The 72089-nt window shown below is 38.8% G+C and overlaps 1 protein-coding gene across 1 annotated transcript; it reads right to left on the bottom strand.

The window, feature by feature from the left end:
* Nucleotides 1-18043: 18043 nt before the first annotated feature.
* On the bottom strand, nucleotides 18044-34041 carry LOC126190787 (chromatin-remodeling ATPase INO80). Its single transcript, XM_049931332.1, has 3 exons — nucleotides 30240-34041; nucleotides 21302-21982; nucleotides 18044-19462 (listed from the first exon to the last, which is right to left on the bottom strand). Exons 1-3 carry the CDS (start codon nucleotides 33435-33437, stop codon nucleotides 18647-18649), a joined length of 4695 nt encoding a protein of 1564 aa, XP_049787289.1. The 5' UTR covers nucleotides 33438-34041; the 3' UTR covers nucleotides 18044-18646.
* Between the last annotated feature and the right edge of the window lie 38048 nt (nucleotides 34042-72089).

Genomic DNA, 72089 nt, shown 5'->3' on the forward strand with positions numbered 1-72089 from the left:
ATAACAAAATAAGTGATACTAGGTCATGATTTTTTTTTGCAAGTTATGTATGAGGGTGGTTTGAAAAGTTCTCAGAATGGAATAGAAAAAAAGTACTTATGTCACTGAAACTTTTTTTATTTTTCAATGTAGTCTCCTTGTAGATTAATGCCCTTGGTCCAACGATGCTCCAGTGCCTTGATCCCATCTCGAAAATGAGTTTCCTCCAGGCCAGCAAAATAGTTGCCAACTCTGGCTATCAATTCTTCATTTTAAGTGAATCTTCATTCACTAAGAAACATTTTCAGTTTTGGGAAGAGATGGAAGTCTGACACAGCCATATTGGGTGAATAAGGCGGGTGTGGCAACAATTCATACCTTAGTTCACGTAATTTTGCCATGGTGATTGTACATGATTTTGATTCAGTGTCAAGAGTCGTGGAATCCATCTTGCAGATAATTTTTTCATTGCTAATTCTTCAGTTAAAATGTGGTATACCCTTTCATATGACATATGGCAAGCATGAGCAATTTCACGCACTTTCAACCAGCGATCCCCCATGACCATTTTGTGCAATTTTGGAATGATTTCTGGAGTAGTGACACATCTTGGCTGACCACTGCGTGGATCATCATCTAAGCTCTCCCAAGCAAATTGAAATTCGTTTGTCCACTTGGCAACAGGTGAATATGAAGGAGCAGATTCCCTCAGTGTATTCTGGAAATCTGTATGAATATCCTTTGCTTTCACACCTTTCTTTACGAAGTACTTAATCACTGCTCAAATCTCGTGTTTACAGGCAACATTCCAATGAATTTCACGTGAACAACTTGTTGTGCTAGCGCTAACCTCTCATGGTGATTCCGAGAACTTTTCAAACCGCCCTTGTAAATGGAAAAGTTCATATTGCAACATTACTGTATTGGCAAGATTGGGTCACCTTTTAAGGTATCAAGACAAAAATAACATGAATTGTAAGGATAATGAACCACAAACAAAATACATGTCAAAATCAATGCAAACAAAAGTCTAATTTACCATTTATGGAATTCATAATAGGTAAGTGATAATACAAATAATTGTGATTCAGCTAACTGTAACAGCACTAAACCTATGTTAGTTACAAACACTAACGTGTACTTATAAAATTATCAATGAAAATGGTTAGAATATTATTATGGGTACATATGTTGTGTAATTTTGTTATGAATATTGCAATATTTCAACAAGCTACAGGATTCAGAAACATTGTAATGAATTGTAAAGACAAATTACACAACCAATTTTGTAAAAGCAATGAATCTTAATTATAAATTCAACTAACTTCAGTTTAGATAGTTCAGAATATAATTTTGTGATTGTTAAAAGCTATATAAGGGAAAGTGGCACTAGCTGTGGAGAGTCAGCATTGTTTCAGCTTTTAGGGACCAAACCTGTGTCCAACTTTGTCAGTTTGTGATGCAATAAAACAAGTTTTTAAAAGTATTTTGACTGTTTCAGTTTCGTTATTTATCTGATTAACTTGGCATAGAGCATCTGATGTATGTTATGGGATCGGATGTTATTCCAGGTAGAGAAAATCCAATGAAGCTGAGTTACACACCTCATTCAGTATTATTTATAGTCAAAAAGTAGCTGAATTGCAGCCATGAAAGCTGGCTTCATTTTACAGATAAACACGTTTTTCTATTTATAGGAAATCTACCATAACAGACACCACCATACATGCTAAATCATGCCATTCACACAAACATAAAACAGCTATGATTCACAGAACACCAAAGTTACCATTAATATCAGATGAATTTTTTTTTAAGTTACTATTCTTGAGCAAAAAGCTAGGCAGATTATTTTAACATGAATGAAGTTGATATGTTGTCCAGTAAGATAAAACAAGGTCCTTCTGACTCACCAACCCTAAGAGCACCAAAATTTGTCAAAATGGCCTTCATGGGTAACATCTCTTATAAATTAAGTAGACTGTTAAAAGCAAAGAGATAACTAACTATAGCTTTTATCACTAATGATCTCCTACATAATAAACTTAAACACACAACTGCTACTCAGTGAAGAAGATATTCTAACGCTGATGTCTGTAAAGCTCTTATAATGATTGTAACAAATGAAACACAGGGCAAACAGGTCACAATTTTTACTTCTTTTTAAAGAACCTGCAATTAGAGCTGCATGTAACAAATCTCTTTTTGGCCATCACATAACACAAAATAAAACATCATGAGGGATCAACCTGAGACAATCTAAAAAATTTATTTAATGTGCCTAAAGGGTGCTTATTAGATACACTTGAGGAGACTGAAATTAATCTGATGAACGAGTGACTTCATTATAGGGGGAAGTACTTTTTCAGCACTTATTATAAAACATTGCTGCTCTTTTATTCTTTTATTTTATAATTTTCTGATGTTTTCATATAACATTTGGTGTACCTTCTACACTTTTTGAAATTGATCATTTTATTCTGTGAGGGTGCACATTTTTATCAGTCTCACCTCTCTTCTTAATGTATTCTGCTACAATCATATAATGACCTCAGTCAGTCAACTATTAAATTTTATTTTCCTTCTCATCTGCTCAATTCATTTTATATATTAATATGAAATGTCAAAATTTATATGAGGCTGAGTCAAATGAAAACCTTAAATTTGTAATAACAAATTGAAATTTCACGCCATTATCATGTAAGCTGATAAGCGTGCTACAAACAGCCTGCAGAATGGCCAGTAGGTGGCAGCATAGTGTAGATGCACATATACCATCGCAGTATCAGTATAAAGATGGCTGCCCCACTTGTGACTTGCACCAGGGAAGACCAGCGTTCTGTTATTCAGTTTTTGTGTAGTGAAGGTGTGAAACCTATTGAAATTTATCGACGAATAAAGGTTCAGTACGGTGATGCATGTTTGTCACAGCAGCAAGTCAACAAATGGAGTAGGAAGTTCACAAATGGTGTGACTTCAGTGGAAGATGCTCCTCGTCCAGGTCAGGCACAATGAGTTGTGACTCCACAGAACATTGTAGCAGTTGAAGCCATAGTGAAGGAAAACTGCCGAGTGACACTGACTGACATTGCAGCATGTTTACAGATTAGTCATGGGTCAGGACACCACATTGTGCATGATGTACTCCAGTTTCACAAAGTGTCTGCAAGATGGGTGCCATGGCACTGAAATGAGAGAACGACGTGTTGATGCTTGTGAAGAACTTCTTCGGTGCTTTGAACGAGAAGGTGATGGCTTTCTTGCAAGAATTGTTACTGGGGACAAAACCTGGGTTAACTTCCACCAACCGGAAACAAAGAGAGCGAGCAAGGAATGGCGCCATTCCTCATCACCAAAACCAAAGAAGTTTCGAACAGAACCATCAGCAGGGAAGGTTATGCTCCCTCTCTTTTGGGAAGAAAAAGGCGCCATTTTGGAGCATTCCATGCCTAGAGGGACCACTGACACCAGTGCATCGTACACAGATCTAAAAAATCATCTGCAGCCTGCAATCAAATCAAAGTGATATGGATTGCTGTCAGCAGGTGTCCTTTCACAACATGACAATGCAAGGCCCCACACTGCCCTTACAACAGTTGCAACAATCGCAGACCTGCATTTTGAGTGTCTTCCTCATCCACCATACTCACCAGACCTAGCCCCAAGTGATTTCCATATGTTTGGAACACTCGACGACGCAATGGGAGGGAAGAAGTTCCGTTCTGATGAAGAGGTACGCCACGCGGTGCACGAGTGGTTGCGCGGACTACCAAAAGAATTTTTTTCTTAAGGAATTTATGCACTTTGTAAGCACTGGAGGTCTTGCATTGAGCGTGGGGGAGATTATGTCGAAAAGTGATACAGCTTTGTACCACTTCTGCACAATAAATAAGATTTTAAAAAATATTTAAGGTTTTCATTTGACTCACCCTCGTACCTGGCCATATGGTATGGTGTTTTACCAGAAACGGCCCTATGTTATTATGCCAGGTCAATAAATTTATGGTATCTTTCATCCATATTTTTCCTCCTCTTGGTTTTTGAGGCATCTTGTGGCAACATATCTTTGAATGGACAACTACCTAGCCACATAGATATGTTTATCATCAAGCTTCAGGGTGACTATCTCCATGGCTATGAACTCCATGGCTATGATGGCGTGCATCGATGGTATCACTCCATAGTGACTAATGGCATCCCCTGTCGATACACTTTGGGATGGATATCTGCCTTCCCATGGATGCATTTCATCAGTGGATTCTAGACCACACATATCCACAGCGACTGATGGCATTGTTTGGATGTATCTTTGCATAGAACTTTAGGTTCCTAAAATCTTTGGCAAAGATTCTATGGTCTACTACTTTCAGACATTGCTCACATGTGGCTGTTCTGGTTACTGTAACCGATTCACTCTTGGTTGTCATTTTTACTCTTTTGTTTTAATATTACAAATGTGTTTAATGTGTTTGAAATTAATGCTGATATGTGAAACTTACTTTTTATGTTTTTGAATTTCACAATTTATGCATTTTTAATACTCAGTATATTTACATGTGTCTTCTCATTGTTGCCTTCTGCGAACATGCAGCAGATGGTGGGTGGAGCTTCACCTTTATAACTAATGGCCATTTTAGCTATTCAGCGGCTGATGGATGTGCCTTCTGGCATAGTTTGACTCTGCCCAGCATCTCCATGGCTCACCGAAGGGTACATATATATTTTTTGTTTTACAGCAATTTATATTGTCTTCCCTGTATACATTAATTTGTTTAAAAGTTCATCTTCCTCTAAGAAAATTTATGTTAAATTATCAGAGGTGCCTTATGGTCTGAGGATGATATATATAGACTTAAGCCAGTCACCATTAATAAAACATCTTTTTTTATGATCAGAACTGACTTTTTATTATTAGGAGTGTTGTATTCAATTGCTAATGAGTGTATAATGTAATAGTCCAACAATTTTAGAGCAAGACACAGTATTATGAGTCACACTATCTTACATACATAATGAAGAATTGTATGATGTCAGTACTCGGTTTACTGTATTGTAATATTAGTGGCAATTGTATTGTTGTTGTATATCACTGTGTGGGGAAGGGTGGCACCTTTATTGTCATGTGGATGACATATAACAAGCTGTAAAAAATAAGAACATGGAAAGCTATCAGAAATAAAAGTACATACAGCACTCAGATCCACTGAAAGACAGTGTCGACATTAGTCTCCCTCCACCTCTCCCCCAACCCGTCTGCCTGGAATATGCATGTATAATTATTTGAATATGTACAATAATATTACAGGGCAATAAAACTGATGTTCCTTTAGCAAGTAAAGTGGTTTTAGTGAGTTGGTGTTGAGAGCTCATCTGAAGCAATCTGATGTGTAGGAAGACAAAGTAACTAATTTCAGTGGAGAAATTTGTATCTGCCATTATTCAATGACTCTCATTAGATGTCTGTACAATTTCCTGTAAGAAAGTTGTTATGGTGTAATGACATTAATCGGTAGACAGAATGTGATTATTACTTAATGGAAGACTGTCTATTAATTATAGCTAAGGAAATATAAGGCTTAAACAGCACTTTTATCATCCTTAATTCCTGGCTTGTGAAACTCTCAATAACAGTATGGAGTTGGTTGGGAAGCTGGTTAGTGAAGAAGCAACATCAAAAGAGGTGAAATATATTTTTTGTTTTTTATATATTTTTTCATCACCCACTAACAACAAGGAGAGTCAGCAACCATGCCAGGGTGCTGTGGCTGAGACGCGACCTTCCTACCTGCCAGGCTGAGTAGCACAAAACAAAGTCCACTGCTTTGTCACATGCCAACCTCATACTGTCGCATGACCTGCCTGCCTGCTACATGCGAATATGGCCCTACTGCGGACACACATGCAGCCTTCCCACGATGAGAGAAGTCCACAAGCGCGCTGTTCACTGGAGCAGCCCCCTCTTAATACCATGGGGCTCACTGCCATGCTATTATATTGCTGTCCAAACAGGGCTGCCCATCCACAGCTGCAGCCCCCAAACCACGGCCTTGTTAGCACTCATTGTGCAAGAAATGTCAGTGGGCACGTCCTACCCATGTAAGCAGCATGCTCACCAGTGCCTTCAACAGAGTGCAGAGTGCACAAGTGAGTCATATATAGTCGATGTGGTTCACCTGTCACCACTGTTGCCCAGAGGTGATGCTCTCAACTGTATGTCACCCAACAGCACCACCCAATCTGCTACTGAATGGCCAGGCCTACAGGCCCAGCCACCTGTTCCATGGCAGAATTTTTCACACTGCGAGCCATGCTATCTGCCACAGGTCATGCTGCAGCCCCCGTGCTGCCCACCTGTCAGCACAGTTGACTGCTACACAAGTGCCTATCTAGCATGCGGTATCTATGTTTGTCTCTGGGTGTCACCTCAGGCCTGTCTCTTGACAAGACTACTGTAATGTGTTTCTGTACCAAGTATTGCAGCTTTAAACTGACTAGAATGATGACACAACTGTGGTAAAGTATTTGTTTTTCGAAGGTTGTATATCTGGGTAGAACAATTGTTTATGATGTTTTGTAATATGGTATCAGCAACTTTGGCCCCAATTCACAATTAAGTACCTATCACATGCTCCAGCAGCAGACTGGAAGGTAGTAGTGAAGAGAATTTTAGGATGATGGAGAAGTAGATGAAGAAACTCATTGCTCAGAATGTGCAGCTAGAAGAGAATCTAGAGCATTTGCGGATGGAATTGTGCATAATGAAGAAAAATTCGATTTTCAGTCTAACAAAGTTGTAGCCTCAGTGATGACTTTACCCCTTTCAAGGGGGGAATGCTCTGAAGGTGTAGCGGCATTTTGCATGTGTTTGTGGCAGCAAGAACTCTTGTTAAATGTCACATGCTTGAAGTACTGGGTGACACATTCATTTATGTGGAGACCTTAAAAGTACTTAAAAGCTTGAAATTTTGCTGAAGGGGCTTATAGAGAGATACACAGATACAGTCAGCTATTACCACAACAAACCTTCTACCCTCAGACAGGGGTTTTGAAACATTTGCCAATGGAATATGCACTACCTCGTGTATGACTTATACTATTGGCAGGGATCCAATTTGCAATGAAGTGCTCTTGGAGGATTTTGAAGTGAGAGCAGTTGATGGTTTTATTCAGGAAATTAATCCTCCAATTGGTGGTGAAGTTAAGGTGGTCTCACCAACATGCTTGCATGAAGCAGTTAACTTAGCACTAATGCACAAAGAAGCAGGCCAATTCATTTCTACATCATGCAATAATGAGACACTGATGTCTTAACAAATGAAACTGATCACAGTCAATGTAAGTGGGTGGGTAATACCACTGACAAGTATCGCACTCCCTGGTGCCCTAATTGTAGAGAAATGGTGCATGTGGTTGTAGACAGCCCTCAGTTATGAAACAGAGCAAACTGTAGCTGGGTTGGGTCCCAAATTCATAGAGGGAACAAGAGACCAAATCAGGGAAACAGCCGGGAGACCAGAACAGCCATCCCTACATCCTCACAGTAAGAACAGTGATCCCTGTTAATTACCAAGGTTTAGAGTAGGTGGCAAGTGTGATAGTGAAGGGTGAGATATAGAGTAGAAAGTAAGAACTGTAACTGACTAGTGCACAAGTAAGTGTTTTTGTTCCGTGGCAACAGCCGCCACACTGCCGGATTAGTGGCTTGGGTACTCAAATAACAAAAGCCAGCCAGTACATTTCTGTTGAATTAGAAACTGATGGAGCGGTTTATGACTCTAAAGCTAGGGCAATATTTTGATGTCATACTGGGGAATGAGTTTCTACACTATAATCAGCGTGTAATTGACAATAGGCCACGTATTGTTCAATTCAGAGAAACAACACATTGTTTTGATGGTGACCAAGCCATACAGAGGCAAGGAATTCTACGAAAGAATACCTTTCTCTGAAATTTCAATGATCTGCATGTCTTGGCATTAAAAGTCAATGCCAATAAGTGGTAGTACTGGAATTTCTCTGGCTGACTGTCAAAACCCTAAAGTCTAAGGGCACTGTCTTTTTGGTTGACCTGCTCACCCAAAATGACATTCTTGATACGTACTAGTTTCATGTAAGATGAATTCTGTGTAAGGTAGAAACTGTGTGAACCAATCGGAGCATCTCAGTGTGCTTAGACAATTTTGGAACAATAGATGAAATAATACTATGTGGAACCATAGTGGCCAGTATACAAGAAGTATTTGAGAATAAGATATCTCTCACAGAAGAATTTGCATGGTAGTTTGAGGAAAGACCTCATTTAACACAAAATTCTGACTGAAGATGCTAGACCAATAGCACAAGAACCATACAGAATTCCATATCATTTACAGTCTATTGTGGAAGAAAGTGTTCAGCAACAAATCAATGCAGGAATTATACAGACTTCTCCCAATCCCTGGGCATCTTTCTTAAGCAATATATTAACCATCAGGCTTATCACCCATGTGTGGATATGAGTATGATATAAAGTTACTATACCCAATACGTAACCTTTGTCTTGTATCGAAGAAACTTTAGACATACTGGGAAACTGCAAATTCTTTATCTCTCTTAGGTATGAAACCAAACACTCATCAGACTCTGATTGCACACCAACATAGATGAAAGACAGACAGCCTTTGTAGCATCACTCCACCCCTCTCCCCTCCAGGCTGTACGAGTTTCTGAAAATTCTTTTTCATCTAAGAAATGCACCTGCTACATTTAAGAGATTTGCATAGTTGTCACTTGGGCTGAAGCCCATGACCTGCTTAGTTTATTTAGATGACATTATAGTGTTCTCCTGAACCACTCAGGAGCACGCCAAACGATTGAGGAATGTATTATCAAGAATACAAGGCACTCATTCAGTTTGAAGTTAGAGAAATGTTCTTTTGCCAAGTTACAGGTTTAGTACCTAGGACATCATTGGCACTGCTGGAGTAAAGCCAGATCTGCAACTGATGGAACAGTAGACAACTTTCCTGCACCTGATAATGCAAAAGAGTTGGAAACCTTACTCATAGTGGCGAATAATTTTCATCGTTTTGTAAAAAGACTATGCCACAGTAACTAAACTCTTAACAAAGTTACTGAAGAAAGGAGTAGCATTCGAATGGACTGCAGAATGTGAAACTGCAATGCAACAAGATAAAGATGTATTAAGGAATTTGCCCTCGCTGATACACCACGACTTTGAGAAACAGTTTATATTGTCATGTGATACCTCATATTTTGCTGTGGGTTGTATTCTTAGCCAAAAACAAGATGTCGAAGAAAAGCGATTGCTCATGCCTCTTGCCAGCTCAGTAAGTTAATTACAGCACAACAGAAAATGAATTATTAGCCGTAGTGTTTGAAGTCAACTATTTTAAATGTTATTACTTGTATGACAGGAAGTTCACAATGGTAGCTGACCACATTGTCCTTTTATGTCTTCTGAATTTCAAAGAACCCAGCAGTCATTTAATGCATTGGGCACTGAAATTAAATATGAATATGATGTACACACATTCTTCCCGCGAACCATATGCGACTGGAACAGGAAAGGGAGGTAATGACAGTGGCACATAAAGTGCCCTCCGCCACACACCATTGGGTGGCTTGCGGAGTATAAATGTAGATGAATCAGGGTGTCTGAAAATATGTTTTGTGATATGCCTGATGGCTCATGTTGATCCTAATGTTGTCTTCTGTCAAAGTGGAAGCACCAGTTTTTCATTTAGCGCTTACTCAATTGATCACACAAGCCAGACTGCACTTTGATCCAGGTCTACAACCAAAGAAAGATCCTTATTGCTCCCTCAATTCAAAACTGGGTTCACTGCATGTCAGTCAGATATGCAGACAGTCTGTGGAAGCAGACTTGCAAGAGATACACCCAATTTATTTACTGCAATAGGTTTATCTTATCTTTGTGATTAATCATTGCAGATTTATTAGCACTTAGTGACTTTTTCATATTGGCTTTTCCTTTTGTTGGTAAGCAATTATGAAGTTGAGAGCTGTAGCTTCCCAGAGTGTCATTAACCCTGCAGAAGTTGTGTGAAGTTCTGTTACATTACTGGTGATGCGGGTGACACCTGTCACTCACCACTGTTTTCAATGTTATTTTAACAATGATGAAACAAAATAGCATACATACATCCATAATGATGTCAGATTTAATTAAATGCTAAACTCTGCACATGAATGCACTATATGTATTATACAGTAATATCCACACATAACCAATTTTAAAGAGAAAAAAAGTGAACTTATACTGCAGTAAAAATGAATAATACACTATGTGATCAAAAGTATCCGGTCACCCCCAAAAACATACGTTTTTCATGTTAGGTGCATTGTGCTGCCACCTACTGCCAGATACACCATATCAGCAACCTCAGTAGTCATTAGACATTGTGAGAGAGCAGAATGGGGCACTCCATGGATCTCACGGACTTCAAACATAGTCAGGAGGTAGAATGTCATTTGCGTCATACATCTGTACGTGAGATTTTCACATTCCTAAACATCCATAGGTCCACTGTTTCCGATGTGACAATGAAGGGGAAACGTCAAGGGACACGTACAGGACAAAAGCATACAGGCCGACCTCGTCTGTTGACTGACAGAGACTGCCAACAGTTGAAGAGGGTTGTAATGTGTAATAGGCAGACATCTATCTGGACTATCACACAGAAATTCCAAACTGCATCAGGATCCACTACAAGTACTATTACAGTTAAGCAGGAGGTGAGAAACATGGATTTCATGGTCGAGCACCTGCTCATAAGCCACACAACATGCCGGTAAATGCAAAATGATGCCTCGCTTGGTGTAAGGAGCGTAAACATTGGAAAATTGAACAGTGGAAAATCGTTGTGTGGAGTGACATCACAGTACACAATGTGGCGATCTGATGGCAGGGTGTGGGTATGGAGAATGCCTGGTGAATGTCATCTGTCAGTGTGTGTAGTGCCACCAGTAAAATTTGGAGGTGGTGGTGTTATGGCATGGTCGTATTTTTCATGGAGGGGGCTTGCACTCATTGTTTTGTTTGGCACTATCACAGCACACGAGAAGAAGTCATACAAGCTTGTCACTGTCGAAAACATGGAAACAGCATATTTAGAAGACATAGCGGCATCGTTTACAACAAGATTCAATGAATGACAGCTACATGGTACATAAAATGCTCTCTTGTTCATATATGAAATTCTTTTCTGGAGACCAGACTTCTTTCCTTTCATGTTTGCTCCAATGTCATATTGTTGCCATCTCATATTACACAAAAGGATTTTTTTATCTTCCGAGAACTTGAGTACGACCTGCGCCAAAGTGGAGCTTGAAGAATCGGGCATTGGAGGAAATCCCAGGAAAAGATCCCAAATTCGGACATCGTATACCCCGTCAAGTCTTGTCTCCCGTGATTTTTGAGATACGAAGCAAGGTGCCGCCAGTCGCTTATACCGTTCTTTGCAATTTTTACTGTAGATATAGCTGCAGTGCACAGGGCTGAAACGTCAATTGTCCGCATTTTTAGGACATTCTTCAGCTTCCTTAATGCGCTCAGGAGGACCTCACATGACCAAAGCTGTTCGAATGCAGTCGGTAATAATTTCCGGCCATCTTCCGGGATATGAGTCAATTGTGTCTTCAGTTTAGGCTTGCCTTCAATCCCTTCTCGGGTGGTGAGTACCTCGGCTAACATTCCTCCGGTATTTTTCGAATTGGGTCGCCTAATTTCAGTTCTGCCTGATGTTTCAATCTCGGAGCTTTTGTCACAAACCTGGTCTTGAGTCCAGACCAGGTCTGTTGAACATGTTGTGGATGGCCCACCATCAGCAATACTACGGTGCTGTGGTCGCAGTGCTGTGTTCATCAACTTGTCCTGAAGATAAAGATGTAACTGCAGTAGCTCCACTAGTTTCTGTACTTTCAGGATCTATTTTTCCACCCTTGCCGCTGCTAGATCATTCTCTCTTTGGCTTGAAATATCGTTGTAGTGCATCCTTTTGCTTCTTATCATCATCTTCCTTCAACCATCTTTTCCTATATTCACTGCCAGACAGTCTTTTTCTATTGTTGGACACGTTTTGATCTAGCCTGTAAAGAACGATTACGTGAAACTAACTGTTGATGTCAGTGTATAACTTTATTTGCAACACACTTCGCAGACAATTTCCTGATATTCCACTGCACGTAAACGGAAAATTATATTACTGTAGGATACACTGTTCAGAAGATGAAGTCATAAGAATTGAGCTGCGTGAAATTGAATTTCAGGCCGAATTTCACTACAGACACAGGTGAAACTGTCAAAGGGTGGGGCAGAAGACAATGGAGAGAGGAAGAATAAGTGTGTGTGTTTGAGGTTTACGGGCGCTAAACTGCGTGGTCATCAGCGCCCAAGGAAGAATAAGGAGGTGGAATAACATAATAATGCAATAAATACACACCCGGGCATCGACAGGTACTAATGCTAGTCGAAATATATTAACTCACTGCACTGCAGTTGTTCATTTCAAAGAACTGACGTTTGACATTTGTCGTAATTTCCAAATGTCACTTCTTTCATGTCTGATTATGGAATAAGGGGTAACAAATTAGTCATCGCCGTATCACTTCACTTTTATTTGCTTTATTTTCATTGAAGCTATTGGGACGACGCGTGCTTATTTGCAGACTTGCCAATTTTTGAAGTAACAGATCATAAGAAAGATAAATTTTCTTATTCTGCAATCTTGAAGGAGAAAAATTCTAACTTGTGAGTAATGTGCATGCACAATACTAATTGTATATTATATGAAAAGCACTTAACTATTACATACCAAGTTGCAAGAAATTCGGATGCACCAGTTCTTCTGTTCTTACTAAACGCAATGATAGTGCTTCTGACCAATCTTGATTCCCTTGGCCAACTACTGAAACGAATTCCGTAGTTTTCGTTGTAGAGAACGCAACAATACCTATTGCCTGGAAAGGCAAAGTGGTGACGCGGCAGAGCCAGAACTAGGTCACGTGACGAGGTACAGCAAGGCTACGGTTAAACTAGTGCCCAAGAAGAAGAAGCAAGAAGCTCACAATACGTATGTGACTGATGACATGGATAAATGCATTATCAGGCAGCAATTTCTATGGCATTATGAACAATAGAAAGAAATATGAACTTTGCGAAAACTGCACAACTTTTGTCAAACAGAAATGAGCCTCAAAGATATCAAGGAAACCCTTAGAAGCAATGTTCTGTCTATGGATTTTCGTTTTAGAAGGTGTCAAAATTAACTTTTTTTTTTGTGCGGACGAGAGGGCATTATTGCTAAAAGACCATACTTTCTCAGGTTTTCATCAGAATCAAAGTGACCAGTAGTTTACTAATATGAGACATGGATTCACACGCATTATACAGTAAATAAATGTTGGCAAAGTGATAGTGTGTGAGTAGTACTGTCAAACAAAAGTGCCAGTCAGAATTTAATTGTTGTTCATACAGGCGGAGACAGGTGTTTCATGGCTCAAAAACCAAAACGTCCGACTAACACTCAGAAATGGATAGCAAAAATTTTCAAAAATACGTCGAAACCCAACTTATGGCAGGCTTATTAGCAATGTCTTTATCCCTTGTAATTACTCGCAGCGTATTTACCCATTCGGAATACTTATAGCCATTGTAGGTGTTGGACATGTTTGACTGTAGTAATTTTCAACCATTTTTTTCCATAATGCGGGAAGAATAAAACACTTGGAAACTGCCATTGAAGGGCTTAGCAAAATTGCTTCAGGCTTAACATGTAACCGCAGTATCGAACATTGCATTCGAATTTCCAAATTAGATTTTGTCTTCTGCAAAATTAGTTGTGAGTAAACGCACGGCGCGTAACTGGCTGGCAGTCCTCCACTCATAAGAATACTGGCATGTACGCCAGACTGCTTCCCCCTTTCTGTTCCTCCGGCATAAAGATGACGGTGCTGCCACAGTGGCGAGGAAGAAATTAGTCCTTCTCCATCCCCTTGTTCAACAGGGGAGGCCAGCAGGTAGTCGAAGCGCCATGCCAGTTCCCAAAGCCGCTCCCTCCGAGGTTTGATTTCAAATCCCCTCTTGGGCATGAATGTTGAGTTTGACAAAAAAAAGGGGGGGGGGGGGGGGGGACACAGGGACGCAGCAGACAGATTTGCCGCCCCTCAGAAAGTGCTGCACGTCTCGCACATGCCTTGCGCCAGCCCTTCGTCTAATACACCATTTCCTGGTTAATTTGTTCTGTGCTCTACCACACTCTAAACACTTTCCTTCTCCTTCCCTTTCTTTCCTCTTGCAGCCTGTTTACAGTCTAGCCCATTCCACTCAGTGCAAGTCCATGCCCTTACAAATTCCCTTGCAACACTGGCTAGGAAAGTAGTTCTCTTCAGTACTTTATCCTCATTTTTACCGAGTTAAATTCTGAAAAATAAATACCTTACATATCGAAATGGTAACACCAATGGTCACACGAGTCACAATTGTCAACCAGAGCACACAATGTTGACAAACTTATTTTTATAGACTCTGACAATAGCCATGTTCAAATAACAGTGGTGAAATACTGACCTTTAAAGTGGAACTTGAAGCTATACAAATGCATGTCTGTGGACAAATCGTAAGGGAAACAACATAACAAACAGAAAAGCTCTTGGCGACACAAAATCCTAATGAAACTATCCAAGCGTTAACTTCTGAGCTCTGTCTATAAGAATGAATTACTATACATGTTGATGTGCACAATATTTACTCTGGCTACAAAGGGTTGCAACTCAATCTTCATTTAAATAGGTCACTTTATTCATACAGTAAAGTTATCAAAATATTAAGAAAGGATATCTGAACAATTACTGCTGCACAAATGTATTATTGTGCAAAACTGTACACACATCTTAAAGAATGGCATAGTAGCCAACACTGCAATCAAAAAGTAAATAAAAAGACATTGCTGCCTTAGATTGTTAAAATTTAGCTATTTATAAAATTTCCTGTTTCAGTTTCGTCACTTTCAGAAGGGACCTAATGAAATTCCGTGCATCAGCTCATCCCACAATTTAAAAATATGAGGCATATATGTATGTACATGTGTGTGTCAGAATCAAAAGGCTCATCTTCTTTGGCTCCAAATGTGTGTGTACCATTGGTGTAAATAATTACAGCATGTATTCATGTTTTGATGTCTACTTATTCAAATACTGGAATAAATTTAATAACAGTCCAGATGTAACACAGTTAATGAGCATTAGCAAATGTACGTCAACAGATATGCTCAGGTTGGGATTGTGGACTGTGATAAGACTGAATTTGCGAACTGTGCAGTTGTGGTCCTACAAGTATATTTGAATGCTGGGTAATTTTTCTTACACACAGTACCACCATCTTTAAAATTGTTGTTTTATTATGTGAGATGGAGAGAGTGTCAAGACATACTGTATCATTAAATACATATTTCATACTGATAGATGCATATTTCTTGGCTTTCATTAGAATTTCTTGTTAGATATTCCAGGAATTGTGCTTCTTTTATTTCTGATTTTTCACCGCGTGCAGGTAGTTAGCTTTAATCTCCAGAATATGTTCCAATAAGTTATTAATTTAGCATACTTTAAGACCAATATTTTCTTTCAGGAGTTATTGTGATGGAGCTGGATGCAAATAATTGTACAATTGGTACAGGTAACCTTGAATTTATGTTCACCAATTTTGTAAATACTGGGACACACATTTAAATGGTAAGAGCTACACCTACATAACAAATATCCACTACTGAAACTGTATGTAACAAGAAGGAAAGAGTACTAATGTTTACTAAACCTTTTTTGTGGAAATAAATGTATGTAAAATAAATTTATTCTAGTAAGGTCACTTCACATTCATAAGGTCTAATTCCAGGTATTTTTGTAGTGGATTTAATTTTACTTTAATTTGAACTATGGGAACTGGCTGTTCAGGACACAACTTTTGCAGAACTGATCTGAGAATTTAAGTGAAATGAAACAGTTAAAAGTTTTTGTGATTACTGTGCTCATTTTGATATAAATCATTTTAGAACTTCGGGTACTTGGTAGTTGTAACCCAGTAAAGAAGATCTGTATTTCAATTTTAAGAGTATAGCTTACATGGCCTTTCTGGTGCATCACCTATGTGTCAACTCATTTCACACCATTATGATAGCTGGTATTCATATTTGATGTGTTAAATGATGTATTTGAATGATGAACCTTACTTAAGTTGTTCTTGTGGTCTTATACTTGCCTCATAAAAGGCGTCAGTGTATTTTTTACATTAATAACCTTTCCAAACTTACATTATAAAGAAAAGTGTTTAAAAACTTATGTAACAATTGCACATAACACACACTTCTGTTAGGACTGCAGTGGTGCCTACAAATTAGATGCAAATATTTTTGTCGATTACATTTTATGCATATATCTGCAAGAATGGAATGTACAGAAGCTATATCGTGCCTTTTTTTCTGTATCCTTTTACAAGATACAAACAGTCCCTTTCTCTCTAATGTTTAAAAATTACATATAATTTTCTACTACACATTTAACTATGGCAACACACATAATTAGGTAAAGCAGCTCATATGAAGTAACTAAATCTTGATTTAATAATGACATAATTTAGCCCCAATCATTCTAGGATTTATACTTTGATATGACTGTAATCTAAAAGGTTAAACAAATTCAAAATTTAAATGCTGATTGACAATAAAATAATGCACTTTCATGAGCAATATCTTCTCTGTATGATCCATCCTCCCATAGTCTACAATGCCTCTATCAAGGCACCAGCTCTTATGCGGAATATCAGACATTATCATGTGGAAGGGGGAAGTGTGTACAGGTGCTCACTCATTTGTGGAAACTGAGGAAAATTTACTGCAAATTTAGAGGATGGAAAGATTCTTTCTTTGCTACACATTACGTGTTGGAAGCCTGATCCCACAGTTCACAGCAGTACAGGCCTGTATTCCTGGGCCAAGCACGGTTTCCACAGATGAATATTACCAGTATGGTACATAGGCATGTGTACAGTAAGCCACCAATAGGAAATGTGGAAGGATGTCACATGTGGTACAGGAGGTAGTGAGCAGAGTGTGGAATCTAGAACTGGCTTTGTCTCTGCTTGTTGCCACCAACCTGCCAACATGCATACTCTCCTTGCTCCTCCATAAATCAATTAGAATAGTCCCTCCACTCCACTGGCAGCCTGGCCACTGTCCCAACGCATGCTTTTTTACACCCTGTATCATGAATTACATCTCTTCCTGTTCTTATTTGAAAATACCCCCTTAGATGCCCATTTATAAGTCCTGAACACTGCCTGTATCCTGCTCAATGGCTCCTCTACACTGTAAGAACAATCTATCCTATTTCACATTGTTGCTATTCCACAACAGTTACATAATTTGTAATTGCAGAAGAGATAAATATGATCACAAAGTAACTCATAGTGCACAATTTGGCATTGGATATCCTAGTTAATAAGCGTAATTTTCAATTATCAAATTTTCTTGTAATGTAGTCACTTAATGCATGAATATATTCAATATGGTGGATTTAGTAGCTATTAGGTCGAGTTAATTATAATTGTAAAGTATGCAGAGCTTTAATTCAGCCTCCATCTGTCACAGCCATATTGGAGATTAAATGAAAGCCCCTCTTCCATAATCTCTTCACTTGAAACAACTGATCAGCAATCTCTAGTCGACTTTTCTCAGTATGTTTTTTGTCTACTGTCTTAGCAGATTTTATTATTGGTATTCACAAAAAATTAACTGCAGTTTTTCATTCTACGCATAATAAAGTACGTAAATTTGCAATGAAAAGAGAATATAGGTGAATTCCTGATTTTCAGATTGTTTAGAAATACAGTTTACATGATGGCTGTCATTCAATGAATGAGTTATCTGCCAATCATTCATTACAAAGCAACAAATTTATGTAAAAAAAAAAAAAAAAAAAAAAAAAAAAAAGGAAAAGGAGAAAAATAGGCAAAAATGACATGTACACAAATGATGTATACATTCAGAGATCTGGAGCCATCATTTAAGACATTTATTACAATTTTACAGAAACAACTACTGAAGAGAGCGAACATTCCACATTTGGAGAATTAGATTCTCACTACCAACACTGAAATTGCACATTTTGTTTACATACCACAAGTATATCATACTGTTAGACATGATTCCATTCAAATATTAAATATTAGTACAAATTGTGACCGAGTAGAGAGTTGAACAACAGAAAGGAAGGAATTAAACACCCTTATATAAAATGAAAGTCTTAAAACAATTGCACTATTTTTTGTAACCTGTGGTTACTGCACACTTGACTGGGATGCTTGATCACTTCAGAACCACTTTCTTCTTCTGAACAAAACAGAGCTTCGACAGCCTATACAACAGTAGCAGATAGGAAGGTTTTAGGCTGGAAAATCTCAGAAAAGATCGAATACTTTGCACAGACATCTCAGTATTCAATGCGCCAGCAACATATATTCTACCTGCAGCCAATACACTATGGATACTCTTAATAAACAGAATCAAAGTGAAACAACAAACTCCAGAGGCTACAGGTGCACGTGTACACACACACACACACACACACACACACACACACACACACACACACACTATTCTGTTTGAGAATAAAAGTTAAAAGGGCTCGGAGGTGGTGTTGATGTCGGATCATATCTCAATGGTAGAGGTACAGGGAGTGGCCCAGAGGCACCTCTCCCACGAGGTCCTCTGGAACCTCTGCCTCCTCTACCTCCTTGATGTGACGGCCCTAAAGGTCGCAGTCGTGGCCGACCGGGGCCCCTGCGTACTACTGGAGGAGCCTGCCCGGGCTGACGCATTGGGACAGAAACAGGAACAGGTACCTCTACTTCTTTCACTGGGGCTACTTGAGGTTTCACAGGTTGTGGTAGAGGTCGTCCATCAATAATTGCACGCCTAGAACCTCTTGGCCTACCGCGTCTTCCTCCGCGACCAGTCCTGGGTCGTCCAGGAATCACTCCCGTGGAACCAAGTATTGGAGGAAATTCCTCATGTGGAAGGATCTGAGAACGTGTTCCATCTTCTGATTCTTCCAAGGGACCTGCGAGGGCTCCTTCTGTGACGCTACTCGGCAGACTTCCAGTAGCTGTACTGCCACTTTCAGTATCACTATCCCTTCTTGACATATCAGCATCCAACTTCTGTTTTCTCTTCCGCCCATCTACATCATCAGCAGCAGCACGTGCTCGTCTCTCTTCCTGACGCTGTCTATACCTCTTCTCTATTTCTTCATCACCGAGCAGAAGTGATACTACTTCTTTTGGTTTGAGAGAATCTGGCCTGAAATTTCCACCACTAATCACCATCCGTTGTATCTCACTCTTTTCTCGTGCACGCTGTAGCATGCGTTCCTCAATTGTGCCCTTGCATACCAGTCGGTACACTGTCACCTGTATGAAAATAATTTCAGTTACTATTTTCAACTGTTAAACATGTAATGATATTAAAAATATACTGCAGGTAATACAGCATCTATTAAAAATGTAAGAATTTTTAATAACATGGAAAGGACAGGTTGCAACTCACCACACAGAGGATGCGCTTGGTTGTAGACAGGCACAATGAAAGAGACTGCTAAAATATTAAACTTTCAGACAATTTCCTCCTTCTGAAATAAAAAACACACACACATTCACACAAGCCACACAAACAAGGCTACTGTGCCCAGAGACAGTGGGCGTGTGTGTGTGGCTTCTGTGTTGGGTTGTTTGTGTGTGTGTGTGTGTGTTTTCTATTTCAGAAGAACCTTGTCGGTTAAATTAATATTTTAGCAGTCTCTTTCATTGTGCCTTTCTGCAACTTAGTGCCTCCTGTATGAGGTGAGCAGCAGATTATTTTTCTCCATGTTGTTGTTCTCCTATCCAGGACTTTCCAGTATTTGATTTTATCAAGAATTTTGATTATTCACGAGTTTGATGTATGCTACGCATAAAATGAAACAAAATAATTGATGTTTCAGTATCAATACTATGATGATAACAAAAGTCATGTTCCTTACTTTCTCACAACAATATTAGACTGAATACAACATTTCTTACAACAGCAGTTTAAAGACTATCAAACCATTCCATCCCCTCTATGGAGAGATTAATAACTAGATCACAGCAATATTTTTCGTTTAGTATGGGATTTGTACAGCCTCTCTGCTTAATTCCAAATCATAACCCAAGAAAGTGGGCATACACTTAGCTTGATTGGTCTAACAACAACAGAGCAGTGTCAATAAATATTATTTAAATTGACAATTATCTTCTTATTTGGCTAAACCTTTTTCTAGAGCTGCATGCCATTTATTTACCACAAGGGACACAGAAAAGTGATGGAAAATACAAATTGATAAATGAAAAACTCTTTCCAAAGAATTATTCTCTTACAAGTTTTCCTTTGCCTCCAATACTTTCATACGGAGAACAAATGTGAGGGACATAGAAAAAATTATCGTCTTGTGCAGATATTACAGAGCAGCAGTTGTGGGAGAACAGACTGACATGTAACTCAAATATGTTGTCCTTACACAGTGTATAGTAAGCTTTGGGAGTATTACCTAATAGTTTGTATTACACCGTGAATTTTCTCTCTCGTGTTTTACGCACTCCTTTCAGTTACATTAATTTGGTTAAACATTAAAATGGCTGAAAATGAGCTTAAACTGAGATGCTTTTCCATAGGTTCAATATAACCGAGCTAAAGTTATATGAAACAGATTGGTAAATATAAATAATAGGCAAAACAATAAGCGGTCAGTTCACATATCCTGCAGTATTTGAATTAATAAATTATGGGGGTGAAATGAGAATCCGAGCAAATTTCTGACATACAGAATGAAATTTAGCCATTTTCTAAATTGATCACGACAATGCCTTTCTAAGCATGATCCTCCTGTGATTGGGCCTAACATTCTTTTGACCTGATAATGAGTTCACACAGTTCGTGACTGCAAATTAACACAGAATCTAAATTATGATACGGGCTGTCAGAATTCAGAGAGAACAAAATTTCCAGAGGTGTAAATCGTGTTACATGACATAATACAATCATAGAAACAAATGGAGATTCCACTTGAAATTTACTTAATACTAAACAAACATTTAATTAACTAAGTTACAAATCCATAAAAGAAACTACAGATCATTTTGAACTCTATAATACAATACCATACGGTCATCAAGAAATGAACATTTACAGGGCAAAAATACACTTTGAGAGACTTCTATACACGTTTTGCCAACCTGTTTTGTTTGTCCAAGACGATGAGCTCTGTCCATTGCCTGTTGATCAATCGTAGGGTTCCAATCGCTGTCATAGAATACAACAGTATCTGCTGCTGTAAGATTAATACCCAGGCCTCCAGCCCTAGTACTGAGGAGAAATACAAAAATATCTTCACGCTGCTGAAAACTTGCAACCATATCTCGTCTCTCTGAAATCTTGCTTGAGCCATCAAGTCTCATATACGTCAGTTTACGATGGCGTGCATACTCTTCCAGCAGATCTATCATACGAGTCATCTGTGAATAGATGAGGACTCTGTGCCCTTGCTCACGAAGCCTCTTCAACAGGCCATCTAGAACGGTCAGTTTTCCTGAGTCTGTAACTAGTGATCGGCCATCTGGTGGTACAATACGTGACCAACCATGAGGTGGTGCTGTTGCCTCAATTCCTGCTGGAGATCCCCACAATTCTTCCCACAAGCCACTGAGTGACTCAGGTGATGACCACCTCATCAAGTCCTGCTGTTCCCACGCTGCTTTTCTGCTGACACAGTACAGTTCCGGAGGTGGTGCATGAGCCTTTGGACAGCCAGAAAACAGGAATGGAGGCATACGTGTAGGTTCACACGGTAGTATGCGTGGCTTCCTTGGTCTGTGTGGAAATTCAGGAAGAACAGGGAAATTATCCTCTTCTTTGACCTAAAAATAGAAACAACACTGTTTAATTGTACCATATCATTGCCGAGTCCAAAATGTAGATGTAAATTTTACAATAATTCCATTTTTTTATCAGCATTCAATCAACATTTACTGGGTCAGTTAGAAGTTCACACCATTTTTACGATGCCATGATTTTATTTTATTAGTGCAAAATACACTACATTACATTACAATACAACACAATTGCCCACATCGTGGGAGAGGGGCAACAGATTAAAGAAGGCGATTTTCTGTACAGGCAAAGAAAGTGTGCCTCAAGACCGCTATGTTAGCTGTGAAAGTCCTAAAGGAACCCTGAAGATGATAACCAATGGGGCTCCAGTGAAACTACAATAGGCATAGCAAACCTGAAGGGGACAACCCATCAAAATGAGTATCAAACTCAGTAACAAGACTGATAATGTAGAACTGTTATGGTTTTGAGTTGAAGAAATCCATTAGCCAGAAACACTTGGTCCTCTATATTAGAGATCAGGAAAGATGATAACCAAAAGTGGCTACGTCTGGTGAATTCTGGCCATATGCAGATATGCATCATTGTGGAGTAACAACAAAGGTCTAACAAATGTTTTGTTTTCAATAGCAACACCGAGTCCTCTTAGCAGTACACAGCGACTATTATTGTTTCATTTCTTAGCAGCAATTCATGATGAAGAATGCCGGTTTGGTCCCACTCAACAAAGAATTCGATTCTTTTTGAAGGTGTGCACAATCCTTCACATGAGCTACTTCTTTTTTTGAAAGGCTGAAACATTATTTCCTCTTCTTTAAGTTCATGTACAGGTAACATTTCTCATCACCGGGAACAATGTTGCCACAGAATCGCTCGTATCTATGACAAGCCAAATGGTAACGAGCCAAAACACACACACACACACACACACACACACACACACACACACACACACAGAGAGAGAGAGAGAGAGAGAGAGAGAGAGAGAGAGAGAGAGAGAGAGATTGTGGTTTATATGCACTTAATGAAGAGGTTATTAGAACCCATTGGAAAATTTGTATGAACAAATGTAGTTAGAACAGCTAAAAAAGGACTTGACAGTAGTACCCATGTACCCAATTCCTGCAAATCACCCAATTAACATAAATGGTACAGAATGGTTTAGTGACTAAATTCCTTAATTTGTGCCAGTTCACACATTGCTTTGGTGAGGATTATCATAAACTAAATAATTTAGTTAGTATTTATCAAAAAGAGATCTCCAGAATGTGGTTAGTCAGATAAGTCAAGCTTTCCTTCTCACTAATGAGAAAACAATTGCATTGCCATTCTCTCAGAAAGTGATTCCCTCCAACACACACCCCAAACTCTTCTCATGGATTCTGCAGCACTAGTCCCTCGATTAAACTTTAAGAATAAAATGTGTTGAAAGCATTCATTTTTCTCTTTTGACACTTCACACTGGTTAGCACAGCTAGTTATCCCAGAATTTAGACTCGCAGCAGCCGTGTTGCTTCCTCACAGCTATGAGATGCAAGGGGGCAGGAGCCAGTGATATAGACATCATTGGTGCGGAGAGCCTGAAAGTCACCATTGCACTCTTGAAACTTATTAATACTCATGTACCGTTTGTCGCAGTGCCATAACGATGTAGAAGTGTGTTTAATGAATGTTAGTAGATGGGATGTATGTTCCACTGGATGGACCAGGAACCAGCCATAATAATTACTGTAGCTGCTTAATTTAACAAGGAATTTTTGTCATTTCGTGTTAGATGAATGAGATGACAAAGAGAATGTTATAGAATTTTCCTGAAGTTTCCCTTTTTTGCTCTTACAACCATTTGAAATAAGTATGCATAAATTTTATTTTCATACCTCTTTTAATTTCTGAAGGGTAGTGGATTGAAATTATGAAAATTTATGGATTTATTTTGCTCATCGTCTAATTTAAGTTATATCAGTTTCACATGAAGCCAGAAGCTCAGTAACCGATGAAGGTTCAGGATCTTTTAAATAATTCTTATTTTCTAAAGGAACTGTTATGACTCATTTACAGATTACAGAAGCGTCTGATTCCACCCATCTGCTTTGACCCATGATGTCACCAATGTGGCATAAACGACCATTCTCAATGTCTCCAATATGGCACCTATGACATCACTACATAAACACGACAACAAACATCAAAATACATATAAAACCAACAAACACATCTGCCTCCAAAAATATAATCAAACTAACGCATCCATCGCGGAAAATTGGGGGTTTTTGGATGGGGACTAACTAAATATAAACACATACACACACACACCACAATCCCAAACCACATAAAACGACAACACAGAAATACCACAAAATCCCTAAATTCCGCTACACTTACAATGTCGACAAGAATGAATCACTTCCCTTCACCTAGATAGCTCAACCACAATTGTCGATACCACAAAATTAAAACCAACTACTCCAAAAATTATAATCACACTGCAACTGTCAATACCACAAAACCAACATGTAAAACAACAAAAATTGGAATCTGACACTTCCCTTGAACCTATATGGTCAGCAGCAGCTCACGATACCAAAACACACATAGCAACGATGACACATTGGAATCGAACACTTCCCTTGACCTGTATATGTCAAAAGCAGCTCATGATACCAAAATACACATAGTTACGACACATTGGAATCGAACACTTCCCTTGATCTATATAGGTCGACAACAGCTCATGATACCAAAACAAACATGGCTATGATGACAAATTGGAATTGGTCACTTCTCATTACCTATATAGCTCAAATACAACTGACGATACTAAAAAAATTGAAATCGAATACTTCCCCAAAGATACATAAATCAAACACAAGTGCCAAAACATCAACCACCAACACATGCAGTAAATAACACCGACCCAACAACACACAAAAACCCCACCGATCATCAGAATGCACGAACAATAGACCCAAAAAAAAATGACTACTTACCACAAAAAAGTTCCGCCTGTACACACTAGGTCAGCCACCCCAAACAGACACACACACACACACACACACACACACACACACACACACACACACACACCACGAGAGGCCACCACCAACCGCAACAAGACGACAACTAGAAACACAACACACTCATAAACTAAACTCCACGACGTCATGACATCACACACCACAGCACCCTTACGTCACGGGTCAAAGCCAATGGGTGGGATCGGACGCCTCCACTGACCTACTCATTTATCTCCCATTTTTTATTTTATTTTTCATTTAAATACCATAAAAATTTTATTTCTTCCATGTAACTTAAATCAAATGATTTCATAAAGAGGATATGATGACACAAATTTTTTTTTTGTGTGGCCATTTCTTCATATTACAATGTTTCTAAACAAAAGAGCAAGAAAATGCAGAGATTCAAATATTACGATGATGAAATAACTTACTCAACAAATGTTCACTTATCAGTGTGCACTTTGTCATGGGTCCCTCATTATTACACTTCACCGATTTCCCTTCCACTATGAATATGACTGACATCACCTTTCTTGCGTGCACCTGTGCTTGAGCCACGAGTTACTCGCTACCCCTCTGCCACAGCTGCCAATCTCACAAGTAATGAGCGAGCTTGATGCACATGCTGACCACTTTTACTGATTAGCCTTGAAACTGGCCAAATGAGCTGTTAATTTCACATCCCTGTCCGCAATAATAAAACTCTAAACCGACGAAAAAGAACTGAATAACAAAACATTAAGTTTCACAATGCAGTTGCACTAACCCTACAAAGAATGGCATGGACTTATGAACCAACCCAATAGATTTGTTCTTTGCTTGCCTAAAACACATTTCAGAATCATCCAGATGTGGCATAGTCTTCTGGCTTTTAAACCAAGAAACAAGGGAGCGAGTCAAACAGTGGACAATGTAATATTAAAGTACAAGTTAATCATTCCAACTGGTAAATGTTATGAGAATATAATTGATTAAATCTATACACTTTATATGCCTTACATAGTAATCTATAGATTGAGTTCAGGACATGTCAAAAGAAACAAATTCCCCGGCAGACTGCAGTGTGCAGCCCCTGATTGACAAGTATCTGAACATTGTGAGGTTACATCTGTGTAATAAATCTGATGACACAACAAAATCAAAAGTAATTCACTGCAAAATGTGAAGCATTGTAAGCAAACATAATTATATGGTTCACAGAACATTAAAAAAGATTCAGCTGACTTCTTTACTTTCACTCAGTCATTTGTTGCATTCTATTATGAGGATTTTAGCAGATTTAATAGATAATAAAATTAACTTCAAACACAAACTGAACTTATCAATGTGACAAGTCCTACTCCACTTAAGAAGAAACACAAAGAACAAGTCTTAAAAAATTATGTGATGGGTCATGAACACAAAATTGAGCCTGAGACTACTTTTTTTAAATTTTATTTTTAACTTAGTTTTTGTTGTAGTTTTTTGAATGTACATGGTTAAATTTTACTGTCCTAAGAAAATGACCCAAGTTACAAAATTACTTGAGGAAATACTGTTGAACAAAGTTGGATCTTCTGTAGATGAAACTGGGGGACAACAAGATTGGCTTTTATATTGGCAGGTGTTTAAACTTATGCTGCAGCCACTGTTGTTTCAAATGTTAAGTGTAGAGAGCAGAACCATATTTTTCAGACAAACTTCAGTTTTCAAAGAAAAGTAAAACATTAAATATGCAGATAATTTACAAAAATAACTATGCATTTAGTGACCCACCTATGACAAAGAACATGAAAGTTTACTCTTTAATTCAGCAATTATAGCAAATACAGTTTATTATAGATACGGAATGAGGAAGAGCAATAAAGCAGTGTTCAGCATGTAAATGACCACATATAAATATTGAAAGTAACTGTGTCCCACCAATGACAATTTTAAGGATTCTTACTGAAATCTAAGCCATTTAACACTTCTTGTCATTTTTAAGTTATTTTGGTTGGTATAACTAGCACCTTAATGGGTTACACTAATACTGACTAATTATTTATTCAGAAAATTGGGGAAACAATGTTAGCAGAGCATATTAGAAAACTTCAAGAAAAGTTGCAGAAAGATGCCACCAAGTACAACATCTATAAAAAGAAAGAAAAGGAACAATACAGAAGACAAGAAACCATGAAGAAGAAGGATCCTCCTGGCCTGGGAAAATACGTTATTAAATACTGTGAGTAGAAAGCTGAAAGAAAAAGAGAGTACAGGCTTAAACTAAAATATGTATTGACTGAAAACAAGTTTGTAACTGGAAACCCAGGTCTCTTAGTCGTATAAATGTCGTCAGTCTCTCACCAATGCTGTTTCTTAGGTAACGAAGGGCTTGCTTCCAGCCCCCCCCCCCCCCCCCCCCCAAAAAAAAAAGAAGTCATAAAAAATATCTTATGGGAAAGCCTACCTTAAAAGGTAGCAAAGCTGGTTTTCTTGGTAGGCAATCGAATGGAAAATTTCATCTCATAAACTTAGACGGTAATCTGGTCAAAATACAAAACTTTTTCAAATGTGATAAAATCAGAAGGCAAACACCTTGCATAAAGGATGTCAAGTCTATTGTGGACCCAGTGACTGGGGGGAAAAAAGTGTTAGCTAGCAGAAAAAAATCCAGATACTGTGTATCCATAAGGATTCTGTGATAAGTGACAAAAAACAATATCTCGATATCTGCAGACACAATGTCAAGGAAGCTGCTGGCTCAGAAGTAGCTGTGGAAACAATCATGCCAGTAACATTTTTGCACCGATAGAAGGAATTAAGCCAAATATAGGGGTGCTCCAATGGCACAGAGAGCATTTGAAGAGAATGGAGAAATACAGATCATGTGCAGGAGATCTGTATGCAACTCAACAAATGTGTCCAAAATTGATGCAAAGGTTGTATTCTACTTGGTGTTTGAATATGTTCTTGCTATTCTCCTGAATCAAGACAGCAAACCTATCAGGACCACCTCCTATTATGAGTTTTCAGATCCTATTATGAGTTTTCAGATATTTAAACTTTTTTGAAAGCAGATGAGTATTCAACCACACAGTCCTTTTTTGGTGGTAAATTTTTTAAAGTGAAATAATTAGAGACTCAGGACTTTAGAATAACACTGCATTGAAATGTATCTTATTTATAGGTAGCAAAACTTTCCTACAAGGTTATTTAACTAGAAAGTTAGGTCTAAATATGTAAACTACTGTTTCACCCAAAACAGATACAATAAAATTAATTTTAACTGATAAAGAAATACAATGTCAATTTTTATAAATAAGTATTAATAATGTAAATATATCTAAAAAGAAAGATGATGAGACTTACCAAACAAAAGCGCTGGCAGGTCGATAGACACACAAACGAACACAAACATACACACAAAATTCAAGCTTTCACAACAAACGGTTGCTTCGTCAGGAAAGAGGGAAGGAGAGGGAAAGACGAAAGGATGTGGGTTTTAAGGGAGAGGGTAAGGAGTCATTCCAATCCCGGGAGCGGAAAGACTTACCTTAGGGGGAAAGAAGGACAGGTATACACTCGCGCGCGCTCTCGCGCACGCACACACACACACACACACACACATCCATCCACATATACACAGACACAAGCAGACATTTGTAACGACCTTTACAAATGTCTGCTTGTGTCTGTGTATATGCGGATGGATATGTGTGTGTGTGCGTGAGTGTATACCTGTCCTTTTCCCCCCCTAAGGTAAGTCTTTCCGCTCCCGGGATTGGAATGACTCCTTACCCTCTCCCTTAAAACCCACATCCTTTCGTCTTTCCCTCTCCTTCCCTCTTTCCTGACGAAGCAACCGTTTGTTGCGAAAGCTTGAATTTTGTGTGTATGTTTGTGTGTCTATCGACCTGTCAGCGCTTATGTTTGGTAAGTCTCATCATCTTTCTTTTTAGATATATTTTACCCACGTGGAATGTTTCCCTCTATTATATTCATATTAATAATGTAAGGTTTACTGATACTTCATCATGTAGATAATTGTTTTATTGATGTGAATTCAGTGTTTTCAAAAGTTATTGTAAAATGTTGATGGACATTCAATTTTACATCAACCTGCTGTCCCATCTGTGACAAAGTTTTAACGATATTACTAACAGTTCACTTTGTAAACTTCTGATATTCAGATTTACAGGGACATATGAGTGTCAATCAATTTTTAATTTATTTCTGTTTCTACTTTTTGTAACACTACATTAGCTTTTGATTATTGAAAAATTTAGTTCAACTGTCCCAACCATAACAACTGAATCCTCCTAAATGGTCAGCATATAGTGACATCTTCTGGACAGGCTGCTTCCTCATCTTTGTGAAACGTCGCAATTATGACTCATGGAATATAAAAATGGCAATGTAACTACAGAAGCAGTACTTTAGCCTTATCCCATCCCATTTGTAAATGTTTTATATGTATATATAATTTCTATTTGTTTCTGACATGTCCGATACTATTGTACCAAATGGTCTTTAGGTTAATAAATAAAACTCATGTCTTATAAAAATGTACATTAAAATGATAAAGATGTTTGCGAGCTAACACGAGATTACTTCATTTGCATATCTTCACTCAATTTCAGGTTTTCATCCAAGATCATCCTCACGTAATATATGAATACCACGATACAATTTTAATTCATTAATTAAAATACTCCAATAAATACAAAAAATGAGGACAGGAATTCATTAATCTCTCCCCACTGATCAGTGTACAGCCTAAATTGACATACAATAGTACAGAAAATTTTACTAGCTTTCGAGCTCCTGATTTTTTTCTTATCCTACCAATACCCGACCTCAGATTTCACCTATGAGATAATGATGATGTGGAATGTTATACATGTGTGCATACATAGGTACAAGAGAGCAGTGACATTGATAATGTTTACTTCCCATCTACATTATTTCTGTGGAATGTACATTGAGATATCTCTCTCTCTCTCTCTCTCTCTCTCTCTCTCTCTCTCTCTCTCTCTCTCACACACACACACACACACACACACACACACACACACACACACACACACACACATTTTTGCCGTAGCTCTAAGACTAGCAAAAATACGTAACCATAGGGAAACTACTGAGTAATTACAAGCAAGTAGTCACATTCTCAGGAAATCAGTTTCAAAAATACAATATCAGAACCATGTATCCAAACCACACAACATAAAAACATAACTGACTCATTTTTGTAATTGACAAATAGTCAACAATGTAATTTAATTCAAATCATTTTCCTTACCCTGCTTCTTTCTTTACTCCCACGTCCCTTTCCTGTTTGGGATGGTGGAGAATGAGTCTCTGCAGACGATAAAACTGGTGAACTTGGTTGCTCTCCTTCAATTTCCCCATCAGCTTCACCATCAGCCTCTACCTCAGCGGGACTCTGTGGAGGCAGTGCCCAGTGCTCTTGCTCATCTGCCTCTTCATCTTGTATCCACACATCACATGCAAACATCTCACTGTGTCCTCCATCTGCATCAGCTGTGTCTACTTCAGGTTGCATCACTCCTAAGCCACCAACAAGCTTCCTAAAATCAGTATTTCGCTGCCTATCGAGAAAAGCTGCACGGCTTCGGTGGATTCTGTGCTCTGGAGTTTCTGGGATAGAGGTATGTATGTGCTGTGTGTGGCAATATATTGTATTTTCCATGCTAGAAACTGATGTAAAGACTAAATGACTCAATACAATACTACACGATAGAGATGGAGCTGATGTGACACGCAAGGGCTGTAGCAGTAGCAGATACCGCCACTTAAATGAAGTGTCTAGGAGACCACAATAATTCCAGAAGAAAATCTTTTCTTGAAGCTTATAAACTGCCGGAAGAAACATTAGCGCCCTTGAAAGTCCTCCCAAAGCTACATCACTGATTTCTGTTGGAGAAATGCCAGCCAAATTAGAGAATGAGAAACACTTTATCTGTCCTGAAGCATCATCATCTAGTAGAGAACTGTGGACATAGTGAGGTGCAAATATATTCAAATGATTATATAAGATATGCTTCTTACTGGGGAAGCTGTGACATAAAATACCATCATCATAAATCAATCGAGGTAGTAAATAATCAGACAATTTAAAAAAATAAGGAGACTTTGCACTACGTCTTTCAAATAACTCTGGGTGATTACAGACCTTCCGAAACTGCATTACTAGATTAAGCAAATTCGAAGTGAGATTCTGGGACGACTGACTAGAACCGGCGGATGAATACAAAAGATCTTCAATACGAATCTTTTTCTTTAGCGCATCGTACAACAACTTCTGGCGAGTTGTCAAAGGGCAATACATCATTACCTCAATCTTATCAGAGAGCTCATTTTCTACATCCTTCTTGATCCTACGCAACATAAATGGCTTCAGGATCATGTGCAACCGTGATAAGTGTTTTTCATCAATACCTGTCTTGTTTTCAGCATGGTTTTCAATATCCTTAGAGAACCATTCATTAAATTCTTCATGAGAATCAAACAGAGTTGGCATAATAAAATGCAACAGTGCCCACAGTTCAGCCATGCTGTTCTGTATTGGTGTTCCACTTAGCAGAAGACGATTTCGACAGGTAAACCCCAAAAGCATCTTCCATCGAACGCTGTTGGTGCTCTTTAGAGCTTGAGCTTCATCCAAGACAAGATACTGCCATTTTATACGATTAAAATATTTTAGATCAGTAATAACAAGTTGGTAACTTGTGATGACAACATGAAAACTTGCATCTCTTGTATGCATATCCTTCCGATGCCAGAACTGTCGCAGAATCTTTCTTTCTTGTGGACTTCCCCAATATGGAACCACTTTGAATTCTGGTACAAACCGAGCCATCTCTTGTTGCCAGTTATGTAGAGTGGATGCAGGAGAGATAACCAGAAATGGTCCCCATATGTCATACTTCTCAGCTACATGACATAAAAATGCAATGGATTGCACAGTCTTTCCCAGACCCATCTCATCTGCCAAAATACCATTGATGCCTTGATCATAAAGATTAGCAATCCAATTCATTCCTTTCAACTGATAATGTTTCAATTGTCCTTTAAAAATGGAGGGTTGAGGACGTTCATCAACAGCACTGACACCAGTCTCACTTAAGCTTAGATCATCCCCAAAGTCACGGCCAGCAATTCCATCACTTGTTGTACCCTTGTAGAACTGATTGGATCGATTGCGCTCTGCTGTCACTGCTTCACGAACATTTCTTTCTGCCTTCTGTTTCATTTGCTCACCATCATAATCATCAAATGCTGCAAGTCGTGGCAGCTTCTCCTCTTCAAGTTGGCTAAGAATGCGAAGTCTCTCTTCCTGAGAACCACTGCCAAGCTTACGTGACATGAAATGGGCATACAATTCAGTCTGTGTAATAAGGAAATTGAGTTTACGCTGCTGCCGCTTTGCTTCCATCAACTCTACATCCAATCGACGTTGTTCCTCTGCCTCTCTCTCCAGACGACGCCTTGCTTCACGTTCTACACGATCATACCTCTTCCAGTACGACTGCATTTCCCTTGTAAGGCGTTTTGCTCGCCATACTGTTTCCTTCATATTCTTCTGAGACTGCACAGCCTTCTGACGACATGCACGCATACAACCATGTGCCATTCGTCTGCATGAAGCAAGAACTTCTTTATGGTTGTTTACTTTTGCACGTTGAATTTTTCCAAGTTCTCGTTTTGCAAGCATTGCAAAAATTTTCTTTCTTCTCGCTGTCATGATCTCTGCCATTTTATATGATTTTCTCTTGGCACGTGTACTCTTCAGAGATGGTGGATTTTCAAAGAGTGAATCTGGATCCTCCTCCTTCACATTTGGGTATCCATCTTCACATTCTGTATCATCTGCAACACTTGCATCCTTAGCATCAGATGCAGCATTCTGCTCCTTTGTTGTTACTTTCCTCATTTTCCGAGGTTTTGTTTCTTGTTTTCTCTCCTTTCTCTTTCTCTTGGTTCCCTGAACAAATTTCTGATGTTCAGGGAACCTGTCATAATTTGACACAAGCCCTGAGCCATAATATTGATACTGGTGGTTCTGTGGATCTTCATAGAATTTCTTCTGATACTTTTTTCTAAGTACGTGCATTTTAAGCATTCTCTGCAGTCTCTCTCTTGGCGGTACATCTTCATCGGAAGAACTCGATGTGTCACTCACAAGAATATCTCTCAGCCACAATCTGTCAGTCCTCACATCTTCAAAATTATACAGACGTACACGGTCTGAACGCCTTTCTTCTTTCGTGGAGAATCCATAGGCAAATAGTTTTCCTTTCAAGTCTTCCGATAATTCGGCATCAGAATCTGAAGAAAGGTCACTCTCATTTACAGGCGTATTGAAAATTTTTTCCACATACGACAGGAAGGGCCCCACATCGAGATACTTCTTCAGGAGTTGAATATGCAGTGGTTCTGCAATTTCTGTAGAAGCGGGTGTCGAAGAACTAGCCATTTTATGTACTTAAACTAAATCATGTAAATATGTAAACTGGTTACTCTTTAATATGCTACATCAATAAACATCAGCTGCGTATGTTCCATGTTGATAAACATCCACACACGAAGACCTCGTCCAACAATTTTACGGAACACCGTTTGAACTTACTCGTAACCAAACAACACCATCATGACAAACTGTTGTTGTAGGTAGATAATAATCTAACTTCACAAACTGATGCACAACTAGACGTACGACTATATATGGTATTTCGCAGCTCCATTGCGCTCCACATCGTGGTGTGTCTCACGTGCAATCCCTGCTATACGGTACGGAACGTAAAAGCACTGACATGCTTAGATTCCACATATTCAAGCCATGTTACTTCACAAACCACATAAATCTAGGTTAGCGTCGCGTTTAGAAAACATGTTTAAACACCACTGCATGCAAACTGTATAAAAATAAAATGTGCAGAAATAATATTGGCCATTTATGAACTTTCAAGACCATTTCACTGGTTATTCAACTATCCAATTTCGAAACTCAAAGTGATTCGAAATCTACAGTGTTCTCGCTCCTTTTGAGCAACTTTGATATTTCTCGACGCCATCATTGATTGAACTTGGATCTGCAAAGATTATACAGCAATACCCAAACAAAGACTATACGGCTTCGGCGCCGGCAGGAAACAGAGTGGAGTGTCTCGCGCCAATAAAACGCCTGGCTGCGCAGACGTTTCGGACCGGAAATTGACATCACGTAACCATACCCACTCGGCTTTAGAGAACACTTGCCTGTGCATGTCCTACCATTCTGAAAGTAGCTGCGAGACGTGTGCTACGCTTGTCCACCTTCACTTACTTATTCTCATTTCGCTTGCTCTCTTTGTTATTTTTTTTGCTTCTGTTATTTTGTATTTGCTCCTGGAATTTACTTACTCTTACATAGTTGATGTTGTAAAGAGATGAATACAGTAAGCAGGTTTAAAGGGATGTAGGCTACAGTAACTATTCGGAGATGAAGAGGCTTGTACAGGATAGAGTTCCACAGTGTGAAGATCTGCATCAAACCATGCTTTGGACTGGAGATAAGAACAACAACATTGCTATGGTGACGTTTCTGACTGTTTAAATAGCTCCTATTCCTTTCTCATTGCGTTAGTTAAAGAAAGAGTCACCATAAGAAAAATATAAGATAGAATACCTAAATTCTTAAACAGGGGCTTACAGGAGTTTGTAGGCTTACATCCTTTATGTTCTAATGACCCTTTTTGAATTCTGGAAACTCCGTTGGCTGCTACCAAATCACCGCAGAATATGGCCCCCAATTTAAGGTGGGAAAGAAAATATGCATAATAGGTAATCTTAATTATTTTTCACATGACATCCTCCATGTTATTTAATAACATTGAAACTGATGTTATTTACATTTTCCATTACATACTTGTGAAGGATTAATAAGTATGCTGAATCAGATGGCAGTCATACACGTAAATCTTAAATTGACTTAGTAAGCACACAAGCACTATGTATTCACAAAGATATTGAAAGTGGTTTCATCCTTCACAAAGTAAAAATCATTTTAAGTGTAAACAGTTACTAACATGCTACACTTTTTTCTATCAACATTTTTTTTGGAAAATATAGTATAAACTAACAGTATTCCAGCGGAAGAGAAACTCTTAAAATAATAGGACACCCTTGTCCATGATTTGCAACATTAATTGCACAACTGTTGTATGCTAAAAAGATGTATTATTCCAAAAATTAAAAAAAAGTTACCTGTACCATTATCACAAAGACGTGATTTACAGCAGATATGATGCGACATGTGGTAGGAATCTAGATTTACTTTTAGACTGAATAAATCTTAATTATTTTAACTTCACTGGGATGAAGATACCAATGAACTATCTTTACCAATGATAACAAATGTCTAGAGAAATCGGAGAGTTTCGTATCTTATACCAAGCAATAACAGAGAAGTGCTTATGAAATTTGAAGATTTTTTTTCACTTGGTTTAGACGAATAATCATTCAACATTAAAGTAATTAACGGGCATAGAGTGATATTTAGATTTAAAATATCTGTGTAAATGTGTAATGTGTAAATTTGTAATCCCCAATTTGACAGTAACATATGGTATGGTCTTGTTATATTAATTTTACAGGAAAAGCTTCAATACTGTAAAGCATTTTTCAGTATTTGATGAACAATGATAAATAACTTGACCACATACACAGATGTGGACTCCTGATTAATCTTGAGTCTATTTCAACAATGGGTTCACACACTCGCGTTTCAAAAATAGCAACTACATGCTTTCTTTCTGTCAGGCTAAAGCTCTTAAGCAAAACTGAAATGGTAGTAACATATATTTTTCCCTTTAATAGTAGTCAGCCATTTTAATATAGTCGCTAACTGTTTAATACACATAGATAACTGGAGGATCAAATTGAGAAAAACTATACGAATTTTAAAGCTATGAATATACAATCATATTCCACTTGAGCCTAGAGTTCTGCACCAACTATTCTTCTGTCATCCACTGAAGCAGTTAGGTGAGTACTGCAGCTAGTCACATGATACTGCTTTCTGGTTCGAAATGTCAATGCAACCAGGAGTTTTACAAGCTCAGGACACTCCCAGGAACAAGGTACTACAAACTGCTTTCTTTGTTATTTGAAAAACGCAATGCAAATGTGAACATTGAGAATACTGCTGGTAATGTAAAGGTGGAAACAGTAATATTTTACATTCTTTCAACCGAAACAAAAACACGTTATTGATGACTGATTTGTTTATTTATTCATCTATAGATGTTTGTACAATATTTCTCATTAAAATAAACACACCTCTTACAGTATTTGTAGCTCCTATATTTAGTTCTCTTTTTCTGTTCATGTCATAAATTGTTAGATAGTATGACGTTCATCAACATTTAATTACTATCTGTAGTTATTGTTAACATTCATTTACAGTGTAACAGCTGTTATTTAATACAAATGTCTTCAATCTTTGGCTAAAGGCGTTGGGATCATTTACATCTTTTATTTCTTGTGGTAATCAATCGTACAATAAGACACTATTTTGAGTTTTTAACTCATTTCCTCTATTTGCATGTAAACAATGTCTGGATTTGGTTCCATGGTCACGTATTGTGCTGTTTGTGATGTACAGATTAAGATTTTGTCTTCTATACATTACACCGAGCGAGGTGGCGCAGTGGTTGGCACACTGGACTCGCATTCGAGAGGACGACGGTTCAATCCCGCGTCCGGCCATCGTGATTTAGGTTTTCTGTGATTTCCCTATATCACTCCAGTCAAATGCCGGGATGGTTCCTTTGAAAGAGCACGGCCGACTTCCTTCCCTGTCCTTCCCTAATCTGATGAGACTGATGACCTTGCTGTTAGGTCTCTTCCCCCAAACAATCCAATCCAATCTTCTATACATTATGTTGTGATAGATGTATTGAAACGAAACTGCCAGAATTTCTAGCTTTTTGAATAACTATTTACAGTATGCCCTGTTACTACTATCGGTACAGCTTTTTTCTCTGTACTGAAAATAGTTTGTACGTTCCCAGCACTTATTCCCCAAATGATTATCCCATAACTGAGGGCTCATTGCATACATCCAAAGAAGGATACTTTGGGGCACGAAATATTGCACACTCATGCAAGGATTTGCAGGGCATAACATGCTGAGGATAGCCACTTTTCCAAAACTCTCACATGTTCTGTCCATTTCACTTGACAGTCTACATTCATCCATAAGAATTTGATATCATTGTTTACTTTCAATATAATATCACTGTTTTTTTTGTTTAGGTGGAAGTTTATATAGGTTCTTCACGTTTTAGGTTAATTTATTCTTTAATGACCAGTTGGTGACGTCTCTGAGAAATTCATAGGATTGTTCTGCTGTCTGTGTTAATTTTTTTCTGTAATCACTATGTTGGTGTCATCAGCAAATAGTATTTTCTTCTCTGTACCCGACACTCTGTAGTTAACATTTATCCGTTTAAGGAAGAGGTTTGGGCTCAGGAAACTTCTCTAGGGAACGCCTGTATTAGTATATTTCCAACCTGGTAAGTTGGAAATGCCGGGATGGTCTTTCAGAAATATGTGTGATTTCAATTCTTTGCATTCGCTTCTCCAAGTATAACTTACACCTTATTCCTAACTTGGGTAGCAAAATTCTGTGGTCAGCTGTGTGAAATGCCTTTGACAGACTTGTAAAAATGCCTGTTGCATTCTTGCCCTTCTATAGTGCTGCGAGTACAGCTTTAGTAAACAGTGATATAGCTGACTGTGTACACCGCTTGCCAGCCTGAAACAGAGTTGTTCATTGCAAATGAGGTTGTATTTATTTAGGTACTACGTTAGTCTCTTTCCCATTACAGCTTCTATTGTTTTGGAAACATATGATAATAAAGTATTTGATCTGTGGTTTTCTGCTTTCTGGAATCACTGATTTTTAGAGTTGATGTTACTTTTGGTTGTTTTGGGTATACAGGAAAGAAGCCAGATCTAAAATATTAATAAACTATTAATATTAACGGGATTCTTATGTTGTTTATACATTTCTGAATTGTGCTGACTCAGATCTACCTAATCCTGTGGATTTTTTATTGTTTAACTGTTTATTGTTTAATTTCTCTGTTGTTGGAAAGAGCATCATCGAGTATGGTAGATGGACCTGGTGGTGTAGAATATGAGTCTTGAAACTTTTCTTACAGTTTCTTAGTAATATTACTGAAGCATTCATTCACGAGTTTTGCTAGTTCCTTTGGGTTGCTAAATTGAACATCTTTATTTGTCAATCTGTGTTTACAAATATTTTTATCCAACAATTGCTGCCTCCTGTTTGATTATGTTCCAGATTGCTTTCCTTTTGTTATCAGCTTTCAGTAACTTTTTACTGTCTGTACGCTATCAGTAACTTTCTATAAATTCTAATGCAATTTTCGTAAAATTCTCAAAAAGCTGGTTCAGTCTAGCTATTTTTGTTAGCTATGAGATACCTTGGAGTTTCGGAGGATTTTTGATACCTCTCATCACACATCAGGAGGAAAGGTACATGCTTTGAGGAGTGATAGTATTAGTGATTTTGAAAAAAAAACTTGACACAGATGTATGCCCTATTCTGAAGGTTTCCAAGATAGAACACATTTAATATCACCTTTGTGCCTTTTACTCAAATAACTCGAAAACCTCATCCTCCAGCGAAAATGTGTTACAGTAAAAAATTAAACTATATTAAATTTCCTACAAAAAAGGTCCTATACAATTTTTCACTAGAACTAATGGTTTGTGCGAAGAGAGTGCGAGAATGTTGAAAAACTCACTCGACACACATACGCTGTACCTTACATAGTTTTTGTATTCGAATTTGAGGTAGTTTCGGGACTTGATAGACCACAAGTGTCCTTATCAAACTGTTCATCTCAACTGTTCATCTCAATATGCTACCTTAAATGGCCTACAAAAACTAAGTAAGCTATAGCGCAACCGCGTTGAGCGAGTTTTTCGACATTCTCGCGCTCTCTTCGCACAAGCCATTAGTTGTAGAGAAAAAATTATAGGATCTTTCTTGTAGGAAATTTAATATAGCATCATTTTGCATTGCGACACGTTTTCCCTGGAGGCCACGGTTTTCAAATTATTCAAGAAAAACATACGAAAGTGATATTACATCCATATGAAGTCTTTTGTTCAGAATCACTAATACTATCACCCCTCAAAGCATGTACCTTTCCTCCTGACTCACCCGATATATGTGTAAATTTGGGGACATGCTTTCTCAAATTTTGGATTAAATATTGTCATGAACTTATTAAACACCTTGTTCCTGAATACACTCATCTCACACTTCATGTTGTTAGTGGATTGATAACGAGCAAAGGTTTGATCCTGAGAAGACCCTTTTGTATGCATGCAACTGAGCAGACTTTTCTTCATAAATATTTGCTTTTAATATGTGACAGAAGTGATCTGATAGGCCTAGATTTTGAACAAGTAACTGGCATTGCCTTCTTTCTATATCTGTTGCCATATGATCTGTTATTGAGGAAGATTGTTTGGTCACTCTAGTTGGACGGTTGTGTTATGCCACAGCTGTAGTGAATATTCAAGTATGTCCAACTAACATCATCTGATTTTGCCGAAAGTAGAAACAAATTACTTACTTATTGGACTGAACTAGTGTTCTTTACACTGGGTGGCTTAACACCAAGAACACAAATAATTATGAAAAACAGAGTAAATGCATGCTCATCTGTGAAAAGTAGAAGCTTTCTCTTGAGTGCAGACATGATGAACATTTTCAAACCTTTTTGTGTTTTAGTGATTGCATTTGTCATTTTACAATACTAAGTTCTGAACTCAAATAAACAAATTTTGCAATATACATGTGTAATCAGAATCAGAAAAAAACTATTAATCTTAGTTCCCTCGAACTGTGGAAGTACTCTATACTCTTCTGTTTCGATCAAACACTGGAGAATTCTCTTTACTGCTTACTAATGTGCATTATTATGGTCTTTCAGGAATCTGTTCACTGCAGTGGTATATGAAGAAGTGATACAACAGACAAAAACATAAGTGATCCAACCACTTCATAGTATGGTATTTTCTCATCCTCTGATTCTTCTTCAACAGGTAACAAATGAACATGAGGATTGGTTGAGATACTGACACCATTTGCATCACATATTCCAAACTTTTCAATTATTCTTCTTGTGTATGTGCACTGATCTATTAAAATTTTCTCTCCTGCACAATTTCACGCACTTTAAATTCCCACATAACGATGACCATCTCCATTGTAATAAATCAGAATTCTACTAGTGGTGTAACAACATTATGAATCAAGGACAATCCACACTGACTGTGATGTCACGTCATGTCACAACCCGTCCCATCCTGTCAAAACATTCTGCAATGCATTTAAAATTGCAGCATCCATACTGACCATGCTGTCACATCGTGTCACATCACATCACAGCACCATCAAGGTTTCTCTGGAGGAAATTTTTGATGTCTGTCGTCATCCATCCGTTGCTGATCAAGCAACCCACAAGTTCATTTCCTCCTGATACACAGCCATGGGCAAATCTTTGAATTTCGTTTTGCCGTGGTTTTCATGGTTAGCTTTGGTAGTTTATTGTTCGTTATTTGCTATCAATAGTTTCATTTCGTTGTTTCTCTTATTAAAATTTACAATAACTGATGACAGATTAATCGAAACAGTGAGACCACAGTCTGAATTATATTACATGAAAGTACCAAACTATTTTCCCTCTACTATATTTCTAAAGTGTATTTTTGTAGACATAATTTATTTGTATGTTGTCAGACCTTTTTAGTGTCACGTAAGGAAATGCAATGAAATCTTCAGACACTAGAAGTTGTTTGTTTCAATATGTTTTTGTAGCAGCTCTATTTATTATCAAGCAGCTCTCTGAATTGTATGTCAAACAGTTTTGCAAGCATCAGTGGTCAATATTTATGTGGTTTCAATAACTAACCCCAGTAGAAATAAGACATTTGAAATACTAAATGCCAAACACAACATGTAAAGATAAACCACATCTCTTGAAAGGAAGCTACTGAGGGAATATCACTAATGCACAAAATTTTCTACTGGACTAGCCATTAACGTTAACCTTAAACCTAATTTTCACAGGATATGATGGCAGCTCGTAACAGTGTGCCCCTTTTAGTAATTATGGGTGCAATTTAACGTAATAACCAATGATTCCACTTTCCAAAATATGAAATACTGATTCCTCTTCCTCAAGCTCTTTGTATGCTGTGTGAAAATCTCCTTCTGTGTCAAGTAATGACATTGTTTCGGACCCACACGGTTTCTATGGGTTGTTTTGCACTTCTGTCTCACTTTTCTAATACAAAGCTATCCATGCAAGCTGCAAACCATTTGAGTCCAATAAATGTTATTTTCGTACAAATGTGGACTCCAGCACCCATGAATATAAGCTATCCCATGGAAACAACAGCTGAGGAGAGCAATGAGAGTTGAGATCACATGACTTGAATTGAAATGACGTGATGGACAATGTGAATAACATTGATGTGACGCTCCAATGATGGACAGCGTGAACTGGCCTTCATTTCCTCATTTGATGTGCAATAAATCTATCATCTACTAATAACACTAACATAACAAGTTCGCCATTGATTGCGAAACGCAATAAACATGTATCAGCTTTATTCGCGTGAAAATTAAAGTGGAAAACAAAATCTAGGGTCTTCCCCTTCTAGCAACAAGTTGCCTGCTTGATCCTGTACATCGACTTCTCAAGTTGGATTCTTTGTGCCAGTCACCAGCCCCTCAGTTACTTCTATAAAGATTTCCTTGTCAAGGTTACTATGTAGAAATAATGTGAACATCGAATGTATATGTGAAGACCTACTTTGAGTTAATAACTTTCTGTCTGCTTATTTTACATTAAAGAAATTTTGAATTATGGTTTGCGCTGTGGGAGAGGGACTGAGTTGGTTCTTCACTATGTATATGCAGATTTTAGCAAGGATGCAATTTTCAATGAAACTAAATTCACTTTCGACAGGAAAACAAGTGCACAGTGGCTTTCAGGAGAAGATGGAACAGGACAGAATACAATACAGACAAGAAAGAAGAAAAGAAGACAAAAAATTCAAGACAACTGGTCAAGACGTCTGAAAAGATACAAACACTTTGATGAAATGAAAGGGAACGAAGGTGTCTGTCCGAGTTGACTATTATGCAGTGTTGGCTTTGCATGTTGAAGCATTTGTTGATGATGTTCCTGAATGCTATGAAGATATACTGGAGAGATATTATGAACATAATAAAGGTCAGCAATCAACGAAGAAATAAAGTCATTGGAACTTAATGAGAAATGGGAGTTGAGTGAGTTCCATCTAGAGAAGAAACCAATCGATAGCAAATGGGTGTTCAAAATTAAACGAAATCAAGACAGAGACATTGGAATATATAAGACGAGACTTCTAGTTGAAGTTAGTGCTCAGAGGAAGGGTAATCGTTGTAATGAAACATATGCTCCTGTTGCACATTTGGCTATGTTGAGAACACTGGTGTCAGTCATCATTCAAGAAATTCAATTTACATATCAAATGGATGTCAAAATTACTTTTCTATGTGGGGAACTACGTGAAGATGTTTAGATGAATACCTCAAGGCGTCACAGGTAAAAAGAATCAGATGTTCAAACTCAAAAAGTCCTTGTATGGATTGAAATAAGCTCCTTGTGCATGGAATACAATATTTGGTACTTTTCTCAAAAGTATTGGACTTAGACAGTCAAACGTTGAGAGATGTTTGTATATTCATACTTCAGAAGATAGGAGAGTGTATCATATATTATATCATATTATATACAGATGATATTGTAAATGCTCCAAGTAGCTCTGATCATATCAACAATATTAAAAGAGCTTTGGAAAAATAGTTTCTTGTCGTTGATTTCAAAAGGTCAGATGATGAAACGGTTATGATTCAGCTTATATATTTGTGGAAACTGCTCTAGCTTTTGATATGAACCATTACAATCTGGTTACAATACCAATGGAAACCAAACCCACATCTGAAAGAAGACCATACATGAATAATGATCAAAATTATGTTGGTGAATCAAAAACATTTCTCAATTTTGTTGATGTTGTCAAGCAGGAGGCAAGTGATCTGTTATAATTTTTTTATTTATGTAGGGACTGAAAATACACGAAGTCAAGATCACACATGAAATCTTCTTTATTTGGATGGATTACTGGTTTTGGCCAACACTCTAGCCATCTCCTGGTCTAAGATATAATATAGATTTTTTGTCATGTTAGCAATGTACAACAGCTTACAGAACTGCACATAATATTGTAGCAGGGTTCCAAAGTATATATACAAATTAATTACAGAAAATGTAACATAAAACATTCTTAATTAGTGTTGCTACCATTATGACTTGACAGATCGATAAAATTTTTCTTAAAATGACAACATCCATAAATGACATATTGTTAATAGCTTTCCATCTTTTGTGGCCAGTGTAATTGAATTTTTATCATAAAACAGAAAATATAAATTAACAAAGAGAAGATGCAGTGAAAATGAAAGAACAATTTTTGTATAAGGAACTATCCACTAAAATAACTAAATGTGAAAGGTGTCATCTTATCAAAGGCTTTATGACATTAAAACTTATTAACTGACGCAATCAGTATTTATATCATTTCATTAACAGAGATTATCATATATATATGTTGTTGTAATGTGTTACATGTGAATAGCATGGCAGCTGATGCCCATTAACAACATACAAAAATGCAACATCAGGCATATACATAGCATACACATGTGTGGCCGCTAATATTGTTAAATGGGGACTCACACTTTGCTTGAGACAAAGACAACTATGTGGCATTAGTAGCTCGCTATTAACTTACATAAAATCAACAGGTTCTAAAAACATTTCGAAGACCAAGATGTCATTGTATTTGAAATTAAATAGTGGACATCAATACAACTCATCTTATATTTAAATCAGCAGATCTTTAACGATAGTAACTAGAGTGATAGGACTCTGCTGATGTTATGTAAAACAAGTGTTGCAATTTTACATAATAGTTTATCACATTGGTACTGAACAATGGACTGCTACACTTGATCACTGTTTCAAAATATCTTTTTTTAAATAGATGTCTATAAAATGAACGAAATTATAAGGAAAGTTCATCTTTTATTTTCACTGCCTCTTCCCTATATTAATGTATAATTTTTTCAGTTTTATGACCATCGTCTAATTACACTGGCCACGAATGATCATAAAATATCATGTATGGATACTGTCATTTTAAGAAAGATTTTAACCATTTATCAAACTGTAATGGCACTAACACTAATGAAGAATGTTTTATGGCTTGTATCTGTAATTAAATCGTGTACATACTCTTGAACCTTGCTAGAATGTTATGTGAAGTTCTGTAAGCTGTTGTATGTTGCTAAAATGAGAAAAAAATCTGTTTACATCTTAATTCTGAAGATGGCTAGATTGTTAGCTGGAAACAGTAATCCATATAAATAAAAAAGATTTCATGTGCGACCTTGACTTCATGGGTTTTCAATCTCTAACATCCATTTTCAAAAAATTAACAAAAACAAACTAAAGCATTATGTCACCTGATAGGTTGTTTGCTTATGCTTTGCTTACAAAAATACCAGACCTGAGTGTAACAGTGAATTATTTCAGTAGATATCAAAGAAAATCACTGCAAGACATTGGATGTGGCTTAAATGTCGAAGTATGGTTTGTGCTATGGAAGAAAAGGAGCAGAGTTTGTTCTTCGCCATGCAGATGCAAATTTTGGCAGTGGAGAAGGTAGGAAGTTCACATCGGAACTCGTTTAGAAAATGCATGGAAATGGTGTTTGTTGCACAACAAGACATCAAAACTGTGTCTCCTTAACTTCAACTGAAGCTGAATATGTAGCCTTGGCCACAGCAGCAGCTGAACTTCTGTGGCTAATTCAACTGTTGACTGACATGGGTCTCACTGTCAATTACCCAGTAAGGATTCTTGAAGGCAACCAATCTTGTATTCATTTGCTTGAAATATTGGAGTGTCAGAAAATGAAACACACTGATATTAAATACAATTTTGTCAGAGACTATGTGCGCAAAAGAATTATTGATGTATGTTACATAAACGTGAAAGAACAACTGGCCAACTTGTTGACTAAGTCATTACACTGTGAACGGTTTGAAAAGTTGCGAGATCGGTGAAATATTGTCTGGGTGGATGGAGAGCTATTTGAATTGCGGAGGCTGTTGACGATTGCAGTTCATATCCTTCAACTGAATTTTTTTTTCAATGTGTTCTTTTTCCTCAAGGTAGTTAGTGTTACTGTTTCTTGTGATTATTGAGAAGTAAATAAAAGTTATTTGCACTTCTTCATATAAATCTTTATTATTTTAAGTAAATTGATCATGTGAGTGCCTGAGGAATGCCCGCAACTTGATGCTGCATATCGACATGTCATGTTTTCAGACTTCTGGATTCTTTGTGGCACTCATGAACTTCTCAGGTGTTTCCAGACAGATTTCATCTTCTAGGTTGCTGTATAGAAGTACAGTGCATACATCAAACTGTGTTACCTCTAGATCTCCATATTTTACAGTTACCAAGGAATCTCTGAACGAGTCATACCATAAAACTGGCGATAATGTCTCATCGTAGTTGGCACCCTACTTTTCTTTGAAATATCTCTCAAAAAGTCGTTCTTTGTACTGAGAGATTTTGCAGTTTGTGCCAGCCAAGAACAATACGTGGGGGATGCTGGTTGTAGGAATGATCTTTCAAGTTTTGTTCTGCTTTACCGCTTCCAGTTCCCCTGAATCGCCTTTGTCAAATCAACCAACTTGGGACTGGAAACAGTTTCCTTGAAACTATTAGGAGCATGGATGGAATCAGCTTTGCAATTTGCTGTGTTAAGAATGATGAAGCAATCTCTTTGCTATGTCTAATGTACTTGTCTAGGTTGCTCTTTTGTTAGCTGTTGGCAACTCTTATGTTGTTTTGCGGAGGCTCTGTCTCTTCTTGTACTTGTGATGGTCTGACTTGAACTTGCTTGTCGTCATCCACAAATTCTTATTCTTTGTCGCTCTTGATCTTAAGGTATATATCGCCAATTTCTCGTAATGCTGGTGTTGTGCACCTCATTGAATGTAATATCACGAAATACAAAAACTTTCTGCTTTGCAGGGTCAAAAAAGCGTTAATTTGTCTATTCTCCTTGGTAACTACCCAAGAGACACAACTTTTCGCATTCTTTCATTGAGCTAGCTTCGAAATTGTTTCAGCACATGAGCAAAAACATCGGATCCAAAAACGTGAGGATGTCCATCACAGGATTTTCATCCATTCCACAATGCCTATGGAGTTTGTCTCAAATTACGTTTCGTTGGAATATATATAATATGCAGACAGCAGGTGTCATTAGCTTCTGACCATGAAACTTTTGCAAGAGTTTTGGCATTCAGTACCATGTGTGTGTTTTCAACAAGTGTTTAACTGTCTTTCTTGTATTGGCCACTCTGTTCTGATGTGTATGGAGTGATTGTTTCCAGCTGAACTTCAAGGTTTCTGAGAAGCTGTTTCCCACTGCATTTAATATAATCAGTACAAATATTCATACACAACTGCTTCACATCACAGTTAATATACTCAGTACAAATGTTCACATACAACATTTTGATCTTTCGCCCAAACTTGTTCAACACAAAGGTGTTGAAATCACAAAAGTGGAGGTGAAATATTTGGGTGCATTTAATTATAATGTGCTAAAAGACACACTTCTTTTTATAGTCATGTACAGTACGAAAAATTTGACATGGGATTCTCAACACAGAATACTTAGTGAGAATTTTTGAACTGAAAAATTGCGTATCTAGTGATATCCAATTATCTTATTACTATTTTTCTGAATAGACATTTCATTTAGATTATGTTAGCATTTTGAATTTTTAAAATCGGTTTATATTTGGCTGAGAAATGAATGATCTATTTAGCAGGTCAGCTGGCGGGAAATATTGCGTAGCTCCTGGCTCTAGAGTGGCTCGAGGTTGACCGACGTCTTTATCGCTATATGGCGCAGTCAGTTGGTCGCACTGCGCTATCAAGCCACAGTTTCGTGGATGGCTTTAGCAGCTGGAGCTGGTTCAGGAAACTGCTGACAGATGTCTCATTTATGTTCTCAAATAAACTTCGTTCCTCTGATACCAACAATACATACCATTTGTGAGCGCTCTTTCCTTGCCCTGTAGGGCACAGTTGAATAGCTGTAGGATTGGTTTGACTGGCTAATACTATTGTCATTTGCTACTGTTGTGCACTGCTCGAGCGCATTTGGAAGGAGACTAGCACATACGTAATTGGCAGCTCTAATGTCTATGCTAGTTGTTCCCAAGACATTGACAAAAGAAGAAAATGGGTGGCATCCAAGCATCCAAGTCGCAGTACAACAGCGACATTCAGAAAAAAAAGAAAAAGAGAAAAAAGCCTGGTGGCGTGAAATGAAATAAAGAGAGTGCCATCAGAAAAAAACCACAGGATTTCATTTCAAAATTTTGTAAAGGAATAAATAATGTTCTGGAATGCCCATTATTTTCAACTAAATTTTATTTCATTCTATATAGATTTCAACTAAGAATGAAAACTTTCTCTAATTTTATAAATTGTTTCTAGTGTGCTCAAAATGCCCATTATTTTCCACTATAATTGTATTTCATTCTATATAGATTTTAATTAGGAAAGAAAAATTCTCTAGTTTTTTAAAAATTAATTCTATTGCTCTCAAAATGCTCATTATTATCAAATAAAATTTACTTTCATTCAATATAGATTTTAATTAGTGCACTCAAAACTGGCTTGCATTTTTATATTTAGTAGTAAGTGGATACACTGAGTGCATTGTGCATGGTTTTTATGTGTCACCTTTTTTTACGAATGAATCAAGTTAATTATATTATATTATAAAGAGTTTCAGTACAAGAGCCTTTAAAAATATAGTATTGTCATGTAGAAGAAGGTGTAATTAGATGAATGACGAACACTAACTTCACTTAACAAAGGTTTATTCATCACTTGCACATACAAGAGCATGGAGCAAACTGCCTCCGGCCAGAACACATATGTTATATATATAGTTACAGAACATTTCAGAACAATGATTCTTGACATTTGTGAATACTTCTAGAATGTACTCGAACTGAATATAGAAATTAAAATTCTACATTTCAGGTGAGTTTTGAACTCATGACCCCCATGCAACGACTCATTGGTCCAGCATGCTGCGATTCCTGATGACTGATGTTCGCCCTGGTGGTGATCTTCTTAGAATTTCCTTTGCCACTACGCTCTTCGTCATCTTTCCACTAGTTGCCTGTCGCAGGAGCTTCGAATTTACCCTGGGTTGCAGGATCGTTGTAGGGCTTCATTTGTAGGACGTGGACCGTATCTCTGATCTTTCGTCGTCTTGTGTCTGAGGTTGAAATCTTGGAACTTCATAAGTAACATCAGACAACAGTTTTACAACCTTATAAGGTCCAATCTTCCGAACAGGAGTGAAGATCCAGACGAGCTCACCAGGCCGGTAGACAACAGGGCTGTGGCTCGCGTCATACGTTCGGCGATCGTTTTCTTGAGCCTGCAGCGTGCGGAGTCGAGCTAACTGCCGAGCTGCCTCAGCTCTGGTTAACACTTGGCCGATGTAGTCGTCGTCCACGTCATCAGGATGTAATGGAAACACAGTGTCCATCGTCGTAGTCGCCTCACGCTCATGCACCAGGAAAAATGGCGTAAATCCTGTGGTTTCTTGTTTGGCGCTATTGTAGGCAAAAGTCACGAAAGGTAGCACCTCATCCCAGTTGCTCTGCTCCATATTGACGAACATTGATAGCATGTCGGCCAAGGTCTTATTAAGGCGTTCAGTAAGCCCGTTAGTTTGCGGATGGTAGGTAGTCGTCATGTGATGAGTAATGTTGTAACAACGATTTCTCTCTGTCACAAGATTCGATTGAAAAATTTTCCCTCATTCCGTAATTAACGACCTTGGGGCACCGTGATTTAATGCAATGTCTTCTACTATAAATTTGGCTACCTCGAATGCTTCTGCTCCTTTCACGGCTTTTGTAATGGCACAGCGTGTTAGTCAGTGCAAATAATAATCCATCTATTGCTACTAGCAGACGTTGGAAATCATTCAAGGAGGTCAATCAGAACAAGTTGGAAAGACGTTTCGGCTGGTGGAATTGGTTTGAGTCTTCCAGGTGGTTTCTGAGGAACTGCCTTTCTCCTCTGGCACTGTCGACAGTGCGACACATAGTGAAGGACACTCCTAAATAAACCTGGCCAGAAAAATCTCTTGCGGATCCTATCGCATGTCTTAATAAATCCTAAATACTGGCCTCAGGTTGAAACGCCCCCTTTGAAACATTGTACATGACTGTGCTTAAATTACACAATATTTTTAGCGCAACGCAATCTGACTTCCAAAAATCCCTACAAAAGAATGGCTTGGACTAACATTAACGTATGCCTTTCACAAATCACTTACCTCACCAAAAATCTTCGTTACTCGAACTACTGCAATACAGCGAGCGCCACTATTGCCAGCTAAATAAAAGATTCAAACTACTGAAGGCACTAACTACTGATAGACATAGTTAGCAAATGAAAGATTTTGATAGAGAACAAATAATGTATTTACCTTAATAGTGTTGAAAAATCATAATATACATAGCAGTTCATTACATCCAGTCTTACAAATTTCAAAACTCCTCCATTTCTCTCCCCACATCCACCACTGCTGGTGGCTCACCTCCAACCGCACAACGCTACGCGCTGTTAACAGCCAACTGCCCAACACTACAATGGCCAACAACAACGCAAACCAGTTACAGACTGCACACAGCACAGCCAGTGATTTTCTTACAGAGCACTACGTGGCGTTACCAATATAAAAACCTAAACAGCGTACTTACATAGCCCCCATGCTCCCCACAAAAAATTTTACAAATTGTTTTGGGCAGTGGCCAATACAGATTTGAAAAAAAATTCATAATTACAATAACAAAGAAATCAAATGCACACACTTATGGATACAATGTTGGTCAAAAGCTAAAATTTTCTCACAGTCCATAAAGACAGTCCTGATAATTCATCACAGTAAAATTGCAGTGTTTTTCTCGAAGTCTGAGCAGTAAAAGAAAATGCACACGGAAGTAGTGGATTTCCATGCAGTCTTGAAGAAGTAGTGTTGTCCATCCAACGGAAAGACAGTGCTGACTCTCGACATGCAGACAGGTAATGGGCCACAACAGAGCAAACCCACAGCAGAGTCATTCGAAGTTTTGAAGAATATTGGTAGGTAGGTCATCACAGAGTAGACCCACTGTAGTCCTGGTAGAGATTACGGTATTGGTGGGCCACCAGAGGTGCAGACCCACTGTAGTCCTGGTAGATATTGTGGTATTGGTGGGCCACCAGAGGTGCAGACCCACTGCAGTCCTTGTAGAAATAATGATACTGGTGAGTCAGCAAAGGTGTAGACCCACTGTAGTCCTTGTAGAAATAATGGTATTGGTGGGTCATCAAAGATGCAGACCCACTGTAGTCCTTGTAGAGATGGTCAGCAGCCATCTGTTGTGACTGTGCAGGTGCACAATCACCATTGAAGAGTCTTGCGAATAATATAGCAAGTCCATAACCACCACTTGTGGACTCACAAAGTTTTTGGAATTGTCCTTAGAACCAGCAATGCTGTTATCCAGTCCCTTGCTGAATTATTAACACACATGCAAACACTAATAGTCCCTACTTCTCACATATTGTCCATATACTATGACCAAAAGAAACGTGTGCAGTGAAATGTAACTTACAAGTTAATAATATGATGAACTGGTGTCAATTACAATTTTATAACATAAGAATACAATTACAAAGGTACAAAATACATCGTTAAAGAACATAACAATACAGATAACGTTTGTAGTACAGGCTTTACAAAAGAATCGAAATAACATATACGTCAGTGTTACAGGAATAATGACATGAGTACATACATAAAAGATCAGAATAGCTTTCAAAACATCAACTTCACACATGAGCATTAAAACAGAACAGAATAAATAATGTCTAAACATATTTACCAAGAAAATAACATAGTATTTGAAAAATTCTACAACATAAATCTTATTAGCTAAACATGTAAAGACAGGAAAAAGACAAATACACAAGGGTACATAAACACATAGTGGAATAATACAAAAGGAAAGACAGGGTTCGTTTTCAGTGTAACATTTGGTACTGCAGTCCAACCCAAAACTTCATTCCATAGATCTTTCCTCTTATTTCAACATTTGTTTCCACCAAAAAAATACTATCCAAGCATGCTTTCTGTATTTATATGTTCACATATTTCTTACCTCATTATTTATTTTCCATTATCTTACCTCATCATTTATTTCCAAGAAAATCCTACCTAAACCTGTTGTCCCTAAACCCTACTTTTATGTTCATATCCTCTTTCAAAATACTGTTTTGGCCAAACCATTTTCTTATAGCTTCTCTATGCATTTCTTCCAATTCATCACAACTCGTTCTCACATATAGCCTGCCCCATCTTAAGCTAACTTAAATCTACTGAGCTCAGATGCTAAACTAAGGGACAAGGCAGTGCAGCAGCACAAAACAATTAACACAAACAGCAATGACAAAAAAATGAAAAATTGGCAAAGCAAGCTACAGCTCAAGCAGAAAAAATAGTACAGTAAAAATGGCCATGTTTAATACCTATGTCACATCTTAACACTAGAGTGATGCATCACGATAACTTACTCTACCAAAAAAATTACCAAGTAGTTGAAAAGAAAATTATGTATGCAGTTGCTGTTATTAATCCCTTCTTATTGTTCTATCCATTCCAAGTGCTCCTTTTTCGAAGAATATGGATCATAAAATTATTATTTAATAGATCTGTTGGCAGAAAGTGTTCACATTAGCAAATGCACTTAATTTTATTTTATAAAGCCAATGCTGCAACACAGCTGGAAACCAGATATTAAACAAAATGAGCAATCTCTCAACTAGAAAGACAATAGATGTAAAATGTTTCTCATCATTTCATTAGGCATTTTAGTAAATATCATAAATTATGAGCTCCACAGTGTAATCATATGTTTTCAAGTTTGAGCGTGTCGTATTTGCTATGCTTTCGACAAAGAAATGTCAATAGCGAGGATAATGGCCTCTGTGCCTCTGAAAGGCACACACTAATGACTTTTTTCCAGGCGACTGTCGTGCAGCTGGGTGCCCATGACGCATTACGTGAAGGGCACTTAACTTTCTTACCGAAATATTTATGACACCAGTTTGCACTACAATGACAGTCTCATATAAAAAATTTCACAGGTCGAGAATTTGCGTTGCAAATGTGTAGTAACAAAATTCTATGAATATAACAGTGTGCAAAAATTTTTGGCTGCGTTGTGATACATTCACGCATTTACACACATTTCATACCTCTTAAAGTACGATTCTCAGCTTATTGATCATAAACATACCTCAACAGCATAATACACATCGTCGTCGTAAAAATAACATCATAACACCTCAGTCAAATCTCAAAAACGTCGTAGCTTCTTTCAATAATTTCAAAACCTTCAATAAAGTCATCTACCTCAAATGTACTTCAAAAATCATGATCCCTTACCAAATACATCATTCAAAGCTCTCATAGTATCACAACGGTTCCAAAAAAATATGAACAGTTCACAAAGTACAGACAACATTCAATTTCATAAGTGTGAAGTTATCCAACTGTGTAATTACGTAAACATCTGTCACTGATGTAGTAAAATAGATGTTTGTCTCTCCCAGTTAAATGATCAGATAGCTGTGTAATTTATGTGTTAGAGAAATATGGTACCGATGTGTAAAGTTGTATAAGCAAATACCATATTAGCTACGGTTCCTTGTGCTTGCCAAACACATGGTACACAAAGCAAGTGTGTACCCCCCTGAGGATTAATGTAATTATACCCTCAGGTGTTACAGATTACAGCAATGGAATGAAATGTATCACGGAAAACCTTTGTATCATTCTACTTCAAATATCTTTAAAAATAAATGATTTAAGTACAAAATTAATCACTCAATTACGTGTACTGTAGCGCTAAACTGTGCATCTTGTTGTAAGATAATCTCTGTGGAAATGAAGTAGTTATCGTCCTCCGAAAGCTAAGTTCTGCAGAAGCCAATGTACTTACCTCATGATAAACAAAAGTGAAATGCTTTGCGTATAGATATCTTAGTTATTACGCTTATTGCTGTGATGAAGAAAGTACTGTGGTGTAACGTATTGTTGTGCTACGGATAAGGCAGTCTCATTGTAGCTATACCACAAAAGTTACTACTAAAACATGTTTTACTTTCCAGAATAATACAGAAAAACTGTGCAGATATAAAACAGAAACACTGCAAAAGCAACATTGTAAATTGTCACTCATTAGCAGTGTTGTGATAAAATCGTGTGGCTGTCACATAAACTAACCACTGTGTCTTCTGGTATCTCACTGAAAGTACTTTAAATCCAGAATGTATTTTCAAGTAAACCAAAATGTTGCATTAAAATCTCATTAGCAGTACCAGTATATGTTCTAAGTATGTAAGCCTTATAGTCGTTACGTAATCGTGCAACTAACAAGCAAGAATGTACACACACAATAACACTGTGACGTCTATTCACTATAACAATGCATTCGTAATTTCTGTTTAAATAAGTTCTCTTGGTACTTGATTGGATATTTAACTTCAAACATTGTTGCATGGTAACAGTTTCTAAGTCTGACAATGCATACTAGAAATGTGAAGTGAAAAGTTTTATGGCAAAGACAAAGTTAAAAAGCAGATTATCTTTCAATAAACGGTTTTACATGTGAAATGTGGTGTAAACCTTTACTCTTCCTAGTACGCAGAGTTTCAACTTCAACGCAATTATCATGTGGTATACGTCGGATTCTGTAAGGTCCATCGTCAACTAGAAAGAATTTGTGACTCAAGTGTTTCTTCTTATGTGACATTGAATGTGCTTTAATGAGAACTTTCTGACCAATATATAATTTATTTGCATTTGCTTTACCGTGTAGTTTTCTCCTTTTGTCTGCTGCAGATTTTATATTTTTAATAGCCAAATCAATTATGTCTTTGTGTCGAAGTTTACGTGTATTCGGGAAAGGTACAAGCTCTCTGATTCTGTTCGGTACTTCTTCATTCTTCAGTACAAGAGTAGGTGGTAAAGAAGTGGAATCATGAAGCATTTCATTCAGCACATTTTGAAATAAGTGTAAATATCTGTCCCAATCCTGATGCTTTCTGTGACAATAAAGTCTGCAAAACTTATTGATTTCTTTCATAATCCGTTCAGACGGGTTACAATGTGGTGAGTACAATGAAATAAAAACAGGTTTGATTTTATGGTTCCGAAGCATGCGTGACCAAAGAGCAGATCTTAATTGCGCTCCATTATCTGAAATGACTTTAGCAACGTGGCCAACTTCACGTAAGAAATTTTTAACAAAGGCGTTGGATACAGACCGTCCAGTGGCATTACGTAACGGTGTGAAAGAAACAAATTTTGAAGTAAGTTCAACAGCGACTAGAACGTACGAAAATCCATTCTATGATCTGACAAGGGGTCCCAAGAGATCAACAGCAGCAAATTCTTTTAATTTAGAAGGAATAATAGGAAACAACGGAGCACGATGTGAGATAGTAGATGGTTTCGCCTTTTGACAAAGTTTACAAATATACAAGACTCTTCGAATTCGCTTTTCCATATTGTTAAAATAACAAGTCGTTCGAAGAATATGATAACATTTTCGTGGGTCAAAATGTGCGTAGCTGAAATGAATGTACCAAATGAGGTTATTAACAAAATCGTCCGGAATGCAAAGTACCCATAGCTTGTCATCAACAGCGCAGCATTTGAAGAGTATGTTGTTTCTAACCAGGTAATAATGCCGAATCTGAGTGTGTGTCTTTTCATGCCATTTACTTTTGATGTCTTTCCAAATCGGATCTTTATCTTGTTCATGAGCAATGTCCTTTAAAGATGTGGTGATGAAGTTTTCAAAGGCGACTTTCTGAATGTAAAGAATACTGAAATTTTTCTCGAGGTTGCCTTCTGTGTTACTTTTCTCAAGCCCAGCCGGTGCGCGTGACAGCGCGTCCGCAACAATGTTCTCCTTGCCGGGAATGTAGACTATTGTGAAGCGGAATTCTTGCAGAAACAATGCCCAACGTTTTAACCTATCATGATTTAATTTTGAAGACATAAGAAATTGTAATGCACGATGATCACTGTATACTTTTACGTGCTTACCAGAAAGAAAGAAACGGAATTTGTTAAATGCCCAAACGACAGCTAAAGCTTCTAATTCAGTAACGGAATAATTTTTTTCAGATTTTGTTAGCACTCGGCAAGCAAAAGCAATGGTTTTCTGAACAGTAGTGTCATTTTCTGTGGCTTCTTGAAATAAATGAGCACCAAGAACGACTTTAGAAGAATCTGTGCTAAGGCAGAAATCTTGTGACAGATCTGGATGAGCTAGTATTGGCGCGTTAAGTAGCGATTCTTTCAAAGAATTGAATTCCAACTGTGCTTGTTCGTCCCAGTTCCAAATAGTATTTTTTCCAGTGAGAGAACAAAGTTTTGGTGTAACTAGAATTTGCATATTCAGAAAACGACGGTAAAAATTTACGAGACCTAGAAAACTGCGGACTTGTTTTTTTGTGGATGGAACTGGAATGGCTCTGATTGCTTCAGGATCCAGCTGATTGCCTTCAGAAGAAATAATATGTCCCAAAAACTTCACCTTTGTCCTACCGAATTCAGACTTTCCCAAGTTAACTGTATTTCAAGATTCTGCAAAAATATGTAACACGCTGTTGAGGCTTCTGCTATCAGAATATCGTCCACATATAAGGTGATGTGACGTTTTAAGAACTCAGGTAATATGGAATTTAGCCTGCAAATGAATGCTGCCGATGAAATGTTCAAATCAAAAGGAAGTTTCCGAAACTGATAACAAACGCCAAAACAAAGGAAAGCTGTGTATTTTCTACATTCTGGATGAAGTTAGATCTGATAAAAGCTGAGATCAATAGAAGACAACACTTTTACACCATTAAAATTTTGAAGAAGTTCTTCTAACGTTTGCGGCCTGTCTGTTTCAGGAATGATGATAGTATTGATTTGACTCGAATCTAAGACAAGCCTGATCGATCCATTTTTCTTCTCAACAACATGTAATGGATTGTTGTATGAGCTTACTGCAGGCTCAATAATGCCCTAGTCAAGCATAGATTGTATTTCTGTTCTAACACGGTCCCTATAATGTGCTGGAATTACGTATGGTCTAACACAAAATTTGGTATGCTCACGAACACGAAATTGGTATTGAAATCCCTTGATTGTTCCTGTTTTGTGAGTAAAAACTGTGGAATGTGCTTGTAGAATCTCAAAAAGGTCTTGCCTATCACTGTCATTACAATTCTCAATTGTTTGAATTTTATTCTGAATTAACTCATTAGTATCAAATGCGCAGTCGATGTCATCCCTGTCAGTACTTGCAGAGTGATTGTTAGTCTCAAGTTCCGTCGAAAATTCCGAACTGTTGTCTAACAGGAGGTAAAGCCGATTAATTTCTTCGTGATGGTTTGATAGCCAATCTTCAAATTTCAAAGCTATTGACGTACCTTCTTTCTCTAAACTTATTTCATCATCGTGAAAGTTTAAGATTGCTTTGTATTCATTCAGAAAGTCTACTCCCAATATAATTTCCGTCGACAATAATGTAACAATAAGAAAGTTTATAGAGACGCTGTGGCTTTCACAAAAGAATTCTAAGTTGGTTTGTTGGCGTACATCTACACTTTTTCCAAAGATTGCACCTTGTAATTTAATCTTACGTAACGGAAGTGTGGGACAATCGTTCGATTTGTTGCATTTGCTGAAGTCTGTTTCACTAATTACTGACATGGGACTGCCAGAGTCAAGAACTGCCGTAAATGTTACATCATTTACTGTAATATGAATCACAGGATATGCAATGTTGTTATGTTTTATGTCGTGCTCCTGGAGTAAGATGTCCCTAATGTCTTCCATTTTTACGTAATTACTAGCTACGGCAGCTGTGTCGTCAGTTTCATAAGTACGTTTTGTGGCTGCCAGCGGTATGAGTCATTGCCTATTGTCTCTTTGATGGCGCGCGTCGTTATTGGGATTTGGAGACCTAACTTCTACAAATTCACCTTGTCGAGAGGGCCCTGCCCTGTTTGAATCCCGCAAGTTCTGATGCAATTCAGGTCTGTCATTACGATCATATCGTCTGTCGTCATGTTGGTAGATTCCATAGTTTCTTTCTTGTCGGTCACAGGGTGGAGAATTTCTCCCTGAATCGTAACTGCGCGCTGGACCGTTGCGTCTAAAGTTATTCTGTCTCCCTTGATAGTAATTATTTTGGTTCCCATATTGTCTGTTTCCCTGATTGTCTCTGTGATAGTCACTATGGCAGAGAGGTGATCTTCCCCTGTAATTATTACTACTCTGCCTACGGTTGTCATACAGGTGGTGTCTGTTTTGGTCACGATTTGTGTTGTGAGAATAGCCTTGTCGTGTCCAGTTATTATTTCTTTCATCGCGGAATTGTGACGGATGTGACCTGTAATTGTTGTTCTCCTGTTTTCGCGTCCCGCGATTGTCAGTGTCAATTTCTAATTCTTGTAAGAGTCCCTGAAAAGCTTCAATGTCGTCTTTGCAACGTCCTGCCAAAATAATATGTCGTAAATGTTCAGGTAATTTGATTAAGCAAATGCGGATGAGTTCTGAGGGGCTGTATGGGTTTGACAGGTACTGATTCTTGTGCAACATGTCTTCAAAATATTTCACAAGACTGGAAAATCCAGATTGTTCGAAATGTTTGATCATTATGATGCTATGTTTTACTCAGTCTTGTGTAGCTTGAGACCAATATGCTGAGAGGAAACCATGAAAAAATTCTCCTTCACTGTGACAATCGTGAATGACCGATCGCACTCTTTCAGCTGGTTCATTCTCTAAGTAGCCAGACATAAATTCTAATCTGTGCTCTAATGACCAGTTGGGAGGAAAACAATGAGAGAATTGATGGAGCCACGCTTGTGGATGAATGTCGTTGCCAGAATTCTTAAATGTTTTAAATTTACGTGTAGTAATGAACAGCTTATAGTCAAAATCATCGTGTCGGCGAGTCGCATATCGGTCATTGTTACGTCGTTTCGGCAGTTCCATCTCAAAATTCGGTGTACCTTGCCAATTTCTTTCATAATTTCCGAAGTGCCCTGTGTTATTATTTCGTGGCTGTCCGTATTTCTATGTCCCTCTTCCCGTTTTGGAGCGCGAGTGTCCTCTGAAATACGTAATTCTTGTATTACCTGTGTCAGCTGATCTTGTACTTCCTGGATTTCTCTTGGTGTTGCGTATTAATTTGATTCAGATTTTGTTTGAATTTCCTAATTTGTTCGCACTCTTCTGTGTCATTAAAGACTACCTGTTTTGTGTCATTCAGGTTATCATCTACCTTCGTAGATAAATTATTTAGCTGATCCGAAAGTTCAACTACTTTCTCTGAAAATGAACTAATTTCCTCCATGTGTCTTTCTGAACCAATTTTCAGAGTATCTACTGTGTCCTTTAAGTTTTCCTGAGTTTTTGCAAGTTGCGTAACCAAATCGGTAGATGCAACTGAGTCAATTTTAGCTTGCAAGGTCTCATGATTTTCATGAACAATAGTTTGCAGTTCTTTTATGGCTGCTTCGTGATTCTGTAATGCATTTTCATGCCGCGAAAAAATAGGTTGAAAATGCTCACAAATTTGTGTTTTTACGTCATTACAGACTTTTTGACATTTCGATTCAATGTTATGTAACTCAGTAGTTAAATCTTCACGTGTTTGTTCAAGTGTGGTGTCTAACTTCCGAAGATTTTGTTCCATTTTGTCTAACTTTTGAAGCTTTTGCTGTGTTTGTCTTTGATTTTGTTCCATTGCGTCTAACTTTTGAAGATTTTGTTCCATTGTGTCTAACTTTCGAAGATTTTGTTCCATTGTGTCTAACTTTTAAAGCTTTTGCTGTGTTTGTCCCATTTGTTGTATTAATTGTAATAACAATGCACTGGTGTCTGAAACATGTTCCTCAGTGCTTTTCGGCAGTGAATTTGCACCGGCAACATTCACATTTTGACAAGCAGAAAATGTGTCTTGACTTATTTGAGAAACCGGTGAGGACCCAAAACCTGAGTCTACAGTATTTGCAATGTTGTGTTCTGTCATTTCGGAGTCCTGAGGCGAGCTGTTGCCGACCGATCGATCCATAATGCTTCCCTGTTCACTACTCGTTTCATTGTCTACACCATTATGTGCCGCCCGCTCCATTTCCCTACGCACAATTACCAAATTACTACTTCGAATGTCTGTTAATTCATTACACAGTGGTGCTGATAAGCTACGCTCGTCGTTACTATTATTTCTCAGTTTACTTTGGAGCCTAGTGTTACGTTTTTCACACGCCATTATTGACACAATATTTCACACTATAACACAGAAAAGCACAATTTGAAGAGCAAAATAAGAAAACACATTAACATAGCACTAAAAATAGTATCTCGTTAATTGCAAGCGCAGCTGCGAAATACTTGGTGCAAATCTACATGCATGCCACAACTGTTTTACTATGTTGTTGTTGTTGTGGTCTTCAGTCCTGAGACTGGTTTGATGCAGCTTTCCATGCTACTCTATCCTGTGCAAGCTTCTTCATCTCCCGGTACCTACTGCAACCTACATCCTTTGAATCTGCTTAGTGTATTCATCTCTTGGCCTCCCCCTACGATTTTTACCCTCCATACTGCCCTCCAATACTAAATTGGTGATCCCTTGATGCCTCAGAGCATGTCCTACCAACCGATCCCTTCTTCTGGTCAAGTTGTGCCACAAACTTCTCTTCTCCCCAATCCTATTCAATACTTCCTCATTAGTTATGTGATCTACCCATCTAATCTTCAGCATTCTTCTGTAGCACCACATTTCGAAAGCTTCTATTCTCTTCTTGTCCAAACTATTTACCGTCCATGTTTCACTTCCATACATGGCTACACTCCATACAAATACTTTCAGAAATGACTTCCTGACACTTAAATCTATACTCGTTGTTAACAAATTTCTCTTTTTCAGAAACGCTTTCCTTGCCATTGCCAGTCTACATTTTATATCCTCTCTACTTCAACCATCATCAGTTATTTTGCTTCCCAAATAGTAAACTCCTTTACTACTTTAAGTGTCTCATTTCCTAATCTAATACCCTCAACATCAACCGACTTAATTCGACTACATTCCATTATCCTCGTTTTGCTTTTGTTGATGTTCATCTTATATCCTCCCTTCAAGAAACCATCCATTCCGTTCAACTGCTCTTCCAAGTCCTTTGCTGTCTCTGACAGAATTACAATGTCATCGGCGAACCTCAACGTTTTTATTTCTTCTCCATGGATTTTAATACCTACTCCGAATTTTTCTTTTGTTTCCTTTACTGCTCGCTCAATATACAGATTGAATAACATCGGGGAGAGGCTACAACCCTGTCTTACTCCCTTCCCAACCACTGCTTCCCTTTCCTGTCCCTCGACTCTTATAACTGCCATCTGGTTTCTGTACAAATTGTAAATAGCCTTTCGCTCCCTATATTTTACCCCTGCCACCTTTAGAATTTGAAAGAGAGTATTCCAGTCAACATTGTCAAAAGCTTTCTCTAAGTCTACAAATGCTAGGAATGTAGGTTTGCCTTTCCTTAATCTATTTTCTAAGATAAGTCGTAAGGTCAGTACTGCCTCACGTGTTCCAGTATTTCTACGGAATCCAAACTGATCTTCCCCGAGGTCGACTTCTACTAGTTTTTCCATTTGTCTGTAAAGAATTCGTGTTAGTATTTTGCAGCTGTGGCTTATTAAACTGATTGTTCGGTAATTTTCACATCTGTCAACACCTGCTTTCTTTGGGATTGGAATTATTATATTCTTCTTGAAGTCTGAGGGTATTTCGCCTGTTTCATACATCTTGCTCACCAGATGGTAGAGTTTTGTCAGGACTGGCTCTCCAAAGGCCGTCAGTAGTTCCAATGGAATGTTGTCTACTCCGGGGGCCTTGTTTCGACTCAGGTCTTTCAGTGCTCTGTCAAACTCTTCACGCAGTATCGTATCTCCCATTTCATCTTCATCTACATCCTCTTCCATTTCCATAATATTGTCCTCAAGTGCATCGCCCTTGTATAGACCCTCTATATACTCCTTCCACCTTTCTGCTTTCCCTTCTTTGCTTAGAACTGGGTTTCCATCTGAGCTCTTGATGTTCATACAAGTGGTTCTCTTATCTCCAAAGGTCTCTTTAATTTTCCTGTAGGCAGTATCTATCTTACCCCTAGTGAGATAAGCCTCTACATCCTTACATTTGTCCTCTAGCCATCCTTGCTTAGCCATTTTGCACTTCCTGTAGATCTCATTTTTGAGACGTTTGTATTCCTTTTTGTCTGCTTCATTTACTGCATTTTTATATTTTCTCCTTTCATCAATTAAATTCATTATTTCTTCTGTTACCCAAGGATTTCTACTAGCCCTCGTCTTTTTACCTACTTTATCCTCTGCTGCCTTCACTACTTCATCCCTCAAAGCTACCCATTCTTCTTCTACTGTATTTCTTTCCCCCATTCCTGTCAATTGTTCCCTTATGCTCTCCCTGAAACTCTGTACAACCTCTGGTTCTTTCAGTTTATCCAGGTCCCATCTCCTTAAATTCCCACCTTTTTGCAGTTTCTTCAGTTTTAATCTACAGGTCATAACCAATAGATTGTGGTCAGAGTCCACATCTGCCCCTGGAAATGTCTTACAATTTAAAACCTGGTTCCTAAATCTCTCTCTTACCATTATATAATCTATCTGATACCTTTTAGTATTTCCAGGGTTCTTCCATGTATACAACCTTCTATCATGATTCTTAAACCAAGTATTTGCTATGATCAAGTTGTGCTCTGTGCAAAATTCTACCAGGCGGCTTCCTCTTTCATTTCTTAGCCCCAATCCATATTCACCTACTACGTTTCCTTCTCTCCCTTTTCCTACACTCGAATTCCAGTCACCCATGACTATTAAATTTTCGTCTCCCTTCACTATCTGAATAATTTCTTTTATTTCATCATACATTTCTTCAATTTCTTCGTCATCTGCAGAGCTAGTTGGCAAATAAACTTGTACTACTGTAGTAGGTGTGGGCTTCGTATCTATCTTGGCCACAATAATGCGTTCACTATGCTGTTTGTATTAGCTTACCCGCATTCCTATTTTCCTATTCATTATTATACCTACTCCTGCATTACCCCTATTTGACTTTGTGTTTATAACCCTGTAGTCACCCGACCAGAAGTCTTGTTCCTCCTGCCACCGAACTTCACTAATTCCCACTATATCTAACTTTAACCTATCCATTTCCCTTTTTAAATTTTCTAACCTACCTGCCCGATTAAGGGATCTGACATTCCACGCTCCGATCCGTAGAACGCCAGTTTTCTTTCTCCTGATAACGACATCCTCTTGAGTAGTCCCCGCCCGGAGATCCGAATGGGGGACTATTTTACCTCCGGAATATTTTACCCAAGAGGACGTCATCATCATTTAATCATACAGTAAAGCTGCATGCCCTCGGGAAAAATTACGGCCGTAGTTTTCCCTTGCTTTCAGCCGTTTGCAGTACCAGCACAGCAAGGCCGTTTTGGTTATTGTTACAAGGCCAGATCAGTCAATCATCCAGACTGTTGCCCTTGCAACTACTGAAAAGGCTGCTGCCCCTCTTCAGGAACCACACGTTTGTCTGGCCTCTCAACAGATACCCCTCCGTTGTGGTTGTACCTACAGTACGGCTATCTGTATCGCTGAGGCACCCAAGCCTCCCCACCAACGGCAAGGTCCATGGTTCATGGGGGGGTGTTTTACTATACAAGAATGAAAAACTACAACTACAATGGACATTCTCTCTACAATCATGCGCTAGCAATAAACAAAGGCTGCACTAATTGCACAAACTACAGGAAAAAATCAGAAGATTCCAGTGAGGTATCCTCGGCTAAGGGTCGACATATGAAACGTCCCCTTAGAAAAATTTATGAATTACTGTGCTGATAAACCTCTTACATTATTTGCTTTTCAAACAGCTGAGCAAAACTGAACGTACTCAAACATTCACTAAAGTGACTAAAGTGACACACGCAATCTGACTTTCAAAAATCCCTACAAAAGAATGGCCCTGTTTAACATTAACCTATACCTTTCACAAATCACTTACCTCACCAAAAATCTTCGTTACTCGAACTACTGCAATACAGCGAGCGCCACTATTGCCAGCTAAATAAAAGATTCAAACTACTGAAGGCACTAACTACTGATAGGCAGAGTTAGCAAATGAAAGATTTTGATAGAGAACAAACAATGTTTTTACCTTAATAGTGTTGAAAAATCATAATATACATAGCAGTTCATTACATCCAGTCTTACAAATTTCAAAACTCCTCCATTTCTCTCCCCACATCCACCACTGCTGGTGGCTCACCTCCAACCGCACAACGCTACGCGCTGTTAACAGCCAACTGCCCAACACCACAATGGCCAACAACAACGCAAACCAGCCACAGACTGCACACAGCACAGCCAGTGATTTTCTTACAGAGCACTACGTGGCGTTACCAATATAAAAACCTAAACAGCCCACTTACAATGTGTGTCATGGAATTTCTGTAGAGCACCCAAGCGAAGGTGTTTAGGAATCACAGGCAGCCATCTCTTTTCAGACGGATCAAAGTTTTTCTTGCAAAGTAATTCATTAACTACCTTAAATTGTCCTTTCACGTCCTCTGACCCATTCAAGCATAATTTAAGCATAATTTGAGATATCTTGATTTCCTTCTTCTGCACAGCAGAGAGATCCTGTAGCGCAGTGAGAGAGTCACTGTCTTCGTCAAAGTCTTGATGGTCTTGCACAAAGTATCTTGAGAGACAGTCGGCATCTTGGTGTTTTCTTCCACTTTTGTACACCATGGTAACGTCGTACTCTTGAAGACGTAGTGCCCACCTGGCGAGTCGTCCTGTTGGGTCTTTAAGACCTGTCAACCAACAAAGTGAATGATGGTCTGTAACAACTGTGAATGGCCTTTCATAGAGATACTGTCGAAATTTGCACATGGCCCAGATCACAGCAAGACATTCTCTTTCTGTAGTTGAGTAGTTTCGCTCGGCTTTTATAAGTGTCCTAGAATCGTAGGGTACATACAACCTTCTCTTTTCCATCCGAAATTTGCACCAGAACAGCAACGATCCCATACCCACTGGCATCTGTGTTTATTTCTGTAGGTGCTCTCTCATCATACAGATCAAGTACAGGGCTAGTCGTCAGAGCTTTTCACAGCACATTGAAAGAATCTTGTTGAGCACCACCCCAGATTAATTTAGCATTGGCTTTTAACAACTCTTGGAGTGGCCTGGCTTTGATACAAAAGTCTTTGAAGAAACGACGGTAATAAGAACATAATCCGAGGAAGCTTCTCACATCTCTAACACTTTTAGGAATAGGAAATTCCGTTATAGATCTCACCTTTTCTGGAACTACCCGCACACCTTCGTTTGACACAAGGTGTCCAAGTATTTTGATTTCTTTTGGTCCAAAGAGACACTTTCTTGGATTAAGTTTCAGTCCGCCTTGTTGGAGACACTTAAGAACAGCCCCCAGTCTTTTTACGTGTTCATCAAATGTCTCTGAGAACACTATAATGTCATCTAAATAACAAAGACACATCGTCCACTTCAGGTGACTTAGAAGATTATCCATCATCCGTTCAAAAGTTGCTGGTGCTTTACACAAACCAAACGATATTACCATAAACCCATACAGGCCCTCAGGGGTGATGAATGCAGTTTTCTCACGATCAGCCTACTTCGATTTTCCAGTATCCCGAGTACATGTCCATGATTGAGAAAAACTTAGGCCCCTTCAGACAATCTAGTGTATCGTCAATTCGTGGAAGGGGGTAAACGTCCTTTTTAGTTATCTCATTAAGTTTCCTGTAATCAACACAAATGCGCCAACTTCCATCCTTCTTCCTGACGAGGACCACTGGCGATGACCATGGGTTTTTCAAAGGCTGAATGATGTCATTCTTCATCATTTTCTCTACCTCGTCGCGAATTATTCGACGTTCCATTGCTGACTCTCGGTATGCTCTCTCGCTTATTGGTTGATGGTCTCCAGTGCTAATCCGCTGCGTCACCATCGATTTGTCTGATTTTGCTCTTCATCTGTCGATTCAAGCATTCAGATAACTCTTGAAGAATGACAAGTAGCTTCTTCTATTGCTCCTTAGTGAGATCTGGTGATAGTCGAGCTACAAGATCTTGTCTCGTAGTGGTAACGCCAATTTCGCCCACACATTCAGCATGGGAGGTTTCTATGATGCTCAGCTGTTTGGCAATTAACGGCTCAGCGTTTGCTACGCACATGCGTCTTGGAAGGATCTGCTGTTCTCGGTGACAGTTAACTATCCACAATTCACCGATTCCTTTCTTAAACGAGACGACAGAGGCTGGGATGACCAAGTTATTCTTCAGTGGTATGCTTCTCTTACATTACACTACAAGATCCATGGGTTGATGCAAGGCATGACACATGACAGTTACCTTTCTAGCGCCGACTAAAGGAATGATCACTTCATCCAGCACACATAGTCTCCACACACTCGGATGCGCATCTTCCTGTCCACAGCATCTCATCTCGTCTAGCATAATCTTCGAGCGACCACAATCTGTAATTGCCTGAGAAGCTTTCAAAAAGTCCCATCCGAGAATGACGTCATTACTATACTCTTGTAGGACGACAAATTCTAAGGGCTGTGTATGACCACTTATACCCACACGAATGACACGTCTTTCTGTAGGTTTTACAGATTCCCCAATAGCCACCTTCAGGAGAGATGTTTTGCTGTCGACGAATGTGGGGCTCTGCAACTGGCGACGCTACTTCTCCGAAATGACTGAATATGATGCTCCAGAGTCCACAAGAGCTTGGGCTAGTCAGCCATCCATGAGGATATCGATGTAGTTTCCTATCATTTTTGTAGTGATCGACGGTGGAGTATTTTGCTCTTCAGCGGCCTCACCTTCAAGGAAGGTCGCACCCATTAGTTTTCCAGATTGCGGCGGCTAGGTCATCGGCTGGAGCTTCTAAACGGCGATGGAGACCTTAATCTGCACTTTGGGGAGCGTCCTCCCCAGCGGCTAGCTTGCGGCAATGGTGACCCACGTCATCCTGCACCTACATCTTCTTGTTCATCTTCGTCATCCTGGAGTTAGTGTAGGCTAAGATCTGTCAGCTGTCTTCTGCAGCGGGCGTCATCAAATGCCCGCCGCCTACCTCGACAATAGGCCACCACATGTCTTGGTCGTCTGCAGTAGAAACATACTGGTTTGTTATCTTGCCCCCCCCCCCCCCATGAACCATGCACCTTACCGTTGGTGGGTAGGCTTGCGTGCCTCAGTGATGCAGATAGCTGTACTGTAGGTACAACCACAATGGAGGGGTATCTGTTGAGAGGCCATACAAACATGTGGTTCCTGAAGAGGGGCAGCAGCCTTTTCAGTAGTTGCAAGGGCAACAGTCGATGATTAACTGATCTGGCCTTGTAACAATAAGCAAAACGGCCTTGCTGTGCTGGTACTGCGAACGGCTGAAAGCTAGGGAAAACTACGGCCGTAATTTTTCCGAGGGCATGCAGCTTTACTGTATGATTAAATGATGATGACGTCCTCTTGGGTAAAATATTCCGGAGGTAAAATAGTCCCCCATTCGGATCTCCGGGCGGGGACTACTCAAGAGGATGTCGTTATCAGGAGAAAGAAAACTGGCGTTCTACGGATCGGAGCGTGGAATGTCAGATCCCTTAATCGGGCAGGTAGGTTAGAAAATTTAAAAAGGGAAATGGATAGGTTAAAGTTAGATATAGTGGGAATTAGTGAAGTTCGGTGGCAGGAGGAACAAGACTTCTGGTCGGGTGACTACAGGGTTATAAACACAAAGTCAAATAGGGGTAATGCAGGAGTAGGTATAATAATGAATAGGAAAATAGGAATGCGGGTAAGCTAATACAAACAGCATAGTGAACGCATTATTGTGGCCAAGATAGATACGAAGCCCACACCTACTACAGTAGTACAAGTTTATTTGCCAACTAGCTCTGCAGATGACGAAGAAATTGAAGAAATGTATGATGAAATAAAAGAAATTATTCAGATAGTGAAGGGAGACGAAAATTTAATAGTCATGGGTGACTGGAATTCGAGTGTAGGAAAAGGGAGAGAAGGAAACGTAGTAGGTGAATATGGATTGGGGCTAAGAAATGAAAGAGGAAGCCGCCTGGTAGAATTTTGCACAGAGCACAACTTGATCATAGCAAATACTTGGTTTAAGAATCATGATAGAAGGTTGTATACATGGAAGAACCCTGGAAATACTAAAAGGTATCAGATAGATTATATAATGGTAAGAGAGAGATTTAGGAACCAGGTTTTAAATTGTAAGACATTTCCAGGGGCAGATGTGGACTCTGACCACAATCTATTGGTTATGACCTGTAGATTAAAACTGAAGAAACTGCAAAAAGGTGGGAATTTAAGGAGATGGGACCTGGATAAACTGAAAGAACCAGAGGTTGTACAGAGTTTCAGGGAGAGCATAAGGGAACAATTGACAGGAATGGGGGAAAGAAATACAGTAGAAGAAGAATGGGTAGCTTTGAGGGATGAAGTAGTGAAGGCAGCAGAGGATAAAGTAGGTAAAAAGACGAGGGCTAGTAGAAATCCTTGGGTAACAGAAGAAATAATGAATTTAATTGATGAAAGGAGAAAATATAAAAATGCAGTAAATGAAGCAGACAAAAAGGAATACAAACGTCTCAAAAATGAGATCTACAGGAAGTGCAAAATGGCTAAGCAAGGATGGCTAGAGGACAAATGTAAGGATGTAGAGGCTTATCTCACTAGGGGTAAGATAGATACTGCCTACAGGAAAATTAAAGAGACCTTTGGAGATAAGAGAACCACTTGTATGAACATCAAGAGCTCAGATGGAAACCCAGTTCTAAGCAAAGAAGGGAAAGCAGAAAGGTGGAAGGAGTATATAGAGGGTCTATACAAGGGCGATGCACTTGAGGACAATATTATGGAAATGGAAGAGGATGTAGATGAAGATGAAATGGGAGATACGATACTGCGTGAAGAGTTTGACAGAGCACTGAAAGACCTGAGTCGAAACAAGGCCCCCGGAGTAGACAACATTCCATTGGAACTACTGACGGCCTTTGGAGAGCCAGTCCTGAGGAAGTGAAACATGAACGATAAATAGTTTGGACAAGAAGAGAATAGAAGCTTTCGAAATGTGGTGCTACAGAAGAATGCTGAAGATTAGATGGGTAGATCACATAACTAATGAGGAAGTATTGAATAGGATTGGGGAGAAGAGAAGTTTGTGGCACAACTTGACCAGAAGAAGGGATCGGTTGGTAGGACATGCTCTGAGGCATCAAGGGATCACCAATTTAGTATTGGAGGGCAGTATGGAGGGTAAAAATCGTAGAGGGAGACCAAGAGATGAATACACTAAGCAGAGTCAGAAGGATGTAGGTTTCAGTAGGTACTGGGAGATGAAGCAGCTTGCACAAGATAGAGTTGCATGGAGAGCTGCATGAAACCAGTCTCAGGACTGAAGACCACAGCAACAACATCCTGGGTCCTCCAGACGTCAGCTTTCCTTGGTGCCCAAACAGATTCCTCATGCATCCTTCGCCTGGGTCTCGACTTTTTTCAGTTTTAAAGGGAAATGAAGGACGAGAGATTGGGTTCAATGTCTGTCCACTTCCTCCCTTATGAGCTCTTGTAGTGTCTCGAGTTTTTGTTCGCCGTGCAATCCAAGTGCCTTCTGAACTTCCTCTCTCACTATCTGACGAAGAACACTTGTGAAATCATTTCCTTCCTCCATCACAGACATCGATACCACGTTTGGAAGCCGTTCAAACTTCTTGCGTGTAATTCTTTTTTGATGCATTGTCTCGATATACTGGCACCATTTTATGAAGTCCTCTGCTATCGAAAACTCCTTCAGGAGTATGGCTTGATACATGTCCTCAGCAGCACCCTTCATGAGATGTGCAACCTTATCTTCCTCCTTCACTCTAGGATGCACTATTTTACTCAGCTCCAAGACGCCTTGAATGTAGGATGCTGTAGTTTATCCTGGACGCTGTGCCCTGCACTTTAATTTACCTTCAGCCTTGCACTTCTGTCGTTATGTGTCGCCGAAATACGTGCGCAGTTCCGCCAGGAATACTTCCCAGCTTGTGAACTTCTCCTCGATGTTCTCATACAACTGCTTGGGAGTGCCCTTCAAGTAGAAAAATACTTTAGCCAAACACACATGTCATCCCATTTGTTACATTTGGCTATACGCTCATATACCTTCAGCCACTTGTTTGGACTTTGGCCATCATCACCAGAGAACCCGGAAGGATGTCTCATGTGGTGGCACACAGATGCTGTCATCGTAAAGTCCTCTGCTTCTTCTGTCTCCGATAGATTGCGATCTGTTGAATATGGCTCGAACTCGGGTTTCTCGCTACGTAAACGGCGGCTCTGTCGTGTCCTGATGGGAGCCACTGTGCCGTCGAAAATGTGCACTATCACAGGTTCCAATACCCATGGCCTGGACGAGAATAATGTCACGTAGAAAAAGGTGTAATTAGATGAATGACGAACACTTACTTCACTTAACGAAGGTTTATTCATCACTTGCACATACAAGAGCGTGGAGCGAATTGTCTCTGGCCAGAACACCTATGGTACATATACAGTTACAGAACATTCCAGTACAATGATTCTTGACATTTGTGGATACTTTTATAATTTACTCGAACTGAATATAGAAATTAAAATTCTACAGTTCCTGTGAGTTTTGAACTCACGACCCCTATGCAACAATCTAGTATCATAAACACTACACCACGGTGACTGTGCTACTCAGCTTTTTCTGCGACAATATGATATAATTAGATCGTAAACAAAATATGCATTATAAACATGGCAAGTGCACTCGAATTAAAATTAGCGGAGGTTGAGGCCTGGTGGGTAATGGGAAGAGAGAATGTCTGACAATTGGCATTACCCCCAAAGGCCTCACACTTAAAGTTCCCATCTCTGGCTGTAACCCTTCTTTCCATCAGTCCCTATACCAGTTCCAAACCAAACAATCCATTGCCCTCACCCACCTAATCCTTCATCTACACATCAACTCAGCCAATGAAGAAACCCATCAACTCCTATCCCTAATCAAAGTCCTCAATCTTTCGTCTCCCACATCCACACCGGCTGTTCAGACCATCTTCCTACAAGCCAACCGCAAATTAGAGCAGCATGCCACCCTCCACCTCAAAAAACTATCCAGTCTCCTGGTTTCCCACCTCCGGAAAGTCAACTCACTCACCCTCCACAAGCTTTCCAACAAACCTCAACCTCCTCTCACTGCACACAGACCCAGTCTCTCCCATCTTCTCAATCTGCCACTTCCAGCTCCACTCCCCCAAAATCTCAAAATTCTAGTCAACACAATCTGGAACCACAACACCCCAAATCAGTAGTTAAACGCCGGCCGCGGTGGTCTCGCGGTTCTAGGCGCTCAGTCCAGAGACGCGTGACTGCTACGGTCGCAGGTTCGAATCCTGCCTCGGGCATGGATGTGTGTGATGTCCTTAGGTTAGTTAGGTTTAAGTAGTTCTAAGTTCTAGGGGACTGATGGCCACAGATGTTAAGTCCCATAGTGCTCAGAGCCATTTTTTAGTAGTTAATCTTTCCTCCAAACTTCTCTCCCAATCCGAAACCTCTGTCCTACCCAAAGGCCTCACCTTCAGCCCGACTCCCTAATTCAACCAAACAGCCCTTGTCAAAGATTTACTGACCTACACTCGTACTCTCTGCTGGAAATCTCACTTTGCCATGAAGACAAATAATCCTAATCCTGCTCCTAATGATCCATCTCCCCAAGACACTATCCAAATTGAACACTGCCTGGAACAGTTCCGTCCTCCATCACAGCAGGACCCATCTCCTCTTCCTCAAAATCACCCTCTCCAAACCTTCCAGGAATTTCTCACTTCCAGCCTTGCCTCTCAATCTTTCTTGAAAAACCTTAATCCTACTCCCAACATCACCACAGCCGAGACCCAGGCTATCCGTGATCTGAAGGCTGACCAATCCATCCACATTCTTCCGGCTGACAAGGGTTCCACGACCTTGGTACTTGATCGTCGAGAGTATGTGGCTGAGGGACTGCGTCAGCTTTCAGACAACACTACATACAAAGTTTGCTAAGGTAATCCCATTCCTGATGTCCAGGCAGAGCTTCAAGGAATCCTCAGAACCTTAGGCCCCCTACAAAACCTTTCACCTGACTCCATCAACCTCCTGACCACACCGACACCCTGCACCACTACCTTCTACCTACTTTCTAAAATTCACAAACCCAAACATCCCGGCCACCCCATTGTAGCTGGTTACCAAGCCCCCACAGAACGTATCTCTGCCTACGTAGATCAACACCTTCAACCCATTGCATGCAGTTTCCCATCCTTCATCAAAGACACCAACCACTTTCTCGAACGCCTGGAATCCTTACCCATTCTGTTACCCCCGGAAACCACCCTTGTAACCATTGATGCCACTTCCTTATACACAAATATCCCGCACATCCAGGGCCTCGCTGCGATGGAGCACTTCCTTTCATGCCAGTCACCTGCTACCCTACCTAAAACCTCTTTCCTCATTACCTTAGCCAACTTCATCCTAACTCACGACTTCTTCACTTTTGAAGGCCAGAAATACCAACAATTAAAGGGAACAGCCATGGGTACCAGGATGGTCCCCT

Source organism: Schistocerca cancellata, chromosome 6 (assembly GCF_023864275.1).
Source record: "Schistocerca cancellata isolate TAMUIC-IGC-003103 chromosome 6, iqSchCanc2.1, whole genome shotgun sequence".
NCBI classification, from domain to species: domain Eukaryota; kingdom Metazoa; phylum Arthropoda; class Insecta; order Orthoptera; family Acrididae; genus Schistocerca; species Schistocerca cancellata.

Bases quoted from the DNA above. Each gene is read 5' to 3' on its own strand.
- LOC126190787 (XM_049931332.1), bottom strand. From the start codon at position 33,437: ATGGCTAGTTCTTCGACACCCGCTTCTACAGAAATTGCAGAACCACTG. The intron at 21,983-30,239 runs GTAAGGAAAATG...TTCTATTTTTAG, and splicing joins GGAGTAAAGAAAGAAGCAGG to GTCAAAGAAGAGGATAATTT. The intron at 19,463-21,301 runs GTTGGCAAAACG...ATTTTCATACAG, and splicing joins GTCTTGGACAAACAAAACAG to GTGACAGTGTACCGACTGGT.